The sequence below is a fragment of the Microchirus variegatus genome (genome assembly GCF_963457635.1).
Source record: "Microchirus variegatus genome assembly, chromosome: 11".
NCBI lineage: Eukaryota > Metazoa > Chordata > Actinopteri > Pleuronectiformes > Soleidae > Microchirus > Microchirus variegatus.
In genome coordinates, this window is record NC_139812.1 from 10,336 (window position 1) to 71,283 (window position 60,948).

Genomic DNA, 60,948 nt, shown 5'->3' on the forward strand with positions numbered 1-60,948 from the left:
AGAGTTCCGTCCAATCAGAGTTATCAATCCTCCGACACCTGCACCCGTTTACTGTCAACTAAGTTTTGCTAAGTGTACACATTTGTGTAACAACAACAACACAGGAAGATGAAACGACAGACCAAAGTAGAAGTGCATATTGACACAAACAAAAAAACACTCATCTTGTTTTGACAGCCGGTATTCAGAGTTCGTCTAAGTTGTCCAGGACGTAGGAAGTCCACCAAGTGTTAGGGTCTCAATTCTGGAACAGATTAGGAAAAACAAAACTGAAAAGCAGTAGCAAAGCGTCATTGATGTCAAAAGGTGTCTAATATACTCACCACTGTAGGTTCTTGTGTAGTGGAAGTGGTTAACGAGCTCTGCAGAACTCTGATAACCTGTGCACCTGAACCAGTTGTTTTGGGGATAACTAACTAAGGTTAGCTAACCCTAACCCCATAATTTGTTCCTTGTTGCAGAAAACTGGTGTAAAAATATCTTAATATTTATTTCCACTTTAAATGAGTCAGTCTTTTGAAGCTACTTCATCCTGAAATATGCATATCAAATATTAATATTTTTAAAAGGTTAACCTTTTAAAGGCCATATTGTTTACACAACTACACTGTTTTTATTGGGAAAAAAGAACTACAATAACTTTTGATTCTGATGCATTCTTATTTTTTGCAAAGTCAGATTTTTCTAAAAACAGTCTCCTACAAAAATATTGTTCATATTTTTTTCAACTTTAAATTGTCACTCTTTTAACGCTACTTCAGACAGATATACTCATCAAATAATATTTTTAAAATTCTAACCCTTTAAAGGCCAGAATTTTTATGCAACTCTTTAAATCAACAAAAAACTACAATCCTTTCCAATCAATCATAAAATACCTTTCAAGGACTATTTATTATTATCAGGCCCTGAGATGGGTCAGTGATTGGTAGAAACATTGATTTTGATGCATTGTTAGTTTCTGTAGTGGCAGATGCAATTTAATAATCTTGTGATAGGATGGATTTTGAATCGTCTCCTTCTATAAGCAAACTTTTTTCCAACTAAATAATTATTACCCTGTTTTGTTTTAAGATAAATAAACAAGAATAGGTTCAACCTGAACAAATATTTATTTTGCAAAGATGACCCTGAATGATGAAGACAGAAATATGAACATTGAATATGAAACATGGGGCAGTTGGGTGTGTTGTTGGAGATGGGGAGAAAGGAAAAGAGAGATGGTGAGTGCATCATGTGTGACTGAGTGAGGGAGCGAGCGAGCGAGAGTGAGTGAGTGACTGTGAGTGAGCGAGCGAGCGAGAGTGAGCGAGCGAGCGTGACTGCGAGCGAACGGGCAAGATTTGGAGTCTCTGCTCCACTTGAGCTGAACTCTCACATTCATACATGATGCACTCACTCACCATCTCCATCTTTTCCCTTCTCACCATCTCCAACAACACACCAAACTGCCCCATGTTTCATATTCAATGTTCATATTTAAGTGTTCATCATTCAGTGTCCTTTGCAAAATAAATGTTTTTTCAGGTTCAAACTATTATTGTGTTTATTTATCTTAAAACAAACCAGGTTATAATTGGGTTAGTAGGAAAAAAATGTTTTACTTGTAGTCGGAGACCGATTCAAAATCCATCATATATCACAAAATAAGATTACATTGGATCTGCTACTACAAACAACTAATGCATCAAAATCAATGTTTCTACTAGTCACTGACCCATCTCAGGGTCTAATAACAACCAAATATTCCTTAAACCACACCAAACATTTCATTTCAAAAATGAAACAAACTTGAACCCCGAGTCTGTTTATATATTAAAAAACAACCTGTGTTTGAATCGTATTCAGTGCTTTGTGACTATAGTGATTTTTGTACACTTAAAAAATAATGGAAAAAACGAAGTAATGAAAAGGGACGAGAGCAGCAGAAAACAACAATACTCATCTTCTTCTGACAGTTGGTGTTCAGATGTTCAAAGTTGTGCTGGACGTCAGAAATCCTCCAAGCCTTGGGTCTCCATCCTGGAACAGATTAGGAAAAACGAAACTGAAAAGCAGCATCAAACAGTCACTGATGTCCAAAGGAATCTGATATACTCACCACTGCAGGTTCTTCTTGTGCAGTGGGAGTCACCGACCAGATCAGGGAAGAGGCGCCTGTAGTGTAGAACGTCCACCAAGCACCACCTCGAGGTCGATCATGTTGGGTCTCCCTTCTGGAACAGATTAGGAAAAAAAAAACAGATAAAAGTGACAAAAGCAGCAGCAAACAACAATTAACAATACTCATCCTCTTCCGACAGCTGGGGTTCAGAGTTCTTCGAAGTTGTCCAGGACATAGGAAGTCCACCAAGCGTAGGGTCTCCATTCTGGAACAGATTAGGAAAAACAAAACTGAAAAGCAGTATCAAACTGTCATTGATGTCCAAAGGAATCTGATATACTCACCACTGCAGATTCTTCTTGTGCAGTAGGAGTCACCGATGAGATCAGGGAAGACGCGACTGTAGGGTAGAACGTCCACCAAGCACCACCTCGAGGTCGACCATGTTGGGTCACCCTTCTGGAACAGATTAGGAAAAACAAACAAATTAACAGAGACAAAAGCAGCAGCAAACACAACAATTAACAATACTCATCCTCTTCCGACAGCTGGGGTTCAGAGTTCTTCAAAGTTGTCCAGAACGTAGGAAGTCCACCAAGCGTAGGGTCTCCATTCTGAAACAGATTAGGAAAAACAAAACTGAAAAGCAGTATCAAACTGTCACTGATGCCCAAAGGAATCTGATATACTCACAACTAGAGGTTCTTGTGTTGTAGGAGTCACCGATGAGATCAGGGAAGAGGCGACTGTAGACGAAAGTAGAGGTCAACAACGATGAAGCAAACACAAATAAGAAATATCACCATACTCCTCCTCTTCCGACAGTCTGTGTTCAGTCAATATGCATATCAAATATTAATATTTTTAAAATGTTAACCTTTTAAAGGCCATATTGTTTATGCAACTACACTGTTTTTATTGGGAAAAAAGAACTACAATAACGTTTGATTCTGATGCATTCTTATCTTTTGCAATGTCAGATTTTTCTAAAAACAGTCTCCTACAAAAATATTGTTCATATTTTTTTCAACTTTAAATTGTCACTCTTTTAACGCTACTTCAGACTGAGATATACTCATCAAATAATATTTTTAAAATTCTAACCCTTTAAAGGCTATAATGTTTATGCAACTCTTTAAATCAACAAAAAAACTACAATCCTTTCCAATCAATCATAAAATACCTTTCAAGGACTATTTATTATTATCAGGCCCTGAGATGGGTCAGTGATTGGAAGAAACATTGATTTTGATGCATTGTTAGTTTCTGTAGTGGCAGATGCAATTTAATAATCTTGTGATATGATGGATTTTGAATCGTCTCCTTATATAAGCAAACTTTTTTTCCTACTAAGTAATTATTACCCTGTTTTGTTTTAAGATAAATAAACAAGAATAGGTTCAACCTGAACAAATATTTATTTTGCAAAGACGACCCTGAATGATGAAGACAGAAATATGAACATTGAATATGAAACATGGGGCAGTTGGGTGTGTTGAAGATGGGGAGAAAGGAAAAGATAGAGATGGTGAGTGCATCATGTGTGACTGAGTGAGGGAGCGAGTGAGCGAGCAAGCGAGAGTGAGTGAGTGACTGTGAGTGAGTGAGCAAGCGAGAGTGAGTGAGCGAGCGAGCGTGACTGCGAGTGAACGAGCGAGATTTGGAGTCTCTGCTCCACTTGAGCTGAACTCTCACATTCACACATGATGCACTCACTCACCATCTCCATCTTTTCCCTTCTCACCATCTCCAACAACACACCTAATGCCCCATGTTTCATATTCAATGTTCATATTTAAGTGTTCATCATTCAATGTCCTTTGCAAAATAAATGTTTTTTCAGGTTCAAACTATTATTGTATGTTTATTTATCTTAAAACAAAACCAGGTTATAATTGGGTTAGTAGGAAAAAAATGTTTTACTTGTAGTCGGAGACCGATTCAAAATCCATCATATATCACACAATAAGATTACATTGGATCTGCTACTACAAGAAAAGTAATGCATCAAAATCAATGTTTCTACTAATCACTGACCTATCTCAGGGTCTAATAACAACCAAATATTCCTTAAACCACACCAAACATTTCAAAAATGAAACAAACTTGAACCCTGAGTCTGTTTATATATCAAAAAACAACCTGTGTTTGAATCGTATTCAGTGCTTTGTGACTATAGTGATTTTTGTACACTTAAAAAATAATGGAAAAAACTAAATAATGAAAAGGGACGAGAGCAGCAGCAAACAACAATACTCATCTTCTTCTGACAGTTGGTGTTCAGATGTTCAAAGTTGTGCTGGACGTCAGAAATCCACCAAGCCTTGGGTCTCCATTCTGAAACAGATTAGGAAAAACAAAACTGAAAAGCAGCATCAAACAGTCACTGATGGTCAAAGGAATCTGATATACTCACCACTGCAGGTTCTTCTTGTGCAGTAGGAGTCACCGACCAGATCAGGGAAGAGGAGACCGTAGACCAGAACGTCCACCAAACACCGTCTCGAGGTCGACCATGTTGGGTCACCCTTCTGGAACAGATTAGGAAAAACAAACAAATTAATAGAGACAAAAGCAGCAGCAAACAACAATTAACAATACTCATCCTCTTCCGACAGCTGGGGTTCAGAGTTCTTCGAAGTTGTAGGAAGTCCACCAAGCGTAGGGTCTCCATTCTGAAACAGATTAGGAAAAACAAAACTGAAAAGCAGTATCAAACTGTCACTGATGCCCAAAGGAATCTGATATACTCACAACTGGAGGTTCTTGTGTTGTAGGAGTCACCGATGAGATCAGGGAAGAGGCGACTGTAGACGAAAGTAGAGGTCAACAACGACGAAGCAAACACAAATAAGAAATATCACCATACTCCTCCTCTTCCGACAGTCTGTGTTCAGTCAATATGCATATCAAATATTAATATTTTTAAAATGTTAACCTTTTAAAGGCCATATTGTTTATGCAACTACACTGTTTTTATTGGGAAAAAAGAACTACAATAACTTTTGATTCTGATGCATTCTTATCTTTTGCAATGTCAGATTTTTCTAAAAACAGTCTCCTACAAAAATATTGTTAATATTTTTTTCAACTTTAAATTGTCACTCTTTTAACGCTACTTCAGACAGATATACTCATCAAATACTATTTTTAAAATTCTAACCCTTTAAAGGCCATAATGTTTATGCAACTCTTTAAATCAACAAAAAAAACTACAATCCTTTCCAATCAATCATAAAATACATTTCAAGGACTATTTATTATTATCAGGCCCTGAGATGGTCAGTGATTGGTAGAAACATTGATTTTGATGCATTGTTAGTTTCTGTGGTGGAAGATGCAATTTAATAATCTTGTGATATGATGGATTTTGAATCGTCTCCTTCTATAAGCAAACTTTTTTCCAACTAAATAATTATTACCCTGTTTTGTTTTAAGATAAATAAACAAGAATAGGTTCAACCTGAAAAAATATTTATTTTGCAAAGACGACCCTGAATGATGAAGACTGAAATATGAACATTGAATATGAAACATGGGGCAGTTAGGTGTGTTGTTGGAGATGGGGAGAAAGGAAAAGATAGAGATGGTGAGTGAGTGCATCATGGGTGACTGAGCGAGCGAGTGAGTGACTGAGAGTGAGTGAGCCAGCGAGCGAGAGTGAGTGAGTGACTGAGAGTGAGTGAGCGAGCGAGCGAGAGTGAGTGAGTGAGTGAGCGAGCGAGCGTGACTGCGAGTGAACGAGCGAGATTTGGAGTCTCTGCTCCACCTGAGCTGAACTCTCACATTCACACATGATGCACTCACTCACCATCTCCATCTTTTCCCTTCTCACCATCTCCAACAACACACCTAATGCCCCATGTTTCATATTCAATGTTCATATTTAAGTGTTCATCATTCAGTGTCCTTTGCAAAATAAATGTTTTTTCAGCTTCAAACTATTATTGTATGTTTATTTATCTTAAAATAAAACCAGGTTATAATTGGGTTAGTAGGAAAAAAATGTTTTACTTGTAGTCGGAGACCGATTCAAAATCCATCATATATCACACAATAAGATTACATTGGATCTGCTACTACAAAAAAGTAATAATGCATCAAAATCAATGTTTCTACTAATCACTGACCCATCTCAGGGTCTAATAACAACCAAATATTCCTTAAACCACACCAAACATTTCAAAAATGAAACAAACTTGAACCCTGAGTCTGTTTATATATCAAAAAACAACTTGTGTTTGAATCGTATTCAGTGCTTTGTGACTATAGTGATTTTTGTACACTTAAAAAATAATGGAAAAAACTAAATAATGAAAAGGGACGAGAGCAGCAGCAAACAACAATACTCATCTTCTTCTGACAGTCGGTGTTCAGATGTTCAAAGTTGTCCTGGACGTCAGAAATCCACCAAGCCTTGGGTCTCCATTCTGAAACACATTAGGAAAAACGAAACTGAAAAGCAGCATCAAACTCAGACCCGGCTGCAAAAAAACATTTTAGGGGGGGCATTAAATTTTTTCAGGGGGGCAAAGTTTTTCAGGGGGGCAAACTTTTTCAACCTATTTTTTATAGGTTTTATAGGTTTTTTTATAGCCTATTTTATCTATTTATTTGCTTCAGAGTGAACAATATGGCTCTGTGACCACTCCTACAGTGTGGAGAAATAATTTTGCTCTTACTGAAAAGGGGCAGTTCATCACAAAATCTACAAAAAAAAAATGTGTCGTGCCGTGTACATTTACCGCTCTAAAGATTAATTCATTGTTGCAGCCCTACTGGTTACCTGAATGTTTCACGAATATTACATGATAACAAAAAAATAAAAAAAAATATTTTGGGGCGCTGGGCACTATACTCGTATATATAGACGTTTCCATGGCAACTGACCGGAAAAAGATGCGTGTGACGTCATGTTTAAGTGCTCCCGATTGTTAAAATGAGTCTCTAAAGTAACGCTAAACTTTAAAAACAGAGGCACCTGCTCTTTTCCTTTAATAAAACAGACCGCTCCAGTTCCACTGTAGGCGCGCTAAACGACACGGAGCTAAAACTAATTTTAACAATCGGGAGGCACGTAAACGGGCATTGCCCTGTAGCTAAAATAACGGACAATGCTGCGAGCGAAACGAAGACTTGTGGCACCCCCTGATGAATGTTAACGCCAGTGTTATTCTTTACTTCAGTGCTTCGGTTTCCAGTAGAAGGGAATGGCGCTGATATACTCACAACAGCAGGTTCTTCTTGTGTAGTAGGAGTCACCGATGGAATCAGGGAAGAGGCGACTGTAGACGAAAGTAGGTCAACAACGACGCAAACACAAATAAGAAATATCACCATACTCATCCTCTTCCGACAGTCTGTGTTCAGAGTTCGTCAAAGTTGTCCAGAACGTCCACCAAGCACCACCTCGAGGTCGACGATGTTGGGTCGACATTCTGGAACAGATTAGGAAAAACAAAACTGAAAAGCAGTATCAAACTGTCACTGATGTCCAAAGGAATCTGATATACTCACCACTGTAGGTTCTTCTTGTGCAGTGGGAGTCACCGATGAGATCAGGGAAGAGGCGACTGTAGACAAAAGTAGAGGTCAACAACAATGACGCAAACAAAAAGAAATATCATACTCATCCTCTTCCGACAGTCTGTGTTCAGAGTTCGTCCAATTTGTCCAGAACGTTCACCAAGCACCGCCTCGAGGTCGACCATGTTGGGTCTCCATTCTGGAACAGATTAGGAAAAACAAAACTGAAAAGCAGTAATAAACTGTCATTGATGTCCAAAGGAATCTGATATACTCACCACTGCAGGTTCTTCTTGTGCAGTAGGAGTCACCGATGAGACCAGGGAAGACGCGACTGTAAGGTGGAACTTCCACCAAGCACCAGCTCGAGGTCGACCATGTTGGGTTTCCATTCTGGAACAGATTAGGAAAAACAAACAAATTAACTGAGTCAAAAGCAGCAGCAAACACAACAGCTAACAATACTCATCCTCTTCCGACAGCTGGGGTTCAGAGTTCTTCGAAGTTGTCCAGGACGTAGGAAGTCCACCAAGCCTTGGGTCTCCATTCTGAAACAGATTAGGAAAAACGAAACTGAAAAGCAGCATTAAACTTTCATTGTTGTTCAAGGGAATCTGATATACTCACAACTGTAGGTTCTTCTTGTGCAGTGGGAGTCACCGACCAGATCAGGGAAGAGGCGTCTGTAGATGAAAGTAGAGGTCAACAACAATGACACAAACACAAATAAGAAATATCACTATACTCATCCTCCTCCGACAGTCTGTGTTCAGAGTTTGTCAAAGTTGTCCAGAACATCCACCAAGCACCGCCTCGAGGTTGACCATGCTGGGTCTCCATTCTGGAACAGATCAGGAAAAAAACAAATGAAGAGACAAAAGCAGCAGCAAACAACTGACAATACTCATCTGACAGCTGGTGTTCAGAGTTCATCAAAGTTGTCCAGGATGTAGGAAGTCCACCAAGTCGTGGGTCTCCATTCTGAAACAGATTAGAAAAACGAAACTGAAAAGCAGTACCAAACCGTCACTTATGTCTAAAGGAATCTGATATACTCACCACCGTAGGTTCTTCTTGTGCAGTGGGAGTCACTGATGAGATCAGGGAAGAGGCGACTGTAGGGTAGAACGTTCACCAAGCACCGCCTCGAGGTCGACTATGCTGGGTCTCCATTCTGGAACATATAAGGAAAAACAAATTGACAGAGACAAAAGCAGCAGCAAACAACCAACAATCCTCATCCTCTTCCAACAAGCTGGTGTTCCGAGTTCGAAGTTGTCCAGGACGTAGGAAGTCCACCAATCCTTGGGTCTCCATTCTGGAACAGATTAGGAAAAACAAACAAATGAAGAGACAAAAGCAGCAGCAAACAAAAACTAACAATACTCGCCATCTTCTGACAGCTGGTGTTCAGAGTTCATCAAAGTTGTCCTGGACATCCACCAAGCGTGACCGTTCCATCACAAGGTCCATGTCGGGTCTTGATTCTGGAACAGATACGAAAACAAAAACTAACGCAGCAGTAAACATCAGTGTCTCATATCAGAGGAGTCTGGTTTACTCACCATATTTGGAACTTGATGATGGAAGCCATGTTGGGTCCTTGATTTCAAAGTAGTCCACCTTTTTATGCACAGCAGGAAAAACCTCACACCAAAATACAAACAAAGTAAAGCACAGTGGCATTTTCCCCCACTTTGTCCCATAACAGCGCCCTTTTGTGTTTAAAACTTTAAATACCGCACATTTGACACTCAAACCAAAGCTCCACAGTATGCCATGTAATCAAACAACAAAAGTAAGCAACCTCAAACCAAAATACCTTTTAGATGATAAATCCCATTGAGCAAAATGGCTTAAAGTTGTTTTTTCTAAACCTTGTTTGTATAAACACCAAAAATAACCAAAGTACACTACACATATCAAACCCGTTTGAATGTTATCAAAACCATTCCATTCAGCTTTCAGCCATTTTAGGTGTTTTACCGAGAGAAAAACCCAAAAAGTAAAAACCCTAACACCTTTTGTCTTGAAGACCAAAACCTGAGACCTTTTACATTTGATGCAACCACTTTGTAGTTTGAACCTTTTGATGCACAACAGGAAAAACCTCACACCAAACCAAAGACACAAACCTTTATATACAGCACAGTGGTAAGTGAAACACCACATTAAAAAAAAAAATACACCCTTAAAAATGAAATACTCCAAGGTTTTGCCAGAGTTCAAAGTTTAACACCACACATTTGACACCCACAGTACACCATACCAAATAATGTTTCTTTTATAAAAGAAGTTTAGAGTAAAAACCTTTGTAAACCTTGTTTGTACAAACACAAAAAACAACACCAAAGAACACCACACAAATCAATCACTGGCCCAAACCTGTTTGACTTGAGGGGCCCCTCTACACACACCTTTGAAATCCTTTCATCGTTTTTAAACCACACCAAAAATTTCATTTCAAAAGTGAAACAAACCCCGAGTCTGTTTATATAAAAAAAACAACCTGTGTTTAAACCATATTCAGTGCTTTGTGACTAAAGTGATTGTTGTACACTTAAAAAAAGGAAACAAACTAATGAAAAGAGACAAAAGCAGCAGATAACTAACAATACTCATCTTCTGACAGTAGGTGTTCAGAGATCGAAGTTGTCCAGGACGTCGGAAGTCCACTAAGCCTTGGGTCTCCATTCTGGAACAGATTAGGAAAAACAAAACTGAAAAGCAGTACCAAACTGTTCATAGGAATCTGATATACTCACCACTGTAGGTTCTTGTGTAGTGGGAGTCACCGACCAGATCAGGGAAGAGGCGACTGTAGACAAAAGTAGACGTCAAAAACATTGACACAAACCAAAATAACAAATATCACTATACTCATCCTCTTCTGACAGTTGGTGTTCAGAGTTCGTTGAAGTTGTCCAGGACTTTCCACCAAGCACCGCCTCAAGGTCGACCATATTGAGTCTCCATTCTGGAACAGATTAGGAAAAACAAACTTGGAGACAAAAGCAGCAACAAACAACAACTATCACTATACTCATCCTCTTCCGACAGTCGGTATGCAGAGATCGTCGAAGTTGTCCACCAAGCCTTGGGCCTCCATTCTGGAATAGATAAGAAAAACGAAACTGAAAAGCAGTACCAAACTATTAGTGATGTCCAAAGGAATCTGATATACTCACCACTTTAGGTTCTTCTAGTGCAGTGGGAGTCACCGACCAGATCAGGGAAGAGGCGACTGTAGGGTAGAACGTCCACCAAGCACCGCATCGAGGTCGACCAGGTTGGGTCTCCATTCTGGAAAAGTTTAGGAAAAACAAAACTGAAAAGCAGTACCAAAGTATCACTGATGTCCAAAGGAATTTGATATACTCGCCACTGTAGGTTTCTTCTTGTGCAGTGGGAGTCAGACCAGATCAGGGAAGAGGCGACTGTAGACCAGAACATCCATCAAGCACCGCATTGAGGTCGACCATGTTGTGTCTCCATTCTGGAACAGATTGGGGAAAACAAATGAAAAGGAACAAAAGCAGCAGCAAACAAGTAACAATACTCATCCTCTGACAGCTGGTGTTCAGAGTTGGTCAAAGTTGTCCTGGGCGTCCACCAAGCACCACCTCGGGGTCGACCATGTTGGGTCTCCATTCTGGAACAGATTGGGAAAAACAAAACTGAAAAGCAGTGACAAACTTTCATTGACGTCCAAAGGAATCTGATATACTCACCACTGTAGGTTGTTCTTGTGCAGTGGGAGTCACCAATAAGATCTGGGAAGAGGCGGCTGTAAGGTAGAACGTCCACCAAGCACCGCCTCGAGGTCGACCATGTTGGGTCTCCATTCTGGAACATAAGGAAAAACAAACAAATTAACAGAGACAAAAGCAGCAGCAAACAACAACTATCACTATACTCATCCTCTTCCGACAGCTGGTGTTCAGAGTTCGTCAAAGTTGTTTTGGACATCCACCAAGCGTGACTGTTCCATCACAAGGTCCATGTCAGGTCTTGATTCTGGAACAGACATGAAAAACAAAAGCAGCAGCAAATGTCAGTGTTTCATATCAGGAGGAGTCTGGTTTACTCACCATCTTGGGAACTTGATGATGGAAGCCATGTTGGGTCCTTGATTCCAAAGTAGTCCACCTTTTTATGCACAGCAGGAAAAACCTCACACCAAAATACAAACATTATAAAAGCACAGTGGCATTTTCCCCCACTTTGTCCCATACCAGCACCCTCACATTTGACACAAACCAAAGCCCCACAGTACGCCATGTAATCAAACACCAAAAGTAAGCAACCTTTAACCAAAATACCTTTTAGATGATAAATCCAATTGAGCAAAGTGGGTTAAAGTTGTTTTTTCTAAACCTCGTTTGTACAAACACCCAAAATAACCAAAGTACACCACACAGATCAAACCTGTTTGAAAGCTGAATAAAATGGTTTAGATAACATTCAACCATGTTAAGTTGATTTACAGAGAGCAAAACCCCAAAAAGTAAAAATGCATCATTGACACCTTATGTCTTGAAGACCAAAACCTGAGACATTTAAGATTTGATGCAACCTCTTTGTAGTTTGAACCTTTTGATGCACAACAGGAAAAACCTCACATCAAACCAAAAAGACACAAACCTTTATATACACAGCACAGTGATAAGTGAAACACCACAGTTAAAAAAAAAACCTTTAAACTCTGGCAAAACCTTGGAGTATTTCTTTTTAAAGTTTTAAACACCACACATTTGACACTCACGGGACACCATACCACATGTTTGTTTAGAGAAAAAACCTTTGCAAAAACACCAAAAATAAAACCAAAGAACACCACACAAATCAATCACCGGCCCAAACCTGTTTGAATTATAAGGCAGCCATTTTGTAGAGGAGCCACTCAAGTCAGTTTGATTCATTTTGTTTCAGTTTATATCAAAAAACAACCTATGTTTAAACTTTATTCAGTCCATATATAGAGATATATAGAGAGATAGAGAGAGAGAGAGAGAGAGAGAGAGAGAGAGAGAGAGAGAGAGAGATAATTATATCTATAATTAGAGATTTTTGTACACTTCAAAATAACCTAGAAACTGAGCTTTCTGTTGTACTTACAGCAGAAACCCAAATCCAATACAGTCCCGTCCATCCATGGAATCCGGTCCGGGTTTTGCAGCAAAGAGCAAGAAGCCTGTTCTGGTAAACTGACGATAAGAATGAGCGCAGGAAATAAGCTGTAAAAGCAGCAAATGTGATATGATACCACAGCACACTGTAAAAATGTTTTAAATACCAAAATTCAGTGAGCTAATGCTAACCTGAGCCTGTTTAGAGCAGTGTTTCCTGACCCTGGTCCTCAGGAAACATTGTCCTCCATGTTTTACATGTTGTCCTGCTCCAACACCTGATTCAGATCAACAGTTTGTTATCAGGCTTCTGCAGAGCTTCATGGCGACCTGAATTTTTACAACATGAAAAAAGTGCAAAAAACAACAATCACTGTAGTGTCGAATTATAAAATGTCACATAACTGGAGATTAATACTTTAATAAGAGAAGAGAAAGTGCAGAGCAACACTTCACTCACCACGTGCTGCCTCCTAGCTAGCGTTAGCTACTGCTGCAGCAGGTGTGAGGACTGCAAACATCAAAGATTTTTCATTAATTTATCTCTAAATTAAGAACATTGTCACCAAATTGTTAATTATATTTAAACCGCCCAGTCTCAACAGGCCGACTGAAAAATGCTAACAAACTAAAAGCTAGTGAGCTAACATACAAATTCTAACATGCTAACTAACATAGGCTGACATAAATGCTAATATACAACACAAAAAGTTAATGGGCTAATATACAAAAAGCTAATGGACTGACATACAATACTAATATACAAACAAACAAAATGCTAATGGATAACATACAATAATCTACTGGGCTAAGATGCTAACAAACAAAAAGCTAATGGGCTAACACAAATGCTAACATGTGACAGTCAGGACTCAAAGTCAAGATCAAACAAACCTCCAAACTGGTGAACTGCTCCAGACTGAGTGAACTGAGTGGAGGCAATCACAGTAACATGCAGCAGGTGAGTTAGAGGGAAACCAGGGAAAGGGGTTTCTCTGGCCAACCTGCAGGGGCAAAGACAAGCTGACACACCCACTGACACACCCACCCACAGAAAGACACACCCACAGACACACCCACCCACTGACAGACACACCCACTCATGCAGCCATTTAACAGGAGGGGAGGGGGCGAGCACCAACATGACTTTTAAATGCATTTAAATCTTTTATTTCATGTATAAATTCAGTTAACATCTGCTAAACAAACATGATTGTTTATGTTGACTTAATGCTTTTCTTTAATGTTGATGATATTCACTTATCTGAAGTTGTCCCAACATCATTTTTGTAAAGTCAACATAACTTTATAAAAGAGCAGAACAAACATCCATAACTGATAAAAAATACAACCTATGCACAACCTACACTGTAAAAAATGCTCAAAACATTAAAACTCAACTGTAAAAAATACTGGTCAGATGACCACACTGATGCTGCGTTCACTGACCACACTGATGCTGCGTTCACTGACCGCACTGATGCTGCGTACACTGACCACCCTGATGCTGCGTTCACTGACCAAACTGATGCTGTGTTCACTGACAGCACCAACACTGTGTCCACTGAACAAACTAATGCTGCATTCCCTGACTGCTGCTTTTATTTATGGTTGCCATTTCTTCAGAGTGCCCACTGGTGGACCAAACTAAAATTACACATAAACTAACATTTACAGAGAATTTGAGAAAAAGTTCTTCATCTTTGATAAAGAACTTTAGGACTATGTGAATTACAAGAAACACATAAATGGTTAAACTTTGAGACTGCCCTCCTCTGGGCAAACCATGACATATTATGGTGCGTTTCATTCAGTGGTACGACAGTATTTAAATTGTGCTGCATTGATCTACATTCACTGAAGAATAACAGAGTATTTAAAGTCCACTAAAGTCTTATCACTTATGGTGCTGGTAAAGAATTAAATGATAAAACTTGAATTATTACAGAAATATGTATCACAAACTTTTTGACACTGTTTTACCATCTTTTGTCAAATGTTTCACAGTCAAAATGTGATTTATTTTAGACAAAAGACACTGTTTTCTTCACTTTTAAGTTTTCACAAAGCATTATGGGTAATGGATTGGTTCACATGGTGGAACCAATGTGTTTTTACAAGGAGGGTCACATTTGATTTATGGCTGCTGAATTATTCAGACTGCCCTCTGGTGGACAAAGTTGTTATTACATGTAAGGTCAAATCTGATTTATGGCTGCTGGGTTCTTCAAATTGCCCTCTAGTGGACAAACATGTCATTACATGCAAGCTCAAATTTGATGTATGGATACTTAATTATTTCAACTGCCCTCTAGTGGACAAGTTTTACATTACATGCAAGGTCAAATCTGATTTATGGCTGCTGGATTGGTCAGACTGCCCTCTAGTGGACAAACGTGTTATTACATGTAAGGTCAAATCTGATTTATGGCTGCTAAATTTTTCAGACTGCCCTCTAGTGGACAAAGGTGTCATTACATGTAAGGTCAAATCTGATTTATGGCTGCTGGATTGGTCAGACTGCCCTCTGGTGGACAAACATGTTATTACATGTAAGGTCAAATCTGATTTATGGCTGCTAAATTTTTCAGACTGCCCTCTAGTGGACAAAGGTGTCATTACATGTAAGGTCAAATCTGATTTATGGCTGGTGGATGGGTCAGACTGCCTCTGGTGGACAAAGGTGTTATTACATGTGAGGTCAAATCTGATTTATGGCTGCTGGATTCTTCCGACTGCCCTCTAGTGGACAAAGGTGTCATTACATGTAAGGTCAAATTTGACTTTTGGCTGCTGGGTTCTTCAAACTGCCCTCTAGTGGACAAACATGTATGTAAGCTCAACTTTGATGCATGGATACTTGATTATTTCAACTGCCCTCTAGTGGACAAGTTTGACATTACAATTAAGGCCAAATTTGATTCATGGCTGGTGCATTGGTCAGACTGCCCTCTGGTGGACAAAGGTGTTATTACATGTGAGGTCAAATCTGATTTATGGCTACTGGATTCTTCAGACTGCCCTCTAGAGGACATACATGTCATTACATGTAACATCAAATTTGATTTATGGCTGCTAAATTCTTCAGACTGTCCTCTGGTGGACAAAGAGGTCATTACATACAATGTCAAATCTGATTCATGGCTGCTAAATTCTTCAGACTGCCCCCTAGTGGACAAACACATCATTAACTTTAAACTCAAATTTAATTTAAGGATACTTAATTATTTCAACTGCCCTGCAGTGGTTAAATATGACATCACATTTAAGGTGAAATATAACTTCTAATCTGAAGGTATTTAGACTGCCCACTAGTGTGCAAGTATTAAATTTCATGAAGAATATATAATTAATATATTTAATATTGAACACTGCCCTCCTGTGGGCAAACCATGACAGAGCATGGTGAGTTTCATCCAGTGTCGCTACAGTATTTGAACTGAGCTGTGTTGAACACCATTCACTGGAGAATGACAGAGTATTTAACGTCCACTAAAGTCTTATCACTTATGGTGCTGGTAAAGAATTAAATGATAAAACTTGAATTATTACAGAATTATGTATCACAAACTTTTTGACACTGTTTTACCATCTTTTGTCAAATGTTTCACAGTCAAAATGTGATATATTTTAGACAAAAGACACTGTTTTCTTCACTTTTAAGTTTTCACAAAGCATTATGGGTAATGGGTTGGTTCACATGATGGAACAGCTTCCTGGTGAACAAATGTGTTTTTACAAGGAGGGTCACATTTGATTTATGGATGCTGAATTCTTCAGACTGCCCTCTGGTGGACAAAGGTGTTGGTACATGTAATGTCAAATCTGATTTATGGCTGCTGGGTTCTTCAAATTGCCCTCTAGTGGACAAACATGTCATTACATGCAAGCTCAAATTTGATGTATGGATACTTAATTATTTCAACTGCCCTCTAGTGGACAAGTTTGACATTACAAGCAAGGTCAAATCTGATTTATGGCTGCTGGATTGGTCAGACTGCCCTCTAGTGGACAAAGGTGTCATTACATGTAAGGTCAAATTTGGTTTTGGCTGCTGGATTCTTCAGACTGCCCTCTGGTGGACAAACATGTCATTATATGTTATGTCAAATCTGATTTATAGCTGCTAAATTATTTCAACTGCCCTCTAGTGGGCAAGTTTGACATTACAAGTAATGTCAAATCAGATTTATGGCTGCTGGATTGGTCAGACTGCCCTCTAGTGGACAAAGGTGTCATTACATGTAAGGTCAAATCTGATTTATGGCTGCTAAATTCTTCCGACTGCCCTCTAGTGGACAAAGGTGTCATTACATGTAAGGTCAAATTTGACTTTTGGTTGCTGGATTCTTCAGACTGCCCTCTGGTGGACAAACATGTCATTATATGTTATGTCAAATCTGATTTATAGCTGCTAAATTATTTCAACTGCCCTCTAGTGGACAAGTTTGACATTACAAGTAAGGTCAAATCTGATTTATGGCTGCTGGGTTCTTCAAACTGTCCTCTAGTGGACAAACATGTCATTACATGTAAGCTCAACTTTGATGCATGGATACTTAATTATTTCAACTACCCTCTAGTGGACAAGTTTGACATTACAATTAAGACCAAATCTGATTTATGGCTGCTGGATTCTTCAGACTGCCCTCTAGTGGACAAACATGTCATTACATGTAACATCAAATTTGATTTATGGCTGCTAAATTCTTCAGACTGCCCTCTGGTGGACAAATGTGTCATTACATGTAATGTCAAATCTGATTTATGGCTGCAATATTCTTCAGACTGCCCCCTACTGGACAAACATCATTACATGCAAACGCAAGTTTACTTTATGGATACTTAATTATTTCAGCTGCCCTCCAGTGGTTGAATAAAATATCACATTTAAGGTGAAATAAAACTTGTAATCTGAAGGTATTTAAATTTCCCACTAGTGGACAAGTATTGAATGTCATGAAGTGTATATATAACATTTATAATTAATATTGAACACTGCCCTCCTGTGGGCAAACCATGACAGAGCATGGTGAGTTTCATCCAGTGTTGCTACAGTATTTGAGCTGAGCTGTGATGAACACCATTCACTGGAGAATGACAGAGTATTTAACGTCCACTAAAGTCTTATCACTTATGGTGCTGGTAAAGAATTAAATGATAAAACTTGAATTATTACAGAAATATGTATCACAAACTTTTTGACACTGTTTTACCATCTTTTGTCAAAAGTTTCACAGTCAAAATGTGATTTATTTTAGACAAAAGACACTGTTTTCTTCACTTTTAAGTTTTCACAAAGCATTATGGGTAATGGATTGGTTCACATGATGGAACAGCTTCCTGGTGAACCAATGTGTTTTTACAAAGAGGGTCACATTTGATTTATGGATGCTGAATTCTTCAGACTGCCCTCTGGTGGACAAAGGTGTTGGTACATGTAATGTCAAATCTGATTTATGGCTGCTGGGTTCTTCAAATTGCCCTCTAGTGGACAAACATGTCATAACATGCAAGCGCAAATTTGATGTATGGATATTTAATTATTTCAATTGCCCTCTAGTGGACAAACATGTCATTACATGCAAGCTCAAATTTGATGTATGGATACTTAATTATTTCAACTGCCCTCTAGTGGACAAGTTTGACATTACGAGCAAGGTCAAATCTGATTTATGGCTGCTGGATTGGTCAGACTGCCCTCTAGTGGACAAAGGTGTCATTACATGTAAGGTCAAATTTGACTTTCGGCTGCTGGATTCTTCAGACTGCCCTCTGGTGGACAAACATGTCATTATATGTTATGTCAAATCTGATTTATAGCTGCTAAATTATTTCAACTGCCCTCTAGTGGACAAGTTTGACATTACAAGTAATGTCAAATCTGATTTATGGCTGCTGGGTTCTTCAAATTGCCCTCTAGTGGACAAACATGTCATTACATGCAAGCTCAAATTTGATGTATGGATATTTAATTATTTCAATTGCCCTCTAGTGGACAAACATGTCATTACATGCAAGCTCAAATTTGATGTATGGATACTTAATTATTTCAACTGCCCTCTAGTGGACAAGTTTGACATTACATGCAAGGTCAAATCTGATTTATGGCTGCTGGATTGGTCAGACTGCCCTCTAGTGGACAAACGTGTTATTACATGTAAGGTCAAATCTGATTTATGGCTGCTAAATTCTTCCGACTGCCCTCTAGTGGACAAAGGTGTCATTACAAGTAAGGTCAAATTTGACTTTTGGCTGCTGGATTCTTCAGACTGCCCTCTGGTGGACAAACATGTCATTATATGTTATGTCAAATCTGATTTATAGCTGCTAAATTATTTTAACTGCCCTCTAGTGGACAAGTTTGACATTACAAGTAAGGTCAAATCTGATTTATGGCTGCTGGGTTCTTCAAACTGCCCTCTAGTGGACAAACATGTCATTACATGCAAGCTCAAATTTGATGCATGGATACTTAATTATTTCAACTACCCTCTAGTGGACAAGTTTGACATTACAATTAGGGCTAAATCTGATTCATGGCTGGTGGATTGGTCAGACTGCCCTCTGGTGGACAAAGGTGTTATTACATGTGAGGTCAAATCTGATTTATGGCTGCTGGATTCTTCAGACTGCCCTCTGGTGGACAAACATGTCATTACATGCAACGTCAAATTTGAATTATGGCTGCTAAATTCTTCAGACTGCCCTCTGGTGGACAAATGTGTCATTACATATAATGTCAAAACTGATTTATGGCTGCTAAATTCTTCAGACTGCCCCCTAGTGGACAAACACATCATTACATGCAAACGCAAGTTTACTTTATCAATACTTAATTATTTCAACTGCCCTCCAGTGGTTAAATAAAATATCACATTTAAGGTGAAATAAAACTTGTAATCTGAAGGTATTTAAATTGCCCACTAGTGGACAAGTATTGAATGTCATGAAGTATATATAACATTTATAATTAATATTGAACACTGCCCTCCTGTGGGCAAACCATGACAGAGCATGGTGAGTTTCATCCAGTGTTGCTACAGTATTTGAGCTGAGCTGTGATGAACACCATTCACTGGAGAATGACAGAGTATTTAACGTCCACTAAAGATAAGATAAGATAAGATAGCTTTATTTATCCCACAGTGGGGAGAGAACAGGGTTAGGGTGCTGGTAAAGAATTAAATGATAAAACTTGAATTATTACAGAAATATGTATCACAAACTTTTTGACACTGTTTTACCATCTTTTGTCAAATGTTTCACAGTCAAAATGTGATTTATTTTAGACAAAAGACACTGTTTTCTTCACTTTTAAGTTTTCACAAAGCATTATGGGTAATGGATTGGTTCACATGATGGAACAGCTTCCTGGTGAACCAATGTGTTTTTACAAAGAGGGTCACATTTGATTTATGGATGCTGAATTCTTCAGACTGCCCTCTGGTGGACAAAGGTGTTGGTACATGTAATGTCAAATCTGATTTATGGCTGCTGGGTTCTTCAAATTGCCCTCTAGTGGACAAACATGTCATTACATGCAAGCTCAAATTTGATGTATGGATATTTAATTATTTCAATTGCCCTCTAGTGGACAAACATGTCATTACATGCAAGCTCAAATTTGATGTATGGATACTTAATTATTTCAACTGCCCTCTAGTGGACAAGTTTGACATTACATGCAAGGTCAAATCTGATTTATGGCTGCTGGATTGGTCAGACTGCCCTCTAGTGGACAAACGTGTTATTACATGTAAGGTCAAATCTGATTTATGGCTGCTAAATTCTTCCGACTGCCCTCTAGTGGACAAAGGTGTCATTACAAGTAAGGTCAAATTTGACTTTTGGCTGCTGGATTCTTCAGACTGCCCTCTGGTGGACAAACATGTCATTATATGTTATGTCAAATCTGATTTATAGCTGCTAAATTATTTTAACTGCCCTCTAGTGGACAAGTTTGACATTACAAGTAAGGTCAAATCTGATTTATGGCTGCTGGGTTCTTCAAACTGCCCTCTAGTGGACAAACATGTCATTACATGCAAGCTCAAATTTGATGCATGGATACTTAATTATTTCAACTACCCTCTAGTGGACAAGTTTGACATTACAATTAGGGCTAAATCTGATTCATGGCTGGTGGATTGGTCAGACTGCCCTCTGGTGGACAAAGGTGTTATTACATGTGAGGTCAAATCTGATTTATGGCTGCTGGATTCTTCAGACTGCCCTCTGGTGGACAAACATGTCATTACATGCAACATCAAATTTGAATTATGGCTGCTAAATTCTTCAGACTGCCCTCTGGTGGACAAATGTGTCATTACATATAATGTCAAAACTGATTTATGGCTGCTAAATTCTTCAGACTGCCCCCTAGTGGACAAACACGTCATTACATGCAAACGCAAGTTTACTTTATCAATACTTAATTATTTCAACTGCCCTCCAGTGGTTAAATAAAATATCACATTTAAGGTGAAATAAAACTTGTAATCTGAAGGTATTTAAATTGCCCACTAGTGGACAAGTATTGAATGTCATGAAGTATATATAACATTTATAATTAATATTGAACACTGCCCTCCTGTGGGCAAACCATGACAGAGCATGGTGAGTTTCATCCAGTGTTGCTACAGTATTTGAGCTGAGCTGTGATGAACACCATTCACTGGAGAATGACAGAGTATTTAACGTCCACTAAAGTCTTATCACTTATGGTGCTGGTAAAGAATTAAATGATAAAACTTGAATTATTACAGAAATATGTATCACAAACTTTTTGACACTGTTTTACCATCTTTTGTCAAATGTTTCACAGTCAAAATGTGATTTATTTTAGACAAAAGACACTGTTTTCTTCACTTTTAAGTTTTCACAAAGCATTATGGGTAATGGATTGGTTCACATGATGGAACAGCTTCCTGGTGAACCAATGTGTTTTTACAAAGAGGGTCACATTTGATTTATGGATGCTGAATTCTTCAGACTGCCCTCTGGTGGACAAAGGTGTTGGTACATGTAATGTCAAATCTGATTTATGGCTGCTGGGTTCTTCAAATTGCCCTCTAGTGGACAAACATGTCATTACATGCAAGCGCAAATTTGATGTATGGATATTTAATTATTTCAATTGCCCTCTAGTGGACAAACATGTCATTACATGCAAGCTCAAATTTGATGTATGGATACTTAATTATTTCAACTGCCCTCTAGTGGACAAGTTTGACATTACGAGCAAGGTCAAATCTGATTTATGGCTGCTGGATTGGTCAGACTGCCCTCTAGTGGACAAAGGTGTCATTACATGTAAGGTCAAATTTGACTTTCGGCTGCTGGATTCTTCAGACTGCCCTCTGGTGGACAAACATGTCATTATATGTTATGTCAAATCTGATTTATAGCTGCTAAATTATTTCAACTGCCCTCTAGTGGACAAACATGTCATTACATGCAACATCAAATTTGAATTATGGCTGCTAAATTCTTCAGACTGCCCCCTAGTGGACAAACACGTCATTACATGCAAACTTAAATTTAATTTAAGGATACTTAATTCTTTCAACTGCCCTCCAGTGGTTAAATATGACATCACATTTAAGGTGAAATAAAACTTGCAATCTGAAGGTATTTCAATTGCCCACTATTGAGTAGGTATTGAATATCATGAAAAATATATAATATATATAATTAATTTTGAACACTGCCCTCCTGTGGGCAAACCATGACAGAGCATGGTGAGTTTCATCCAGTGTTGCTACAATATTTAGACTGCACTGTGTTGAACACCATTCACCAGAGAATGACAGAGTATTTAACGTCCACTAAAGTCTTATCACTTATGGTGCTGGTAAAGAATTAAATGATAAAACTTGAATTATTACAGAAATATGTATCACAAACTTTTTGACACTGTTTTACCATCTTTTGTCAAATGTTTCACAGTTAAAATGTGATTTATTTTAGACAAAAGACACTGTTTTCTTCACTTTTAAGTTTTCACAAAGCATTATGGGTAATGGATTGGTTCACATGGTGGAACAGCTTCCTGGTGAACAAATGTGTTTTTACAAGGAGGGTCACATTTGATTTATGGCTGCTGAATTATTCAGACTGACCTCTGGTGGACAAAGTTGTTATTACATGTAAGGTCATATCTGATGTATGGATACTAAATTCTTCAGACTGCCCTCTGTTGGACAACGTGTCATTGCATGTAAGGTCAAATCTTTTTTTCATTTATTTTTTTTTAAAATTATTTTTCATTGAAAATACAAACTCTCAATGAGGACAACAATAACAACAATACACATGAATAACAGGCACGGTGTAGAGTGCAAACCTAACAGTAGGGGAATCATGAAACAAAAAGTTAACAATATGTCAAACAACTCTTAATTTTGCCGGCTGTTCATCATTAAGGTGAAGTTCCAGAGAATGGGTGAAAGTGAATCACAGCTATATGTGCTCACAGTGAGCAGATTACTATAATGTCACATGGAGACAAACAACCATTCACTGTCACATTATTATTATTATAATAATATAATAGATATTTTTCTGGTGCAAATGTGCTTGCCAAGATCATTTTTCTCTTCAGACAAAAAAACAAGAACAAATTCTCAGATATTTGGCTAGTTTTTTTAATCAGTTTTTGATGTGTCTGCAGGTGCTCCCTGTAAATTCATTTGTAAAACATCCTGGTTTCATCAGCAGGAAGGAGAAACTTACTGGTTATGTGAGCACCATCTAGTGGTTAGGTTCAACAGATTAACAAGAGTAAATGTGTGATTCCTTTTATAAAATGTTTATTAGGTACAAAATAATATTCCTGATGTTGTTCAATGACAGACAGTTAACAGGAAGAAATTCCCTGCATAACAAGGACATTTGACACCATAATGAATATTAAAGTAATTGAAAATCCATCTGTGAAAAATCCCAGCACAGATACATATAAATACTCTGCTTCATAAAAATAAAAAATAAAAAAAAGATTATGAGTTAATTCACTCGGCCCAAACACGATGAGCTACTCATGGTCTCTACTGTACACATGACATTTATACTTTTCTTCAGCCACATCACTCCCCACTGCCCTCCCTACTAACTGACACAAACAAAGCTTCAAGTATTTTTTCCTGACCGTATCGCACACTTCCAGCAGCTCTCTGCCTCACAGACCTCACATCACGTCAGCCTCTCCACTTTACTCCTCACCACAACACAAACCAACATCTGTCAGCAGTACAAGGACCTCGAACTACGTCCAACATGGCAGTAACAGCTGTTCCTCATCAATCATCATCATCATCATCATCACCCTTTAAACAAGCAACATCTATGTATGATGTACATTACGATACAGTATCTTTAATATCACCAGGATAATCAGTAAATACACGTGTTACATTTATAAACACCGGCAGATGTGCCTGTTTCAAACAGTGTGTAAAATTTAGGTCAAACTATTTTCATTTGGCATGAGTTGAAAATACAATTATTACACATAATGTTTACAAGTGTACAATCACCTGATTGTATGAATTGCTGTTTTTCATTACCCCAGAATGAGATATATATTTATATCCGGATCTCAACACACTTGAAAGGGTGACTTGAGGGATATTTAGCTGTAACATGCAACTTGACTAATAAATATGACTACATTTTAGACACTGTACCTTTAACAACAAATAACACACAGAAAACATCTACAGAGGGCAAAACAATATAAAGGTAAAACAAAGTGATGTATGTGGGATTTCACAAGTTATTTGTTTAGGTCAGTGAACAGCATAAGTTTGGCACCAAAAATAAACTATTCTGAGAATTTGGGTGTGTGAGACACTCTACAGCTCCCTCTAGTGGGGCAATTTTTAAACCACTCAAACATCAAATTGGTCCAGAAAACTCAATTTGTGAGAAAACATTCATTGTTGTGGTACTAGCAGTTGGCCAGGAGGTGACACAGATTTTCAGATTTAGTGAAAAAGCAACACATTTTGATCAATACTCAAAGAGCACCTTGAGGATTAAAAGTGAGCTATGCTGATCCGACAGTTATTGGATGACTGCTGCCAAAGAATTTCTAATAAACGCTCATCATTTTCCAAAGAGGATAAACACAGACTGAGAGCAGTCGAGGCAGATTCCTTGCCCAGAGATTATCTTTGCATTCATCTAAACAGGCCTGGGTTCATAACAGGTTATCATTTAAAATTGAAATACTCTAATTATACACATTAGGTCCACAAACCAAAACCAAACGTTTTGTTATAATTGTTATAATTATTAAAAAACACACTCCAACTAATCATTTTTTTGTTTTGCAACCTTGGTTTACTCAATTCCACTATGACTATAGTTAGCCGTCCAAATACACATCATTTGTTCTGTTTGTTTACCTCATGATGTTTGTTAAAATCACCAAAAAATTGCTTCTTTTTTCTTGACTTTATGTTTTTCCCACCAATGTCCCTCTCAAAGGCCCCGTAGTTACTATTACGGTGAATTCATATTTATCAATATGTTGTTGAGAAATCCTTCAAGGACAGTTCTACTACTACAGATGTAAAAACAGTTTAAAACAGTGTCGCCAACTCAGCGACTCTGTCGCTATATTTATTGAGTATTCAGACCCCTGAAAGTGACTAGCAACAAATCTGGCTACTGTCTGAAGAAAACTAAACTAAAAATAATAATAATAACAATTAAAAAATAAAAACACTGCAAGAGTCTCTTTTGCTGGTCCTAAGCCCCAATCAAGGAGGTGGGTTTGTGACAAAAAACAAAACAATTGGCAGAAGAAAGTTCATTTGTCATTTTTAACATATCCAGGCTATGTTTTTAGTTTCTGTCTATCCCAGGATGTTATTCCTCTCTCCTACAGTGTAAATTACGATTACATATACATTGCCAATTATGCAAATAAGGTAATGACATCATTTAGCAACTTTAAGACAGCCAATAGCTACTGTCTTTACTGAGGAGTTGGCAGCACTGGTTTTATAAAAGCCTTTGCAGATAATGATGAGCTACATAACGGATAATGGGGAATTCTACAGCAAAGTAGAAACATAAATCATATGAAGGTTGTTAAACCACCTCAGCCTTTAAGAGTTTTCATTCAAATTTAAATCATGGCGAATATCAGCTTGTTACACATACCACATCCCACTGGGCCGGGCAAAAACCTATTTAAAACAAACATGTAAAGAAAGAACAGTTTAAAACCAGGCACATCAACATACAGTTTACCAGCAACTGTAACAAGTAAATAAATGGCGGTTATACATGTCAACTAAATACACTATCATTTATAAAAGTGATGAATCAAAGATTAGTTTTGTATGGCTCTAAGATCTGGCAATATCTGTATCTAAAGCACCAGCATTAATGCAGGACATGACACATGGTCCTCAACGTCCATCAACTTTTAAGAGCTGGTGTCAGCAAAGTGCTGCTCTGACGCCAAGCATAAAAACAAAACACTTCATCCTCATTCATTTCCTGTTTCACCATGTCTGTCAGGAAGGACTGCACCGACACAGATGTGCCATCCAGAAAGGAGAAGTTGGACTTCGTAGAGACTGGCACTGCACACTGTTTTGACAACATGTTGTTTGTTATACAGGATGAGTGATTCTCTCATAGCTGAGAGACAAAGACTCCATTCAAACCTCAAGCTCGCTGCCTGACACGCTGAGACCAAGGCTGAAGCTCGGCCTGTTCTGAGAGGAGCTGGACAGGTCCGTGCTGAGCTCATTCAAGTTAGCCTGGGGATCAGACGTCACACCAACGTTGGGTAGAGCATTGTTGGGAGCCAATGATGGCGTACCGCTGTTGGCCAAACGGCGGAAGACGAAGTGGAAAGGTGGAGGCTGCGGGCGGCTGAGGAGCTCAGCTTTGATCTTCTGAGGGTGGGTGTCTGGCGCCAGCTGCTGACTGCTGCCCTCCATCAGCAGGAACAGGCTGTAGTTCTCAGGGTCTGATACTTTGAACTTGTGGGCGCACAGCTGGCACACCTCCTCCACTGTGGCATAAGGTTGCACCTGGACAGTCTTAGCCGTGCAGCCACTGTCTAGCTCCTGCAGTGCCACCCGCAGGTAGTTCTGAGAGAAACAATTCAGAAGAAACAAAGTCAACCAATCACCTTTTCACCTTCACACAGTGTGCAAGATTTATTTGAAGCCTCTGGAAACCCAAATCCACAAAAGTATGTACATACATACTTTTATTATATATATATATATATACATATGTAACATGTAAAAATATTAGAAATCAGTTTTCATCCAAATTCGAAATATTTGTCTTTAACTATTGAAATGTGGATTTCAATTGGGCAGAGTTATCCCTAGGGTTTATGACAAATCAATACCAATCATAAATCATCCACTTCAGTGTGTGACCCCGCCCCTGAGTGACGGTTAACAAAACTGTTCTGCTTCTTCCCAATCTGCCTCTTTGAGGGTTAGGGTTAGCCAACTCCCCGTATAGCCTTTTACAATTACAATCTATCTATATCTACTCATTCATCCTTATGCCCGTTTGTGCAGTCCCTGGATGCATGAGGACGTGTAATTTTTAAAAAAAATGTTCCTCCTCCGTCATATAAGGAGAAAGTAGAGCGGCCTTGCTTGTGTAGCCGCTCCCCAGCCCATCTCGAGCGGTGAGCTCTCTCACATGAGCCCGAGGCTTCCGCAGGATTATTTTTCTCCACATCCATAGAAACGTCTACGCTTTGGAATGGAGGCTTTTTTGTGCCACCGGGGCCTGTTTTGTTTTTGTGCCACCATGAACCATAACAGAGCGGTGTGACGAGGCTGCCGGGGCTGCACTTTTCCGTCTCCGTTGGAAAATAAAAAAATGACACGTCCTCACCGGTCCGTCAGTGTGGACAGGTATATAAGAAGGTGAAGATAAGGAAGTGGAAAGAAAAATAATAATAATAATAATAATAATAATAATAATAATAATATATATACATATATATATATACACATACATATATATATGTATATATATATACAGACATACATATACACACATATATCGGAGGGAATATTTGAATTGACACAATTACAGAACACATTATACAACATAGCAACATGGCTAACATTCATACAATACAGATACATAGATACAGAAAGACATCTCACTCACCATCCCCACAACCCCCAGCTCTCAAATGAAAAGTGAAAAAAAAAAGGGTTTGTTTTAAGATGAGGACATAAAAGAAGTCCTGAAGCAACAGGTAGAGGTTATAGGTGTTCATACGTCTGAAAGATGATTGAAATGATCTATGATTTCCTTGGTAATTCAACTAAAATGAAGGTGAGAACTATACACATTACAAACAGGGCAGTTAGTGTAATTGATTATCAGTGCATTTAGAAAAGATTACAGCTTGAAAGAAGGATTCGTGTTTTACTTTGAGCTAAAATAGACGTTTCAAGACCAGCGAGCTCTTAGAAAGAACATTTTCACAGTCCAAGTCCACTATCTGGAGTGACCATGTCTCTATGTCCTGAATCGCAAAAACAGTCAAAGTCCACGTTTACCTACCTGAAAGTCATCAATGGATGGTGCAGAGCGCTGGGCCGTGCGGCGTCTGTGCCACTGGTGGAGTGTGTCTCTGGTTTCAGAGCTCAGCACCCTGGCTGCCTGCTCCTCCTGGAAGTGTCTGATCAGGGACATGGCTCCATAGGCGCTAGTAAGGTAGTAGCCCCCTGAGTATGGACACACAGCGACTGAGTGTTCAGGTACAGTACAGTATACAGAGGCTATAACTCACTGCACACTGGGTAGAGTACTGATTTTAGCCACTTAACTTAGCAAATGAAATAAACACCAGCTTCAGAAGAAATAAGAACAAGCTAAGACAGCTGTAGTATTTATGTTGTGTTAGTGGTGGAGATACCTTCTCCATGAAGCTGTGAAGGGTCCAGTAGCTCCATCATGTAAAGTATCTCACTGTCTAGCTGGGCCATATCACACTGAGCCAACACATAGGTAAGCATAGGCAGGAAGTCATCAGCACCATACAGACGACCTGAGACACAGACACAATCTACATCAGACTCATAATCTTCTTCCTCGTGACAATCTCAGTGCTTTAGTAAGTTTAATTCTCTGTTCATCGTTCTATACCTGAATTGTCCTCCATGATGGTGTAAATGAGCTTGCAGACTCTCAGCAGCACTGTGACCTTCTTCTCTGGGGAGTATAATTTACACATGTTGTGGAACTTGTTTCTGATCTTCTCTATGGACACTGGATCAGGAGGCAGAGTGTCAGCCACACCCATTTCCTGTGGATGCCGTGCCTTGGCCAGTGCCAGATTCTCTTTCAGCTCCTGCCACTCTCCGCTGCGCACCTGGAACTCGTGCAGGGCCAAATTTACCACATGCTTCAGGGGCTTCAACACACACTTGTGCATGGCCTTTTCCAGTACTTGGTCTGAGGAGGAAGAGGATTAATTAGTGTGAAGTTAATGCAACATGATACAAAGACAATTTCACTTTAACAACAACTTAAATTAGCATTATAGATAATAAGATGTTTAAAGTGTCGTCCACTATTTGAATATTCAAAGTTAGTCGTCCACAATTTGAATATTCAAATTTCCTGAAACAATGTTGTGTAGACGGAAAAACTTTTCAAAACGACAAAGAAAAAGATTGTTAATGTCCGTGTGTATTGGGCCTAAATGATTGCTGCCGCTGCTACCTTGTGATAATAGATGCATCACAAATGACGTAAAAATGTGTTGTTATTATATACAGTAATCAATAAAACATTTAATTTAGTCACAGCAAGTGATCTGCTTTTTATAGTCAAGCAAATAATCTTACAAATAATAAATACTTATGTCCATCCCTATTGTGAACACCAGCATCACATCCTCATGGACACAACACAATAGTCCCACTGCAGAAAAAAAATTCCAGAATAACTTCCCTATCTGTGTAATGTCAACTCTATTTGGAGCTCTTTCCCTTTCTGAAAAAATACCAGGATTAATGTTTCATTTCGTATCAGTGTTGTCATGCACACTGCATGAGACACAATGATATCAGTCCACACCTACAAGACCTACAAGCTTCCCGGAGACAGTCAAGGTCACTTGCATTGACATGTGACGTCACAGTAGAAGTTGAGTGTGTTGTTAAGCTGGAGCAGAGTGAAGTGTGATCTGTATCCACACAGTGACAGTGTCAACATCAGCTTTCATAAGCTCAGCACATGCAGTCTGACTAACACCACCATGATATCATTACAGAGACAGGATGAGTGCAGAGAGGGAGGCCAAACCACAGCACTGCTGAATAAGGACCATGTGTGTTGCTGACTTTTTCTTAAGATTTAGAAGTCAGCAGTTTTTTGGGTTGAGTACATCTGCAGAGACAGATTTTACTTCCCACCCCAGTTGGATGACAGCCAGTAAGTTACAGTAAAACCTGATTTGAATCCACCTCTACGGGCCTGACACCACACCCTCATCACTGACACTTAAGCTGAACCTGGTCCAAACAGGTGAGGGTGAGGCACAACGAGTGCCAGTCTCTCACGAACAGCATTCTCACTTCCTCATTCTGCCCCATGCATACTTAGAACTACCAGTAAACCAAGTGCCCAGCATATTATTCCATTGCCAGCATGATTAGTGCACTTTTGTTTGTTTGATTATGTTTCTCTGCGTGTTGAAGAATTAGGTGGATTTGGTGTTGTCCTATTCCGGGATGTAACTTTTGTTACGCTCAGGGTTTTCAGCCGCAAACATTCTTCTGCCATTTTATGTACTTGCCAACACACTGAAACTCTTTATGACTTGGACAAAAACTTACAAAGACCATCTTCACCATTATGACCCCACTTTCTCTGTTTTACAGACCATTTTTACACACTTTGGACTTCTGACAGCACGAAACCACAACATCAACAGTGGCTCTGTCCCTTCAGGAAGCCAGTCCAGTGAGTTAGAGAAAGGCACCCCTGAAACTGTTTAATCACACTTGTTATCTGTGTGACCTGTTTAGTACCTGCTGAAAATGTCTACACCAGTGAAACGTGAACTCTTTTGGACTATTGCACACAACCATGGACCTTGACAAAATGTTAACAGTCATTTGTCACTCTTCTGTGAATTCTGTCCTGTCAGGCTTTTTGAAGTATAACACCACCACCACCACATACGACATATGAGGACAAGTTCCCATAATGCGACTGTCTAAACAGATTTAGGTCCTCACAACATGCCAAAAAGGTACTTATGAGGCAACAACACACACACCTCTTTCACCTCTTCCTACTTGAATAAATGAATAAATATCCTATAATCAAACAAAATGTGTCCTGAAAAAAGGTCAATGTTTTTTATATTTATATATATGTATATATATATATATGAAACAGGAATATATATTTCCTCCTCTAGGCTCTTTTTACAGCCTTTCAGCTGAGTCACTGATCAGTCAGAGGGCAGTTCAGCAGGCAACTACAACTACTCTGCATACAGGTCCCTTAGGTGGAAATATTGCTACTACAACAACAGTTTAACTTGTAAAAAAAATCTTGGGCTTATCTCGTGTCATCTGCCACTTATGAAACAAGTGTGTCTGCCTGTGCTTATCAGATCTGAGGAGGAGAGCAGAGCACAGCAGGACAGAAAACAACAATCTAAATCACTTACACGGATTCCGACACACATTTCTCCATAGCTGCCTGTTATGACAGACCATGACTGCCACTGCCTAAGGATTTTGGAATACTCACTCAGAGTAAGCCCTGTTGCCTTGTCCTGTCCCCTCCCCCTTTGCCTCTGTGCTCACCCTGCACTAAAATGTGCAGGGCATGAGCAGAGATTAGCTGACACACTCTGGAAACTATGAGATGTGGCTAAAGATTTACTTATGCTAATACTAATAAGAGATTATTATGGTCATTCATACCTTTTACTATTCAGTTCAGCAGCCAAGTTTGGCTGTGTGCACTGCAGTCACATTCAACACAGCTTTTCTGTTGGGGGATGGCATCTGTCCTGCCCCCAATGCTTAAAAAAACAGACTTAGCTTGGTATTTTCCAACCTGCGTGTGAGACTCAACAATCAACTATTTTTAATTTTTAGTGATCATGCTACTGTAGGTTTAAGGTAACAGCCCTCTAATAGATTATTATCTATTTAACTCTGCCGTCACTGGTCTGGCATTTACAGCAACGGGAATGTTGAGGGTTTTTTCCCCTGTGATCACTGCTCATTATTTTAGTGAGTATCATTTGTAGTATTCAACAGTTGCAGACACACAAGGTCATGTGCAAACAGAGAAAACACACTGGACTTTTCTGCAAATCTACGTTGTTGTTGCTGTTGTAGGAATGCAAGCAGAAGTCAGTTCATGTGTGGACTGACAGCAAGCAAACATACAGAGCAGCAAATAGAAAAACACACACAGGACTGTGTCCTTGTGACATAAATAGCCTGGTGTAATGAGGTGTGTCTGGATGTCCTCTCTCAGATACACACTTACTTCCTGAGTAGTTCTCTCGTCCTCCTGTTCTCTACATCACAATATGTTATTTTGCAAAATTTTTCGAGTTAAATAATAGTTGCGGCCAGTGGGTATATTTTATCTTGTTTAAATGAGACTAGATGAAATATGAAAAGAAGAATACTTCTTTCGTGTGCTGTAAACAGACCTGATTTTGTTATTTTGATCAAATAATGAAAATCTTGAATAAGATGTGTGTTTTTTTCTTAAAAACTTAAACTTTATTGGACTATGGTGGGTGACCTACTTTTTTTTATGAATTCCCTTAACCAGGGCCAAAATATGTTGAATACTGTGAAACCATTGTGCATTACATTTTATTTTATATAATATATTACTGTATGTGGAAATTGTGTACATCTCTGTACATTGAATGCTACAACACTTACTATGGCTACCTGATCACTGTGTGTGATAAGTCAAATACCCAGCACCTTCTATAGCACTGCTGCCTTTTGATCGCTTTTCATTGTCTCATCACACCATTATTTATTTTTTCTTTCTATTCTTCTGTCAACTCACTGGTGTCAGCTCAACATGCACTCAAAAGCTGCATATGGCCAACATTTCAGTTTGGTGACCACGTTGTGTGTCAAAATATTATGACTCTCAATCATTTGTCCACATTAAATACCAGAAATATTTTCAAACAAGGAGAGCAGAAAGGAAAAAAATAAAGGGGGCTTGCCTCAAATCCCCACACCCTGATTGGACAGCTGGTATGAAAGAAGTGGAGTAAGGCAGAGATTGCATGACTTGGCAGGCAGCCCTTTTAAAACTGTCTGGGCTGGCCAGACTCTGAGTTGAGGAGAATACCCTCTGTGAAAATACCACAACAAAATATTGTGCAACACACTACATCTAAATTTGTCGCAGCGCCCAGTGTGTAATGTCAGTGATGTATTTAAGGCTGAAATTAGTGCTGATTACAAAGCAACAAATGTATCCAGCCACAAATATATTAGAGATGTTGTTCATAGTCACAGCCTCACACCACAAGCCACCAATTGAGTCAATATAACCAAAACCTGGTTAAAAAAGTACAGCTGTAAACAAGGTGATGGCTCTTTATTTAAATGTCTACAAAATGTCCTGAAAGCACATGACTCTACCAACCTGTGGCAAAAACCCACATGTGAAAAACAGGCTCTCATTCAGCAGGGACAAAAAGATAATCAGATTTGAGCAACTTCACAATAGGCTCAACAAAAATGTATGTCTGCTTAACTATCTACGGTTTTCCGAATGTGTTTGTCTCTTTACCTCACTGTTAAACAGGCCTTTCCAAGATCACAGTGTAAATCAATGATGTTTACTTGTCGGTACTATGTAGTAGAGCTTAGATCTGGCGCAAAAAATCAAGCCCAACCCGACCCGAGTCTGTGCACGTTGTGTCCGAGCCTGGCCCGGCCCCACACATTAACTGTAATTACAAGCCAGAGCCTGATTTAAACCCGACAATTTTTTAATACGTGAGCCGTACACGTACATCCACATCCTCCGACAGCAGGAGCTTGCGATGCGCTTTCTGGTTTTTAAAAGATGCGTTCACGGCCGCAGGTTTTTACACCTTCACACAATACGACGTGCCATAACACACCATGCGAACACGAGGAGGGAGAAAAACACAAATGCTTGATCAAGGATAGTGGCGGGAATTATAGGCCCGCGGGCTTGGGGAGAATCTAAACTCTACTATGGAGCTAATTAGTATATTATACTTTTTTTAATATTAAAAAACTAATCATTTAAGTGCTGGTTGCTTTACCCGTTCATACAAAAAAAAAAAAAAAAAAAATTTTTTATGATATTAATTTTTTTACTGCCAGACATAGACACAAGTAAAGGACAAAACGGAATGCGGCACAGCAATACACTGTTCAAAGGTGGGACCCTTTTCACTGCTGCACCACACATGCTAAGGGCTTAGCTGAAGAAGTAACTGTGGTAGTAGCTGCAGTAATGAGTTTACTCCACTGACTTAGCAGGAAACTACAGAGCCCTAGACAATTACATGGGGGGAGGGGGGGGGATAACTCATTTGCCATGAAATGCTAATTAGTGCACACAAAATAGAAAGAAATAAGTATAATGTGTGCACAAAATACTAATTCCTGGGTTTATCATGCAAGATAAAGAGGGGGACACATTCTTAAATCAGCATTTGACTTTTATAAAGTAACTAAAATGTGTTTTTCAAGGTGTCCCTCTGGGCAGCAATGTTTTCATGACTGTGTGCCAGTACCATATACCACCACATTTCAAAAACTGAACTCTGAACTATATATATATATATATATATATTTTTTTTTTTTTTATAAAAAAGGTCAGTCACTTCTGATACTATGTGATGAGCTTTTCGCTCAGTTTAATTACGGATCTGATTTGGGCCAGTAGGAACAGGTTCGTAGGACAGCCCCCTTCCTCCCCAGATAATAACGTCTTTGTGCTCTCTGTTTACATGTTGCTGTCCAAGGTCTAATGCTGCCACTGAATCTTGGCCTAAATGATTCACTGCTCTCTTCCGGCAGGTGTGTGTGTTTTTCACTGTGTCTAGTTTCCTCCTTTCATGTTCTTGTAATGCTTTTATGTAAGGATATAATAAAAGAGGGAAATTATAAAGGACAAAATAAGGAAAATGCAAATATAACTAATGGATAATAGATCATTTATACTGTATTTCAACAGGTTAGACTGATTTGACCTGTCCCATACAATTTTGTCCAAATAGCTGACTAATAACTGACATTCACCCAGCTACATCATTATGATTTTATACATCTTTAACTACAGAGGCTAACATACCTTTATTTGAGGGAACAGTGTATGAAGTAAAACTGTGAAGTTAGTAATGTCCTGCATTTGAGTTCCTATGGTTTAATATGGCATCAACAAAACATTAACCCTAACCATAACCATAACCTGTTACTGCGTAAAATTAAACTAACCACAATTTAACCAGTTCCTCAGAAATTAAGTTCTAACTCATTAGGACCAGGTTTTAGTCTACATGATGACTACTGGTCCTGAAAAGGTCAGTGTTCATGCCAGAAAACGTCCTAAAGAGGTAACAAATACAAGAACACACACACGCACGCACACACCCTATTGAAAAGCCCTACAATTTACTACAATTTTGTCAAAGTTGAAACAGCAAAAATGTTGAAGTGAAACCTCTGTTTCTGCAGTTATCGTGTTTTTTTTCTTTTTTCACTGCATTTCTGCAAAGTTGAGGTCACGTATAACGTCACCCATTCAGACTTCAGAAAAATAATCAATTAGTTGTTTTCAAGTAGCAGAAATGACTCCCACCACACTTCCTGTTGAGTTGAGGACAAGTTCATGATTCTTAAAGGGTGGACCGGTTAAACAAACTTAAGCAGTCCAGGCATGCTGTCTACCAGGGGTTTACCAGAACATGCAATTACCATAGTTAAAGTGATATTTGAAGTGCATAAGCAATACCTTAGATAAACTACTGACATAACAAGGGTGAAGATATAGACCTTAGAACTAGATTAAAAGAGTTTTCTGGTACTCACCAATCTGATTTTCAGGAATGAGGCTCTCAAGTGGCGGCTCAATCTCGGAGCTTTGTTTCAGGTAGTTCTTCATCTGAGTAATAAATTGCCGCAGAGTTTGCAGCAGCTCTAGTCCAGAGGCGTAACCCTGCCAGGCCTGAGTATCAGCACCCTCACCCATGTAGCTCAGGAAGTCCTGCACCAGGCAGCCAAAGTACGTGCCTTTATCCCTGGATAACTCCACGACCCTGCGTATTGCCCTCTTCTCAGGTGTCAGCAGTGAATTGAAAACACCACTCATCTTACGCAGTTTTCCTCGTAGGGCCTTCTGGAGAACCAAAGCTCCGGCACTTGGGCTACGACTGACTCGACGTCCCGGTGGTACCATAGTCAGGTCATGATCTTGGTCCTGGTCGCTCTCAAGGCTGACACCATAGTCCGGATCCTCATCATCCTCATCGTCATCATCGTCTTCATCATCTTCCTCCATGCTGCCATAGGGCAGGTGGCGGGACAGCGGGAGAGAGAGGGGGAGGTGGGTGTTGAAATCAGCCTCAGTGGGGAGGTTTGGGTCATGCAGATGAGGAAGGAAGAAAGCAGAGTTTTGAGAGAAATCCAGGGAGTCTGATGAATCTGTGGAGAGGCTAATGTCACTCAGTCTCTGGTTGTTGCCACTGCACTCCTCACCCATTTCCACTTCTCCTTGTTGCATCTCTGCTTGCTTGTTTATTGTCATCATTGAGCCTTGTGGAGGACTGCTGGAGTACTGAGCAGAAGTTCTACTAACATTATTACGCTGAGATAGTTTAGCTCTAATGAGGGCCTTCTCAATAGTTTGCTCCTCCAGTGCCAGGTGGCACTGGGCGTCCTCCTGACTGGATGATGGTGAGACCTTGGCTCGACGTGGAGAAGAGGAGAGAGATGACAGAGAGATTGGCAACGAGGGCCGGGAGATGGAAATTGGGGAGCTGATGTTTAGTCTCTTGGGAGGAGAGGATGAGGGGCTTATGCTTAGCGAAGAGCCCAGACGAGAAAGGAGGCTGCTCCCTCTCTCCCTCTCCTCAGCCCTCTCCTTAGCATTGTTGATCCAGGAAATCTTCTCCGGCATGTTGTGCTGTCGGACAGGAGGGGCTGAGCGCTGTGTCTGAAAGCGAGGTGGGGGTGGCCGAGGTGGTGGGGACTGAGACACATGCACCTTCTGAGAGTTGTCGTTTTGACTGTTGTCTTTGGACAACTCTGTGTTTCTGACAACGTTCTGCACTTTGCTTTGACCTGACAGGTTTGTGTCACTATGTTCTAAGCTCCAGGGTTGAGGACAGCTGCTACAGAGGTGCAGAGCTACCTTGTTGTTAGTTTCTAGGTTGTTGCCAATAAGTGTATCCGTCAGGCCCTGCTTGGCTGTGAGAGTGGTGCTTAGATCACCGACTGGTTGGTGGACCTTTGTAAATAGGGGGTTTATGAAGCACAGGGCTCCGTTGGACTGGCAACTCTCAAGCTCCGATGGAGTGCGAGTTTGAAGCCATGGACACCCTATTGTAGTTGCCAAGGAGACAAGTTTCTGAGAAGGGGTAGGTGGTCTGTTGGGAGCAGCTGTCCCTGATGACAAGACTGAGCCCTTCTTCCTATTGCACAACGGAGTGTCCCAGAAGCCTGTAGGAGACAGTGAAATAAATATTGTAATATCTATTGTAATGACATTCAATACAAGAAAGAGCGAGTAAAGGTTTTTTTATGTGTATCAGCAGGAGGTACTGGCACACAATCAGTAATGACTGCACTGGACGAGTCAGCTCTCACTGTCAAGATGGCTGCCAGTATAGGGACACAAAGTAAAGCAGATTTTAGTTTCCTAAGAAAATCCACAACATAGTTCCTCAAACCTGGTCCTGGGGACCCACTTCCATGTAGTATTTTGTTGGTCATGAACGATTCGTTCGTATTAAAATTTTAAAAACTGATCTTTTGAGTGAACGAACTGAATGGGATCACTTCATGAACAGATTCGTTCCTTTCTTAGTTCAGTTGAGCTCAGCAGCAAGTGCGGAACTGCTGCGTTCTGTGAATCACTCATGAAGTCGTTCGCCGATGCCAAAAAAAAAAAAAAAATAATAGAAACAGTCCGACAGCTGAAAGTCACTTATCTGTCCAACATTTTAATTAATATTTTTTAATTATGTAATTAAAATGATTTAAGATTTGTGTGAGGAAGTTTAAAACAAAATAAGCTTTAGATGTTTGGCTACTTCAACCTGATTCAATGTGGCTTGACATTCATCCTACAAGTCTCTGGACATGTTTTGATGATGTAAGCACACCGACACACACGCCACCACACAACACAATGCCTCTAAATACATAGAGGCAATAATACATGTGTATTTCTCCTCTCTTATGTGATTCTAAGACAGTGAACTAATTTTTTTGAAAAACATCAGTTTTATAGACTGAAAGCAAATTCTACAACTGTAATCCTGTAATGTTTTTCACTCTTCCACAGCCAAAGATACAAACATCCTCCAATAATGCCCACTTCAAAAGACTTCCAAAAAGTGCTGTTAACGTGGAGGCTGAGTCTGACTGTTTCACTAGCAAACACAGGAGGAGAAAATAGAACTTAACAACCATTTGTTGACCATTTTGAGCCTGAAGCTTTACCAGACAGCGCAACAAGACCCACAAACACATGTGGAAACAATAGCAAGTGATGAATAGTAGTGCCAGACACAGAACAGCTCCTCACACAGTTACAGAGCAGAAAAGAGAGGACACCAGTACTTACTGTAATTGTAAAGTTCACTAACACACAGGCAAACTGTTGATCTGCTTCTCTGTGCTGTGACTGCACACGCTGGAACTTGACTGGCTTCTCTAGCTCACTTGCACACTGTGTGTCATGACTCACTCCTGTTAATCTGTGTGGGCGGGCTGTTAACACAGTGACTCCACCTCTTTTGCTCCTCCTCCTCAGCTGAGACTGCATGATCCTTTTCTCAGTTGTTACCGCTCATAAACACAAGGACCAATGTTTTTTTTTTTACTTCAAATTCCTTCTACTCTTGTTAACTTTGTGTTTCAAAGAACAACTATCCCTTCTTCTCTGCTCCACATTCTGACTTGATATTGTTACTGTATACTATTCTTAAAGATACTGTACTTCATAATTAGGTTCTCTTAATGATTAAAGGTACACTTGGCAGAATGTCTGCCATTACTGATTAAAAATTCCAAAATCTTTCACCATAATGTCAATTAAGTGACTCAAGAGAGAACTTCCCGGCTCTGTTCACAACTTGTCCTAATTATGTACCTTCAGAGTCACAGCTCTAATGAACCTACTGTTCCTCTAACATTGAATATTTTATAATTTCATGAGCTTCTTTGAAAACATTAGAGAAAAATACTTGATCACTTGCTCCCTCCTAGTGACATGGCTTTATTGTCTAGCACAAGAGCTTTAGAAGCTACTTAAGCACCAGGCATGTTCAAAGATTATCAGTCAGGATTAAGGCCCTATCCACACAGACACAAAACAAATAGTCAGCAGTCCTTTTCTTTGTCAAAACGACACAAACATGCTGTAGTACATATACCAGGCCTGTATATGTGACATTGAGCATGTACATACATAATTTCTTCTTTTTTTATATATATATATTTATTCAAATAAGTATACTTAAGTAAGTATGTAATCACAGAAACAGAATGAAGAAAGCCAGGAAAGAAATTCAAAGTTATCGTAACACAAAAATACCTAACAATATGGAACACTGCATCAGGGTAACACACTGCACAACACTGATTAAATTCTTTGATAGTCATTTTAGATTTTCATTGATCTCTTTTAGCGAGTAATTTATTGCCAACAGAAAGTGGTTTATATTGGTCCTTAACCAATACATTTCAGCCTGCTTTTCCAGAACTTCTGCATTAAGGATCCAGGGTTGTGGTGGTGGATCAGCCTCAATCTGGGTCAGTGACAGGCTGGGGCCTGGCTGAAGAGCAGCAACACACTTTTGGGGGGCAATTTTGAGGTTGGAAGCAGTTGAAACTGATATAAATATCATGTTCACTATGTCCAACAGACTGGTTGGGTGGGAGATTAGCTCAGGGGCTGCATTTTGAGAACATGGTGAGGACAGCTATGAAAGTGATGGGGGAAAATAACTAATAATTCCTCCCTTCAGATCATCTACGAAGGCCCTGTAATCGAACTGGTGCCAAGTCAGCAGTCTATAAAGTCAGGAAGGTAAACAGAGAGTAAAATCTGTAATAGGCACCAGAAAACACACAAATGGCATTACAGATGGAGACCTGCATACTAAGATACTATTAAGACTTTCCCATTTCAATCTCTCGCTCTCTCTCTCACTCACTCACTCACTCACTCACTCACAGCCCTTAAGTTCATCCATTTCCTGATTTCCTGTTCCTCAGTCACCTTCACAGACAACAAAACACAATTATGTGGCCTTACAAAAAATAGGCCCAGTTTACAAATGAATGAATGAGTACTACATGTACATGTGTAGATTGGCCCAGCTCACATTAATGGGAGGATGTCATTATGTGTCACTGTGAGGCTGGAACTTTGGCCTGATAAGTCCAGATAGTTTGGAGCCGAGTCACAGACGCACACAAAGGTCTCGTAGTGTGGACACGAAACATAGCCATGCTGTAAATGCCTACATTTTTAAACCCACAAGTATTACTACAGCTTAGGTAAGAAGATAACATTAGAATATTTGATACAATAGGAAGTAGGTACTGTATAAGGTAGAATTAATGATTTAGACACAATCCGTTTATGCAGAACAAAATTAGGCAAAATCAGTGTCCTCTCTACCATTATAAGGGGGGGGGATGCCCCCATTTTCTAGCTTCTTGAAACTTGACTATTTTCAGGGACTTTGTATATCTCTCTTTGGATATGGACCTGTATGGAGGCCAAGAACTCCATACAGGTTCTTGGCCTCCATACAGGTCCATATCTGGGCTTTTGTCACTCATGGTGAGGACTGCCTGGTATTAACCCATTGATGCCAGGAAAGCATTGCCACATTTCTACCATTAAAACCGGGAGTGCGGCTGCATAATTCTACGATTGACGCCGGAAGCGCGGCTGTGTAATTCTACCATGGAAGCCGGGAAAGCAGATACGTCAATTTTCGGGGGGTATAGGGGTTCCTCGTGACATTTTTTTGACATTTCTTAGAGCAAACATGGACGAGTTTGATAGCGAAGAGATTTCGAGGGCAGTGATTTTGAGGAGTTTCTCGGCTTCGATGACATCATTGCTGATAACTTTGAACGCGCTGAACCAATCGACCGGGATTTATACTTACGTCATAATTATGTATGAAGACGACGAGGTCGACAATAGCGACGATGAGTTTGAAGGTTTTGAAATTGACGGAAGACGGAGAATTACCACAGTAATCGATGACCAGGGGTGAAAGTGGAGTTACCTGCAGATGCCACACCACTATCACCGTCACATGTGAAGCAGACTTTTACAGTCATGATATGCTGTTCTTGTTCTTCACAGTCCATCAGGACACTGTTGACACAAGTTTATATTACTTTATTTTCTTAAGTTTTTTTAAATGAAAATAGATATTCCCTTTACGTTTACATTTTGTTGTGACGGTGTATCTGAATAAATTCAATTTCCGAGGAAAGCCACAGGTGTAAGCTCTCAAATACTTTTTGAATTGTGTTCCTATCTGCTACAGAGGCTGAGAAATCAGTCATTTAGTATATTAAAAATAGCATAGTATATTTTTTCCAGGCGTTTCAGTGGGTTAATGACTGGTATGTTGACTAGTGTTTTAAGCAGGGCTGATACCAAGATGTGAGATGAATGAGTTATTTTATAAACGTAAATGTTTGTAAATGTAAACATTTGGAAAATTTACTTTTGAGTTTTAGACATCCTCCTTGCCTACCTCCCCAAAGAAAATACATAATTACAAACCTGATCCAAGTTTTGCAATTTCCTCAAGATCTGCCAATGTTCTAGCTGAAGAAATAGCCTCAGGAAGCTTCAGAGTGAAGGGCAACACATCCCTAAGAAAAAAGGTTGAAAGAAAGAAAAGAGTAAATGAGGGTTTACCAGTAGAAAATGGGGCTTAGAAAAGGTAGAAACTACTGTTAAATACTTGCTAACCGACCTCACTTATGCCTTTTCCACCAAAGTAAATCTGGTATAGTGCTGGTTCAGATTGGGTTTAAGAAATTAATCTGCTCAAAATCAAAATTGCAGTTTGAATCTATACAATTTGCAAATTGCTGCAGTGTAATCATTGTAATTGTCATAATTCTATGACAATTAATAAAGGAACACGCAAGTTGGAAACTATTAATATCTTTAAGTCCACATTACTGCATTATAAATGTATATTTTGGTGGTAATGGCCCATATTGTTTTAAATCTATAACAAGGAACTATTAAACAGAAATGTATAACTTAAATAAAAATGTGATAGCAATATCTGTCAAAATGTTCTGCAAATTGTTCAACCATAGTTCAGAGCTGGTTCAACCGAGGAATCTTTTGAAACTAGTCTTTTCAACCCCCGAGAGGTGGCTAGGAATTATAACTGAGAATTATGACCACAATATTAACAGTGGCAGACTAAACACTACTAATTTACACAAGTTGTATACTGTGTTAATACACATAACCATACATATACATAACTTGTCCAAAGACCGATCTATTTTATAGACTTCAAACCTATTTGGTCAGTAAATAGTTCCAGTCAGTGTTGACTGGAACTTCCGGTCTAGGTCCGCTTTAACCTCCGGTCTAGGTCCGCTTTAACCTCCTCTTCATGGTTGCCCCCGGGACCGGGGGCAGCGCCAGACTCAGCGACAAAAGCGTCATAAAACCATATCTAACTTTAACAGACATGCTGCATACCCACAGAGAGGTCAGAAACTCAGCTAAAAGCTCATATAAACCCTTCTTATGTTCACGAAACACAGTTAAAACACCGACGGATCAAACCAGCAGGAACGAAAAATCCCGTTACAGCGCACACATTGAAATGCGGCACTGGAACGTCATCGTGATTATGTAAACAAAGAAAACACATGTCGGCTGGACAGCGGAGAACCCATAGATTCCAGCAGTAACATTTTTATCACTCTAGGACCAAGATCCAGCCCCAAAATAAGAGCAAAACAACAACTGACTTTCAAGAAATACAAGCATGTTGTCTTACCTTTGCTGCTACATTTTCCAGCATGCTTTGGGAACAAATCCCGGTCTGATTGATCATTACAGAGCGACATTAGATCGTTCTGATTACAGAAGAGCGAATGTCCGCACATTTATGTCCTTTTGACTCGCTAATGAAGTGATTCACATGCATTTGGGGACCGGGGTTTGATTCTACCGGTTTAGAGGTTTAAAACGAGCTGTCAATCACCCTAATTGACCAAGGTAAGCCAGAGCTATGGCGATGCGTAACTGAAGACGCTACAGAGTCACAGAGTTGTTATTACGCACTGCACAGGGAGCATCCATTTACAGCGAGTTATCATACTTTTTTTTTTCAAACCTGTAGTGACATGTAAATAAAATTAAATGGGTTTTTAATAATTTGGTACCTTAGAAATCTCAAATGGCACAGATGGTGCCAAACTGTGCCATCAGAGAGAACGCCTAGATATCTCTTTACTAAAACCTCTGTAATTTCACTCTGCTTCATTTCAACAGCATCACACTTTGCACAGCTCATGTCCACATGTTGTTACATGACCTCCAAGTGTTGTTAAACTCCTACTGCATATTTTAAAGGTGATATTTGCTTTCAAATGCAAAACAATTTTAGGCAAGAGAAAAAGATCCTTCAGTTATGCTGTGGTCCAAGTGCATTTACTCTGACACAGTGGCATCTACAGTGAAACGTACACCTCTGGAGGAATCTCACAAGTGTTATCTTCATTTTCATAATCCACATAGAGCCTGTAACTGCAGATATTTACTCTGGGCATGTCATTTTCGAGCAGGGACTCCAAAAAGACTGTCAGGGAAGAAGTGGTTAACAGAATTGGAAATTATCAAAATATTTATTTTGTGTTTCCTTAATGGTTAATGCACCAGTATGTAGAAATTCTTTAACTGAAATTATATTTTGAATGCTTATATATCATTATTATTGTTATCTATGAATTTCCCAATGTATTGTTTTACAAAAGCTGAAGAAATAGTTAAGGACAGTATTATTTCTTGATTAAGAAATAATAGTATAATATTTATTTTCTGAACAGAACATTTAGTTTAAGTGGTTGAATGTTATGCTTGATTAACTTCTGACATCTTAGAGGTGTACAAAGGTGAATCTGTTTATTATTTTCCAAATAAATACAACTATTTTTTGGTTTTTTTTTGAAAGACTTCTGTGTCATATGCAATATGTATTTTTTTTTTCATTTTTATGACAGGTGGTCTAATAATTTTTTTTTGCAAGTATAAGTCTAAGTATAAGACAAAAGTCTACATGAAAAAATTGGCATAGGAACATCTCTGCACAAAAGGTACACCTCTATTGAATGCCTTGGTTTGAATGCCTCCCATATTCATACATACGTAGGTCAGGGTTGTCACATACTCGATAATATGCTAAGTTTGCAGTAACTGTGAAGATGAACTCACCTGCTGATGCAACAAAAAGCCACCAGACGAAAAAGGTCTGCAAAGCTCAAGCCTGATCCCTCCAGAGAGAAAGCTGCAGGAGGCGAGAGCAGAGACACACATCACAATCACAATCAATTCATCCATGTAGTTCAAAGAGGTGTAAACGCTTGTGCCTCTGAAACCAAGTAAATCTATAACTCCTGTAAGTCCTATGTATGTGCATAGTCTTACTGACTTGACATGTGCATACCTCTGTCATCCAGTTTGCTGACTTCTGACTAATTTCCCCACTATTTTGCTCATCCATTAGTTTACCTGGAGTCTGTTTTGGGTTTGTTAACCCATTGACGCCAGGAAAGCAGTTACGTCCTCAACCGGGATTTATGGTTCAGACATAATTATACTCAACAAAAATATAAACGCACAAACTTGAAATGGTGAACAAAAATAGAATGTCATGACAATTGCTTAGATTCTTGATGCATTTGTATATGGAACGATTTGTTCTGCTCAAACCCAGTAGTCCAGTTTCACTTGGCCACTCCTACTGACTACAATCTCAGATTGAGTATTTCAACTCACAAGAGTCATGGAGCATGACAGAGTGGTGGTCAATATGCGTGACAAGACACTCCTTATGGTCTGGTCAATAAAAGGGCACACCAAAATTGTCAATATGCCACAGATGTCACAAATCAAGAGGGAGCGTGCCATTGACATGCTGAGTGCTGGGTTGAGCGTTACAGCTGTGGCAACACAACTGAATGTGCATCATTCCACGATCATTCCAGGCCACGATCGACAACCTGGTGATATCCATGCGTTGCCGGTGTACTGCTCTGTGTGAGGCTCATGGTGGACACACACGTTATTGAAGTTTGTGAACTTGGATCATCGACCTCCATTGTGTTCTTCCTGCCATTACTCCAGGACTTTTGTTTTGAAATTGATCCTAATACTCGCAAATAAAATCCACTTTATTGATTAAGTTGTACTGTTATTTTTAGAAAGTTACCCTGTTTTGTCACATAACAATAACTACGTTTTTCTTTGTGCGTTTATATTTTTGTTGAGTGTATGTTTGAAGACTACGAGGTCTTCAATAACAACGATGAGTTTTAAGGTTTAGAAAGTGACGGAAGACGTAGATTACCACCGTAATCAACAGAGTGTTTTCAACCGCACACCAGGGGTGAAAGTGGAGTTACCTGCAGATGCCACACCACTGTAAGCACCATCACAGTCACATGTGAAGCAGACTGTTACAGTTATAACATGCTGTTCTTGTTCTTCACAGTCGACCAGGACTAAGTCAAGGCACTGACACAAGTTTATATTACTTTATTTTCTTACTGTTGAGTGCGTGCAATAGTCCTTCGGGCACTGATCAGAAGGTTAAAGATATACTTACATTTCTTGCATTTTTACACTTTTCTTTTGTAATCTTAAAATTAAAAAAAAGGAAGAGAACATCTTAGTTAATGCTCGATTTATATTAAGGGTTCATATAACCTGAGGCTTTTCCCATTCTAAGGAAGGTACTTGAGTTAGTGGCTCTGTTTAGGACAAATTACTGCTGTGAGCACTGAGCAGTTCTTTTATCAACCAACTCCTGCAAAGGCTTCTGCTTAAGACTGACAGACAGCTAAAGAGCAACTATCACAGACTCTTCACACCCAGAGTGAGAAGAGCACTGAGCCTCAGACAAAGCACATACCTTTATAACGTGAGCTTTTGGAAATTCCCATCTGGTGCTGACACAGATGAATGTGAGAACACCGGTACAATAGGAGAAGAGTGCACACGCAGTGCACTTCTCTCTTTGGGATAAGTATGATAAAAGCAGCAGGGAAATCCCTTTTTTTTTTTTTACTATTTGTTAATCAATGATTTAGCAGGAAACGCAAAGGTGTTACTGTTAAAACACATGTTCAATTTCTGTGTCACTTTATGGCCAATGCTATGAGACTCATTCGTCTTCTGGCTGCTAGCATAGTCATTAAGCTGTGAATGTTTGTAGTAAAACAACTTGGGACAGTGCTCAATTATTTGTTTATATTATTTTTATCCTTTGAAAGCTCAATTAAAAGATGGACCACTATTTTTTGCGAGTGTATCTAGTTCACAAATAGAACAGAAAGCCTTAACTGTACTTGTACAAGACAATGCAATTAGTGGTTCCTCTGAAAACTAGATACTAGAACTGCAATAAAACAAGATTCCAAAAGAGGAAACACACAAAACTGACCAAATATAAGACATACTAATCAAGTATAAAACATACTAGTAGAGTCCTGTCTGAGTTCAGGGTTCCAATTCCCCACGGGAAGAAGAAGCTGGTTCATTGTCCGCTTTAGAGGACAATTGTATTCCTTTTTTTATAACTCTTGATGTTTAAATATTTTGCTGAACAGGACAACCAAATTCCCGATGTAAAAACATTTCAAGTATGTAAGACTTGACATACACTTGGTCTCAACTCAAAAATCCATCCATCCATCCATTATCTACCGCTTTTTCCTCCACCAGAGGGTCGCGGGGGGTGCTGTGCCTATCTCAGCAGACACTGGGCGATGGGCGGGGTACGCCCTGGACAGTTCGCCAGTCCATCGCAGGGCCACATATAGAGACAAACAACCATTCACTCACACACTCACACCTACGGTCAATTTAGAGTGACCAATTCACCTAATCCCCATATCGCATGTTTTTGGACTGTGGGGTTACCGGTGGGGTAACCCTAACCCACCACTGTGGGAGGAAGCCGGAGAACCCGGAGAAAACCCACGCACACACGGGGAGAACATGCAAACTCCTTGCAGAAAGGCACTTGTTCCAAAGTTGTTCCAAGCTCGAACCCAGGAACCTGGGTCTTCTTGCTGCAAAGGCAAGAGTGCTAACCACTACACCAACCATGGGCCCAACTCAAAAATCATTTACTCAAATTTCTTTTATTTTGGTATAAAGTTACTTTACCATGGCTTCCCACGACACTCAAATCAAAACAAGGTGGGGAATTAGAAATCCATAGCACTACCCGGATTGGTTGAGTGGTTGATGCCAGTTTCTCTCGGGTGGGCATTGATCAGACGTGCAATTAGTGTGATAGGGCTGAGGGGGAAAAAAAACCTGCTGATAAAATATGATGGTGATAAAATAGTGCTGTAATTGCATAAATAAGTAAATTTGTATTACTTATTATGTTGTTGACCTTTACTCAATCACATTTGAAGAAACATTTTGCTGGTAAACTGAGTGGTCCAAATTCAGTTTTTAAACTGAACTTAAATGGAAAAAACTTAAAATGAATAAAACACCTTTCAGCTCTACAGATATGTCAACTACGCAAGTACAGCAACTCATTAGGTGAGCCTAATGTATTTCCTTGTGGCCTATGATCAATGCAATCTGTGAGTGCAGACGAGACATTTACTGCATGCGGGTACTTCCCCAGACATCTTAGTCACTTCACTTCATTCCATTTTAACCGGCACCTGTATGACACTTCTGGAGGAGAAAACCTGATGGTCGGCTTCATCCATTGCAAATGACATGTCTTAGGTACTTACTGTACTGGCTCTCTTTGACAGGGAAGTTTTTGACGGGAACTGCAGAGTCTTTGTCCATGCGGAGAGATATGACTTTCCTTTGTAGACTGGCAGATTTCCTCACCACAAACGTCTGCAAGCCAGAAGAGAAAAATAAACGGAAGAAATGTTTAATTCTTAAAAGGAACCCCAGCTATGAAGACTTGTAGTTATTAAAAGATAAATGTTATCAGTTATAATAAAGTGACATTTAAAAAAAAACCTTTATGTCTTAGTTTTTATAAAATTTGTAAAAATAGTTTAACTCGTAGGACGCCATTGTTATTAACATCGCAACGCACTCTGGGTAGTATCGTCATAAGGTTGCACTAGCAGGCTTTGGGACCCTGTTGTGACTGTTCAGCGACATAAACATGTCATCTGTGCAGCCTTCAATTTGAACCTGAGCGAAACATTAATGAGGAGACCTGGGGCCTCATGTACAAAGACTTGCGTGGATTTCCTACTAAATCTTGGCGTACGCCAAAACCCAGAATCTGTCGTACGCACAAATAAATTCAGATGTATCAAAGTGTGCGTACACATGGATCCAAGCACCTTTCCTTTGTACATCCCAAATCAACGTGGAATTGAGCGCACATGCAGAGGTACCAAACACCTCCCTGTCCACGCCCCATTTACATATGCAAATCAATTTAAATAGAACCTGAGATTCACTTCTTTGATCAAATAATGCACTGAACAAAGGAAAGTAAAGGAATTTCACACAGTCTGAGCAAGAGATTCTAGAGAATAAATGAAAACGCGCAGGAAGATTTTGTCAAAAGGGATAAATATGACAAAAAAAGACGTGAGTGGGAGTGTGTGTGAGTCTGTAAATGCCGTGGGATCCGAGCAGCGCACACACACACACACGCACGCACACTCACACAGAGATTATAAAGAAATGGTCAGATCTCAAGTTGGAGGTGTAGCGGAGGGTTTCTGCTCACCGCCGAAGCAAAGTGACCGCAACAGGTCATACAATCAGCTGCTCACACATCGCTCGTGCATAAAGATGGCAGGATATTAAACACTTTTATTTTTTTTCTCACAATTAATGAATGCAGAAGTGGCCGACATTTCCAACTTTATGCCCGCTTTCACTGACATGAATACTGAACACAGGGAGACAATCAGGGGCTTGTTAGAAAGCTCTGTAGCTCTAATTTCACCAGCAGATAATAAAACCAAAAACATGATATGTGAATGCGCACTGGTTTACATACGGGACAATTAAAATAAACAACAATAAACTATTTACTCACCCAGAAGCCACCCATTGCGCACTGTGACAGCCTCCAGCCTGTTCCCAACCATGCTGTTAGTCATAACGAATGAGTCATGTGTTGAACCAGACCACCTTACACGATGTTTCACATATGATTTGAACATTGATGGAATGAAAATGTTTCCTATTAACGTAAACAAATTCTGTGACGGCGCTTTTATAGCAATGTGTGTGCAGTCAATAGCTCCGCAAACCGGAGGGAAACCGGCTCTCGCTGAAAATTGCGCTTTAATGTTGGCCTGTTTAACAGCATTGTATGGGAGTTTGATGAACCTGGATGACATTCGGATGATTCCTTACCCTAACCCTTAACCCTATTCAGCACACTTTACAAGGAGATGCTGTATGGAAGGGTTATGCAGAAAAAGCCTTTTCTCCGGTAGTCCTCCTCCATGGACTCCCAGACCCGAAGGGCAAGGGGGGGACACCCTCTAAAAAAATACTAGCTAAAAGCCTGACTTAATATTATAGATTTTTAAATCAATGGCAATATTTTATGTGTTTCTAACAACATATTTTAGCACAAGAGAACAATTGTGGCTTATTAGGGCCTACAAGTCTTCATAGCCGGGGTTCCTTTTAAAGTTGAACTTGTATTGGGAATGTATTAACTTTTTTAACATTTTTACAAATCCAATTTTCAAAATCTTTCCATAACTTTGACTGCTTTTCTCCAGTTCTCTTACCCCAGTGGGCTGGTTCTGCAGTATGGATGTGGCATCCTGGTGGCTGAGAGATAGCAGTAACCACACAGTGTGCGTATGTACCAGTCTGTCCAGAACACTGAGCCGACGATGGAGGGAGTCATAGCCGGAATCTCTTGCCCCAGCGAGCCCTGTACCAATTCCAGCACAAGGTGAAGCCTGCAGGAAGAGACCTCCCACCTCCTCACTAAGTCTGAAAACAAGGACAGGAGATTTGAACTACAGATTGATGTTGTAGATGTAGCAAATGTCTTTATATCTTCTCTGAATATATTCAAAGGATTTCAGAATAAATCACACGTACCAGTGAATCTTGGCTTAAACAATGACATAATCACCTTAATAAAACTTGCTATGCACACAAAAAAACACACAAGGAATGGGAGTTTAGCTCAACTGAATTGAATGTCTTAGAGAAAAGTTAATTTTTTAAAGATGATTTAAAACTCAACAGTCTGGGCACGTCTGATGTACCAAGCCAGGCTATTCCAAAGCCGAGGAACTGTCACTGCAAAGGCTTGGTCACCTCTGGGGATATTCATTGGTATGCAAGAGTTTGGGCACACCTGTACATTTTCATGATTTTCCTTTATAAATCACTGGTTGTTTGGATAAGAAATATCATTTAATATGTCATATAGGAGACAAACACAGTGATATTTGAGAAGTGAAATAAAGTTTATATGATTTAGAAAGTGTAAGAGTTGTTTAAACCAAATTAGGCATGTGCATAAATTTACTGCACAGGTGCTTTGCGGGTGCTGCTCTTTTCAAATTAAAATTGCCGCACTCGCAAAGCACCACCCTCTCCCGATTAGTCGATTTTTAGTCGAAATTTCAGAGCTTTAGTCGACCAAGAGTTTCTTTGGTTCATTACAGCCCTAGTTTAGTGCTATCCAACAAAAATAAACATTTTAACCCACTCACAGAAACTACAACTACAAACACACCATGCTACTCAAAGTGAAAGAGACGGGTGATGACAATGTAAATGAGAGGCTTGCTCTGGGTGGTGCTGTAGAGCGAGTGTCTGTCCAATATCCAACTTCAAACCAACTTCACGTTAATGATATATGTGAAAGATTCTTCAAGTATATCAAAACTGGAATTATTGAATTTGTTATAGTGACCAGCCTTTCCCCCACTTTCTCACAGTTTTCAGGTACTTTCTGAATAACACAGTAGCAATGACTTGCATGAGGCAAGTTCAAACACTCACTCACACAATAATTATATTCTACATTATTACCACACATTTATCAGGATTTTTCTGAAAGACTGAACATGTTGATAATATCCAGTATCAAAGAGTGAGGGGAATAGTTGGAGAGCTGCTATTTGCTGATTCCTCGCATAGCTTTGTGAGAGCTATGCTTCATTGTGTGTCCTTCACCCACACAAAGAGACACACACACTACCTGAGACACGACAAAGGCCCATCAAGAGCACTCTCTGCTGGTAGCCACGTACAGAACATAAAGCATCATTAACAGGTTGGGACACAAGCGTCATATCTACATCTACACATTATTAATCATAACATAAACATCTAGTTCCCTGTTGTTTTAACAGACTTTCCCTGGTTTGTTTTCATTACACAGTTCTAGCACTATCAGTTCTACTCTACTTGACTACTCGGTTTGGTATCAGGCACTTTGTTTTCCATTACTCACCCTGCACAAAACTGCCATGACATCCTTTTATACGCGACACGAACACACAAACTCGTTCTTCTCTGTGAACTGAATCATGAACAAGTTGTGATTCAGCTCAGTATCTCTGGCTTTCGGCAGTGCTGAAAAATACACCACACTCCTCTGTTCTATTTCTTTGTTAAATGTTGGAGATTAGCATAAGTTTGCATGATTTTTAAATCTTTTATACTGGTCTCCAGTTTAATTCTAATTTGACACAGATTTTACAAAATAGTTTTAGCTTGAAACGGGGCGTGTTGCTTGTGCACGACGTCACTCACAGCGCACAGCATAGAATTAGAATTAAACTGGAGACCAATATAAAAGCTTTAAAAATCATGAAAAGTTATGTAAATCTCCAACATTAACAAAGAAATATCTAAAATCACATGATCTAACAGAGGAGTGTGGTGTATTTTTCGGCACTGTCAAAAGCCAGAGATACTGAGTTGAATCACAACTTATTCATGATTCAGTTCACAGGGAATAACGAGTGTGTGTGTTCGTGTCAAGTATAAAAGGATGTCATGGCAGTTTTGTGCAGGGTGAGTAATGGAAAACAAAGTGCCTGATACCAAACCAAGTAGAGTCCAGTAGAGTAGAACTGATAGTGCTAGAACTGTGTAATGAAAACAAACCATAAGGTGATAATACTTCACAACCCATTTAAGAATATAAATCATGAGAAGAGCAACATTGTGAAACACTTGTGGATCATAGTTTATGACTCATTTTACTTAACTGTCTGGAGCAACTTATACAATTTGTAATAGATAAACCAACAGTCTCGAAGATAAATATATATTTTTGGTTATGTGTTCGGGACACTCCCATTTATTTATTTTTTTCTAGCACTGAATGCGCTTGAATCAATACAGACATGCTTAGCTAGGATTTGATTTATTCATTTATTTATTTCCAGGCTCTTTTTCTATTTCCCAGATCTTTTTCGATTTCCAATCCTTGTATGCAAATGAGGGGGCGTAGATAGATCCAACTGAAGCAACATCAGCTGTTGTTACCTGTCGTGTGAGTGAATGAATGAATGAATGAATGAATGAATGAATGAATGAATGAATGAACCATGGTTGAAAGACCGGAGAGCAACGGCGTCAGTTTATTTTTAAAAGTTAATTTTGACAGAGATGGCTCTCCATACTGTGGAAGCCTGAAGCTTATACAAAAAGCAAGTGAGGTCTTTGCATATGAACAGAAGCAAAAATTGGTAGTGCAAAACCAAATATTTTGAAGGTTAATTTCAATGCACCCTCAAAATTCTATCAACCGCAACACAAGTGAATAGGTCATTGCGAAAAGAAGCATGTTGCAAGCATCGTTACAGATGTGTGCAATATGCACATGTATTGATTGTGTGACTGAATCCAAGTTGAACACTATTTCAAAATGATTGTCCAAACCAAGCCTGAACTCAAGATTCCAAGTGCAAACAGGCTCAGGTGGAGTATTCATGGTCCTGATTGAACTTGCCATCAAACTCAAAATGTGGTTGTGTGGAGCGTTGTGCACTGATTGTGCAATAAGCTGCAGAGAGGTGCAGTGTACAGTAACTGTCACTGTTTACCCTCCCAAACACCTGCACATCTACCCCAGTGCCCTTCATATAGACACAGCACTCATGCTCACCCAAGAAGAGTCTTGTCTGCTTTGAGGTCCTCTTCAGCAGATTTGGTCTTTTTACCCATCTCTTTCTTCAATGTGCCAATTTCCAAGGCAAACGAGTCGATCAACTGCAATGAGACAAACAGAACCCCTTAATGAATAAGCTGCACTGAAAAACTGTACGTTAACATCTGTGGATTGGTACCGCCATGGCCTTATCCAGATGGAAAGAACTTTCCCTATACAATTTATTTCTTTTTTTCATTTCGAAATAGTTTTCCGTAAGTTCAGCATTGTTGGAAAAAAATTACATTACACTAAGGACTTTAGTGACTAAGGAAATTAAATAAATGTTATCATGAGAGAGAGACTTCCTACTACTTAAAAGGAACACTGGGAGGAACCAATGTATGTAAACAAAGTCTGTGACAAGACATACATAACTGTGCTGACAGAAACCACAAGATGTCACAGAAGTCACTTTCCATTGCTTATAATTGATGGTAGAAACCAAGTTACCAAACTCACATAACAGTTGAGCTTGGTTTTAACTTACACTTACACAGACCGGTGGTTAAGTAGTAAACAACAATCTAACTACACAATGGATTATTCTTCATGGATACCAGGTGTATCCCTGGTATGCATTGGATAGTTACAGTTCCTTACATATTTGAATACATCAGAGACGATGGTCATGTACCAAAAACATCACTGCATTTACTTGCAGTTTATCTTCAATCTTCCAATGTGACTCATCTGCCATCATTTGTCTCATTTCCCAGTTCTCTCTGTAGTTGTGACATGTGACTGTTGAGTAACATCAAGCCCAATGTTTCAGAAGAGAAGGGAAACGATGACAATGAGTAACTTATTTAACAGAAATTGTTTTCAGTTACCTCGAACTCTAGAACAAACCGTGAAACAAAAGTGATACAAACAACCTGATTTGAAAATCAAGAATCTAATTAGAGTTTTACATACAGCAACTGGCAAATACTGCATTAATGCTTGTGAACAGTATCTATCAGTTTGTGTAACATTCCTACATGAAAAGATAGAAGCCAGCTCTTGTCACATTTGACAATGAATAGAGAATACAGAAAGAAACTTCATACATACAAGCATACATTCAAAACTGAATGTACTCAACCGATTGGTTCAGTACTTCCAGTTTTAGGTTGGTTTTCCACTACAGAAATACTTACCTACTCAACATGGGCGGAGTCAACACTGCAGGGCTGCATGAAACTACCATGTTTTACACACGACACACGCAAACGAGTGACAAGTGACTAGCAAAGCAGTCGTTTTCAGTGTCACTGAATCATTAGAATCAGTTAATTAAAAATATTTGTTCAGTAATTCCTCCATGACCGGCGCACAGAACAGAGTAACTGGACTGAAATACAGTGGCAGGGTTTGTGATGCCACTCGCTACTCGCGATCAGCAGTGCTGTCGCCAAATACACCAGACTTCTCTGTTAAATATTGAGATTTTAGACATTTCCCTGGTATTTGTTGGAGATTTAACCCACATTTTAAGGATTGTCATGTCTTTTTAACTGATCTACAGTTCGACACTTGGCTTGATTCTTGTGTTGGACGTCTCTTCCTGTGATGACACTCAATCAGTGGCCGGCAGTATGGCGATATCTCGCATAGTATCGCCTCAGCTCTCTTTGAACCTCACCAGAGCAGGTACTAAAAAAAGTTCCTGGTACCAGGTACTATGCTAGTGGAAACACAAATAAACCGTGCCATGCCATGCCATGCCGAGGTGAGGCGAGTCACCATAGCAATCATCTGGAACTCACATTGATGATGTTTTGTGTAAACTAAGACTATTTGATGAGAGCCTTGTTTCACTTTGTCTTATGTTTCCAATGCATACTTCTCCATTTTCAAGAACAAAAAGTGATAAAACGATTAACAGGAAGACATAGCACAGAGTTATACTCAGGCTGGCTCCACATATCTCCTCCTCCTGCTCTGTAACTACATCCAGGTTTTAGCCAGTAACTGTAGGGTTTGCTGCCCCCAAACAGCAGCCTTATGACCATATTTAAACCTGGTATTAAAGTAATGCAGGGTTTTTTTCAGGAAAAATATACATATTTTTTTTTATTATGGAATGATTCCATTTGATTTGATGTGATGCCAGCATGGATGTAAACTGGCATGCAGTTAATTAAGAGTCTTTTGTTGATTGACTAAAATCTGATTTTCCTAGTATCTTACCCTGCTGGAAGCCATGTTTTCACACCGGGGTGCGCAAAGCACAATGTGCGCTGGTTATGTTTCACAAACTAACACAAACTTTCACTTCTGTGTGTAAATACAAAATCACAGTGATGTCTCAGCACAAATGAATCAATGCACAGTACCTTGAAGAAACTGCCCTTCTCCTGCTTGCAGGGTCGACGAACAGTAACAGAAGACATGGTGACTGAAGTGTCCCCTCAGTCTCTCTCTCTCTGCTGAACTGTCTGTGAATGAAAGTAACATGTCACACAAGGGCAGAAGGCAGTAGACAGGCTGTTGGGAAGACCCCTCTTGTAAAAACAAAAAGGCAGAGGGGCTCTGGCCTTTGTGTGTTTTGAGTGTGATTCACTGTCCAGGGACCTCATGTATAAAAGAGTGTGCAGCTTTCATACTTTCATTGAAAGGTACGTACGCAAATAAATTCTCAGATTTAGCCGTGCGTACGCCGAGTCCTGCGCACCTTCTCTTTATACATTCATCCATACATCAATCGTGAAACTGAGAGCAGGTGAATGAGTAACACACCACGCCCTTGTTGCACCCACAAATTAAAGCGGACCTAGACCGGAAGTTCCAATTAATGCTGTTGTTTAGTGTGTATCTGCGTCATTACCTTGTTTAATAAGCCCTGAAGGTACAAAACAAACAGTTCCGTCACTGCTGAGAATGCTGTGTTTTATTGTAATCTCGGGCTCAGCGAGATCTCTGAAAAAAACCTGGTCCGGTTACGTAAACAGCGGTTCTCCTGAACAGCAGATCCTCCTTGTCCAGGCACTAGTCCGGGCAAATCCTGTTGCGTACATTGTACCACAGAAGAAGAATAACGACCGTTGTGGAGGTGTTTCACGAGCGACAGTGTCTTCTGACTCTGGGTCTGACTCTGGGTCCGTAAAAGGGACTGAGGCGGGGAGTCGTGACAAAGCTATTTTTAAACATTGTTAAAACAATGTTTTGATAATGAGTAGCAGTGCATCCACCGCTCCTGAGGGGGGAGCTGCACTTCTGAGAGTGGGTGTGCTGAATATGTCACTTCCGGGTACTGGCCAATCACAAGACAGTCTGTCTTCTGGGTGAGAGATGTATGTCTGAAATATCGCGGCTCAGCAATATGACAGTTGTGAGGAAGGCAGAAGATACACGCCAAAACTTGTTAACAAGGTAAAGGGAAACTTACTATTGTCTAAAAAACAAACCAAAAAGTTCAATCAGAAGACATAACAAACTTTCACAATATAACAATGCCTGTATGTCCTTACAGCCCATGCATTACAACCAGTGACGTGCAGTCAGGGTAGGCAGTGCCTAGGCTGTCAGGGAAAATTTGTTGAGTTCATGTAAGGTTTGATTTTTTATTTTGTATTTAAATAACTTTACTTGAGGTTTGAATGTGTCAGCATTTGGTGATTTTCATAGTATTTTCATAATAAAAGTGACTCATCAGCGCTGTTTTCTGGTCAGGCAGCGGCTGCACAAGCCATTCACCATTGCGTTATATTACAGAGTGAAGGCACAGACCTCCTCTGCCTTTCTGTCTCATCAGCATGTATGTGACTGTTTGCACGTATGCGCACTCAGTTTCCCGTATAGTTAAAATGTATGTCAAAAAGCAGATCGGTACGCTGCCTATTGACGTTACTGTTCTATGTTTGTGCTCACACCGTCACGTCCTCTCGCAGGAGTTGGCTTGCGTAGTTCTCATTATCATAACTCCTAGACCGTTTGTGAAATCTAGAAAATTCAAAAACTATGGACTGGCGATCTGTCCAGGGTGTACCCCACCTATCGCCCTATGTCAGCTGAGATAGGTACAGCACTCCGCTGAACCTCCGGTGGAGGATAAAGCAGTAGGTAATGGATGGATGGATGGATGGATGGACGCACTGGCGATCTGTCCAGGGTGTACCCCATGTTTCGCCCTATGCCAGCTGATATTGGCACAGCACTCCGCTGACCCTTATGTGGAGGATAAAGCGGTAGAAAATGGATGGAATACCGAAAAGCAGAGAAATAGAGCTTTTCACCGATATAATTGTCATTTACAGTAGCCCCCAGGACTTCCGCGGAACGACTGTCCAATCACAAGCAGGATTCACCAGCGTGTAACACGTTTGTGACATCAGGTCCTCAGTACTGTAATTCCTTAACAGATGAATAACCTGAGGTTAGTAAATTAGGGATGCACACAGGAATTGATGCATTCAATTTTGATAGTATTATTAATTATTATTATTATTATTTTCTTTGTACAGAATACAGAAAACATCTGTAGAAATTAAATTCCTATAGATGTCTTACTTTTCCTGGACACATCTATATCTTAAATGTGAAATTAATGCACAACAATTCCACTCTAAATTATTTTGACTTACAGAAGTATCACAGCCTCATACAAATGGCATTTATAATATAGCCATTTAGAGTTTCAGCTTCAGTGTTTCTGATCAATGATCGAGTCTCTGAAGTGTCTGAACTAGACACTCTCCTCAATCTTGCTGTGCCTTAAAGTCATGCAAGCATTTATTGTATTTTTTTTGTCAAAACTATGTTGTTGTTCCTGAGCAAATAAAGCTAACATCAGAAAAGGTGGTCAAACAAGAAACTGGACTACCAAGACAATGTGCTCATATTGCATTCCTGACTGGGGTTTGGGACAGACATTTATTCTAGTCTGCTTTGGCCCTAACATTCAGCAGTAAGTACATTAGCAGATTTTTGAGGAGTTTGGAAAAACAAGTTCTTGGCCAATACCAGGGAATACACACAATGACTATTTTTTTAATGTTTCTACAGCACAAGTATAAATACAGCTTATAATAGGTATGGTTTCACCCTGAGAAAAAACCTTTAAACACAAGTGTATTTACCATGCAAACAATAGATGACACACTAATCTGCGAGGTGGAAACATTAAAGGGACAAAAGTAAGTTGAGTCATAAATCATTAGGTCACACAGCAGAGGATCCCAGTGAATTGTGAATTTATTGTTAATTGAAAATTAAAGAATAAACTGCAGTTAAGACATTTTTTTGTGTTCAATAGAGATACCAATATCAAAAACTTGACTACCTGTCGATACGGGTTAGAGTTTTTGTTACGGTCAAACCGATATAGGCCGAATTGAGGATTATTGAAACATCTTAAATCCTGCTTGAGGGTTTAGCATTCTTCCTGTGTTTATTAACATAAATACATGTTTAATGAAGATATCACTGTTACGCACATCAACCGATGACGTCGCGCAACAGGTGGTGAACAGTGATAAAAAACGTAGGAGTCTTCCCACATTCTGCTGCTTTGGCACTGTCACAAAAGCAACACTGTAGTTTTAAAGTAAGATATAAAACAACTGTACATACAACTGTAAACTGACAATGCAAAGAAAAGCTAACTTTGACTGTACCTTTTCAGGAGTGTGTGTGTGTCTCCAGCTTGGCTCACGAAAACAATGCTGCTCCGACGAGATGCCGGGAACGTAGCTACCGTTGTCGCCCCATGTCGACGTTAACTCCGCTTCTTATACGTTTAATTCCTCAAAGTTTGAGGCGAGAGACGTCGGTGGACGCCGGCTCGCTCCATGTTCCTCATGTTCCTCATGTTCCTCATGTTCCTCAACCACTGGCAAAAATATCCGCTGCTGCTTTGTTCTGTGTGTGTCAATTGTCAAACAACAAACACGCTACTTCCGTCTGGGTTTTTCAAGATAAGATAGTCTCATTTTCAAAATGTGAAAGTAAAGTAAAAAAAAAAGTTAACTCGCTCTTCCTTTTTGTCTCTACGTACACACAACGTTTAATAACAGGGTTAACATTGTTGTGATATTAATATTGCTTATAATGATATTGGTGGAAATAAACAAACACGTTCTCTTATTTTACAATAAGACACTAACGTGCAGGATGTGCTTGGTTTTTCTTCCAAGCTTGACGTTCTTGCTACAGAACTGCAAAGCAACAACAACAAACCTGATTTAACTTTCACATCACGTGTCCGAGTTCGGTAAAGTTGGAAAGATACTGACAGATTCGGACTTTCGGGTTCAATAGCTTGTAAACGAAACGTTCTATAAACACACGTGTAGTCTCTTCTCAATCAGAATTGTGTACTTAATGAGCTACAGTAACATTTTTCATCCAACAGACATGAATTCCGGGCTGGAAGAATAAAATGAGTCTCTATGCGCAGCGAGACGGGTGTGAGGCGAGTGTGAGGCGAGTGACCAGGGACCGTCTACAAATGGCAACACAAGAGCAAGACGCTGCAAATAAAAATCAGTAACTCCGCTGATTCCAAAATCATTGCACACACCAATGGTCTCCTCATGGTTTTACTACAACAGTTGGTTTGTCAAAATGTGCCTTTTTGACAAAGCCACATTTTTGTGGTGATTTTGTATTGGTATAAATCATTAATATCTACGTATAATAATCAATAACTCCGCTGTTATACATTGCAGAGACTCCAGAATCACTACACACACCAATGGTCTCCTCATGGTCATACTACAACGGCTGTTTTGTAAAAATCTGCCTTTTTTGAATTTTATTGATTTTGTATTGGCATTAATCAGTAATATCTTCCTATATTAATAACTCTGCTGTTTTACATTGCAGAGACTCCAAACCAGTGGCCATCACCATTATGTTACATATAATCTGACACCAACAAAAAAGTATAAGTTAAAAAAAAAAAAAAATTTCAAAATTAATGACTTAGCACGGAAAAACCTTGTATTTAAAAAGTATTTGAAAATATAAATGTAAAGAACAATAAAATACTGTAAATAGCTTTTAAAAAACTGTATACATTTAGTAAAAAAAATACATTACACTGTAAATAACCCACATTATAAAACAATATAAATATATAGAACAATAAAATACTTTAAATAACTGAAAAAAACATATATGAACTGAGTAAAAAAGATATGGAAAGGAATATCCATTTTTAACAAAGAGTTTAAAATAAGTCAATTTGCGGATGATACATCCATCTTTCTAAAAGATAAATCGATGGTAGACAAAACACTGAGCATCATCTCATCCTTTTCTAAAGTTTCAGGATTAGCCCTTAATATAAAAAAATGTGAACTATTCCCTATTCACACAAGCTCTGACTCTGCTATTGACTCAATAAGAGTTGAATCAGAAGTTAAATATCTAGGCATTACGATATCAAAAAACTTAATCAGAAGAGAAGACACCAATATTTCTAACCGTATTATGGACATGAAGAAATCACTCAGCCGCTGGTTAACCAGAGACCTAACTATTTTTGGTAGAACCATTCTATCTAAAGCTGAAGG

The 60,948-nt window shown here is 39.4% G+C and overlaps 1 protein-coding gene across 1 annotated transcript; it reads right to left on the reverse strand.

Annotated features, from left to right (window-relative positions):
- Window positions 1-23,562: 23,562 nt before the first annotated feature.
- On the reverse strand, window positions 23,563-59,251 carry LOC310934078 (ras and Rab interactor 2-like). The gene is made up of 12 exons (XM_083897709.1): window positions 59,047-59,251; window positions 55,768-55,869; window positions 53,405-53,508; window positions 50,049-50,259; window positions 48,054-48,165; window positions 44,503-44,575; window positions 41,815-41,906; window positions 35,862-37,490; window positions 28,921-29,229; window positions 28,691-28,822; window positions 28,336-28,499; window positions 23,563-26,879 (listed from the first exon to the last, which is right to left on the reverse strand). Exons 2-12 carry the CDS (start codon window positions 55,822-55,824, stop codon window positions 26,442-26,444), a joined length of 3,321 nt encoding a protein of 1,106 aa, XP_083753835.1. The 5' UTR covers window positions 55,825-55,869; window positions 59,047-59,251; the 3' UTR covers window positions 23,563-26,441.
- Window positions 59,252-60,948: the final 1,697 nt, after the last annotated feature.

Excerpts from the sequence above, each read along its gene's own strand:
- LOC310934078 (XM_083897709.1), bottom strand. The coding sequence starts at position 55,824 with ATGTCTTCTGTTACTGTTCGTCGACCCTGCAAGCAGGAGAAGGGCAGT. Across the intron at positions 37,491-41,814 it reads AATTGCAAAACTTGGATCAG|GCTTCTGGGACACTCCGTTG; the intron begins GTTTGTAATTAT and ends TGTCTCCTACAG. Across the intron at positions 26,880-28,335 it reads CATCCATTGATGACTTTCAG|AACTACCTGCGGGTGGCACT; the intron begins GTAGGTAAACGT and ends TGTTTCTCTCAG.